Raw genomic sequence first — 72,089 nt, 5'->3', positions numbered from 1 at the left:
CTAATATGCAACCCATCGATCACCTATATGCCAGCTCTATTCATCTGAAGGCGCACAACTGTTGCTATCAGTCTAGTCTATCAAAGACCACGCGGCTCCCGTCATTTTCGGGATATTATGGCAGACCTACTCGAAGTGCGAAATCATGTAGCAGAACCGGCCCAATAGAGCTGTCGACTGTTGTCGGTGTACAAAAGTAGGGGCTCTACTTTTGACCCCTTTACTTGTGCACGGGCAGTTAGAGCCTCCCGCCACGGCCACGCATAACAGGGCAGGAAAGGAAAGCCAGAGAGAAGCCGAAGACACAAGACAAACAAAGCAACGACAAGGATCAAGGCCACAAAGATCCAATGGGCGGAGCAGGTTTCCCCGGCAAGGACCCTTGCCGTGGCAGCCTCAGCAGCCCCGGGAAGACCCTTGCCGGGGCAGCTCGCCCACACCAGCTGAGTGAGCCATCTTTGAGCCCACCAACGGTGACCAATGCATTGGGACAAGGCTCAGGAGGCACCTCCGTCGTGGCATGCAGATCTTTGTGAAGACAAAGAATAGTCAAGATCAAATGAGGATACGAAGGCAACCATCCTCGCCGAAGAAACCTATAAGACCCCCCGGCAAGATCCTTGCCGGGACGCCAGCGCGCCACGGCAAGACCCTTGCCGGGCCACCCGACGGGACCTTCGCCGAGCATGCCAGCAGGGCCATGGCTAGGCCCACGCCAACCAAGCCTCCACCGTTGTTCGCATGCAGCTGCCGACCCAACCAGCTAGGCAGGCACCTGCGTGGCAACATGCAACCCTTCGTGGAGGCTCCACCACCGCACCACCTCAGCTGCCTGCCTGCCTACATGGCACCACATGTATTGCTAGCCAGGGTGTGTGTCGAAGCAAGGAGGAGCGGCGACGGACGGGACGGGCCTCGCCCCCGTCCCCAATAAAGCTAAGAGGACACCTAAGCCTTGCATTGAATGCACTTTGTCCCGTGATACCAGCGATAAGCTCACAAATGCTGTAGCACTTTCCACCTCCTGTGTGCCACTGTGGTAGCCCCTTTCACCTATAAAAGGAGGACCGTGGCACACTGGGAAAGGATTCGGCTCTTTTGAACCTAGCAGCACCCAGAGCTAGTTTAGGAGCTCAAGAACATGAAATACATCCACCAAAGCAGGATCGTAGGGTTTTACACATCTTTGCGGCCCGAACCTGAGTAAATCCCCTTTGTGTTGTCTACTAGCCCCATTCTTCTCACAATCCCCGCGCCCCGCAACCGTAGAAGGGATTCCAGTGATGCCATAGGTGTCGTTTCCCACCAACATCTTTGGCGCGCCAGGTAGGGGGCGCAATTGTGAGAATCTGGTCTAGCAGTTGACCTAGCTGTTCTTCATCGCCATGGCTCCTAAGAAGAAGACGACCACGGCGGTCGGTTCATCCGGCATCGAGTTGGTACCAGCGCGGACTAGTAGCGGGCCAGTCGCGGAGAGAACCCGTGGCGCGGCCTGCGAACATCTACATCACCCTGATGGTCCAGGCCTGGCAAGTGGCGTCGTTCGCGCGCCAGGTGACAAGCCACCGGTCGCGGGCTCCGGAGGTGGAGTCGCCCCCCCCCACAGGCGGCGCGGGGCCCTCCAGGGGTGCCTCCGTCCCACCTGGCGGCGGCATGGCGACTTCCAAGATGCTAACACCGGCGCCCACGGCGCGCTCCTCTCAGGTTGTGCGTGATGAGCACCGTCACCCTGCCAGTGACCCTGCGCGCCGCCCTGGGAAGAGTCCCGTGCGCCCATCATGTGACGAGGAAGGCCGGCATGCGCGCTGAGGTGCTGACGGAGGTGGCGAACGGCTGCTGGGCCTTGATGTGGCTCCTTCTAACGCGGTTAGAAGTCGAGGAGCATTGCGGTCTACCCAGCTCTCGCCGCCACCCACGCCCGCGGAAGCCCTCGCACGCGCGCAGCTGCTCCTCGATTTTCCTCCCGCCGCAAAGAAGCTTGACGAATGGAGGGCCATCGTCCGGAGCCTCGTCGGCATCGCCAACAACGATGAGTTGCGGCCGGCGGGACCCGTAGGCCGTCGCTCCATCGGGCCACCACATGCCAGCGGAGACCATGCTGGAGGCGATGCAGCCACGGTGCACTCCCCTCCCCCGTCCCGGCCACCCCGGGCGTCGGTTCGTCGCGGCAATGCTCAAGACGATATCTCCATCGCGTCGTCCGACCCGCGAACTGACCGCGATCAGCGTCAAGTCCTTCGGGAGTGGGCTCATGAGGACGCTCGAACTACGATCGAGTGTCGACATGACGCGCGCCACCAGTCGGACAGGCGGGCAGGGCCCACTATGGACCGCCCAGCGTCAGGAGGCTACGGTGGCCTACCTTACGAGGTGGGTTGTCCGGCCTTCACCCGTGAGCTGCGGCACCAGTGGCCCTCCCACCGTACGTTCAAGCCCGATGTTGGTGAGAAGTACAATGGCAAGACTCACCCGTCAGAGTTCCTCAGCATCTACACCATCGCGATGCAAGCTGCTGGGGCCCGCGACGATAAGGTGCTTGCCAACTACTTCCCTTTGGCACTCAAGCCTAACGTTATGTCATGGTTGATGCACTTGCCAGTGGATTCCATCTCTTCTTGGACGGATCTTTGCCATGATGTAATGCCCCGGTTTCGATGCGCCAGGTGTCCTTCAGTTATTCGCCGTTGTTGCCATGTCATTTGCTTGCGTGTTGCATTTTTCCATGTCATCATCTGCATTTCATCGGCATGTTTTTCAAAACTTGCATCCGTTCGGGTTCCCCCGGTTCTCTCTGTTGTCCGTTCCGAGTCCAGACACACTCGCACGCGCCCGAGGCACCTCCGGAATATTATTTTATAAGTGGCATAAAAATGTTCTTGGAATGGGATGATAGTTGGCGTGCGGTCTTATTATAGTGTAGGTAGACCGCCTCTCAAGTTCCGTCGCATTCGGAGTTCGTTTGACTGCCCAACGGTTATATATATAACCGCGCTTTAGCCGGTATAGACGTTGGACAGTTTCGGTATCCGAAACCCGTGCCGGGCTGCACTCCATCTCTCTTCTCTCAACCCAACCCCTCTTCTCAGCTCAACTGCAGCCCACCTAGTCCCCCCTCTGTCCGGAGCCGTCCGATCGAGATCCGATGCCTGAAAATGCTCTAAACCCCCCCTAAACCTAGCCATTTCTCTATATAAACACCCACATAGCCCATTTTTGGCATCCCCTAGCCAAACCCTAGCCCTACCCTGATAAGGACATGACTACCTTGGATATGACCAAAAATATTGCATATATGCATATTTGTAAGGTGATTTCTAGTGCAAACTATTCAATAATCTATTTATGTTATCCAGAACAAAAATACTTCACACACTTTTGTGTTTTGTCTAATTGCAGGTGTATGGGACATTTGTACAATCCACATATGAAGATAAGGAAGAAAGAGATGTCTATTTGCTGTCCAAAAAGTTCTCTCACGTCACTTTTGGCCCAAGAGAAGATAGAGTCCAAGTCTCTCACGTTCTGGATTCAGATTCGGACTGCACAGACACACCTGACTCAAAACGCACACAAGTTTTTCATACGGACTCCGAATTGGGTGATTCTTTTTTTGTTGGAAACTAGATTTCGTGCACTTTCCAACCCAATTGGAATCACCTTCAAATTCGTCTGGAGCGTTGAGTTGTGGACGAAACAATCTGATGCTGCAGCAGAATCCGAGTCAAACTACAAGTCCAAAGGTGTTACATCACCTCCACTTGGGCCCATTGGCCTTGTACGACCTAGATTTAGTTTTAGGCTGCCTTGGGACGTCCTCCCACCTCCTTGGCCGCCACCCCTTGCTCCTATATAAGTAGATCCATCTAGTAGCTTTTCCTTGGGATTTGTTTAGTTAAAAGTTAGCCATTGCAACTTCGTGTACTTCGTTTGTGTCCAACGACCAGACCAAGACCGCTTACGGATCCCCACCATTATCAATACCTCATATATATTTGCAATATTCAGATTGCTTTACATATTCTTGCTCGTTCTTCGATTGCTTGCAGGAATAGACCTTCGTGGTCAGGCTGACCGTGCTTCCGGCATCGTCAGTAACCTCAGGAGATTGGTTCTGTTTCTTGTTCTACTAATCATGACAGGATCCAGAGTCAATTCATGGGCTTTGTCGATCGCGGGAGACGTGCCACCACCTTTGCAAATACCACAACCGTCACGAGAGGTGCACAAATATCCAAATGCACATGATCAGGTTAATGTATCTATACCACCATTTAATGGCCGTTTTAAACCTGCTTTATATATTGAATGGGAGTTCGACATAAAAAATATATTTGCTTCCCATAATTTCAATGAACATAAAAAGGTTAAGGTTGCGGTTGGTTCTTTCACTGGTTATGCTTTGGTTTGGTGGAGTGAATATTGTCGGTTACACCCTGATTATATACCTACTACTTGGGATGATTTGAAACTTGCCATGCGACATACTTTCGTCCCTGCTTATTATACTCGTGACATGATTAAGAAGTTGCAACACTTAAAACAAGGTAGTGAAACTGTAACAAAATATTATGATGATTTACAAACTGCCTTGTTGCATTCCTCTTTAGAAGAAAGTGAAGATGATTTTATGGATAGATTTTGGGGAGGATTAAACCGTGATATTCAAGAGATACTAATTCATGAAGAGTGTTATCCTATGGACCATTTGTTTCATCTTGCTTGCAAAGCTGAACAGGAAATAAAACGACGTGTTGGCCACGAGGAGAACAAGCGCACGGTGCACATTCCAAGAGTTGATATGATTGTTCCTTCAACTACTAGGCATACTATGACAACCACATCCGTTGTTGTCAGGACTACATCACCTCCACCATGTGACACATCGCCCCCGAGAGTGGCTACATCATCTGAGTTGATCATAAGAGGTAATGACAAAGGTACTGATCTTCCATCTCTACATGAGAATGATGAATGCCTTGTCAATTTGAATGCACCATCTGATGAGCTACCCACTACTTTGATCACACCACCTATTTTCGAGGACTATGTTGATAATTTGACTTTGCCATGTGATCAAACAACTGAAATACCAACAACTTTGAGTGCACCCATTGAATTAACTATTGATGCAAAAGAACCAATGTTTAATCATTTTGATATGACCTCTAATCTTGGTGATGATTCTGTGTTGAATGACTTATTGCATGTTTGCTTATTTAAGCATGTTGTAGCATGTAAATTTGATGCAAGTAAGGTTTATTCACCAATGTTGGGATGGTTTAATGATGAACATTGTCAATCTTTTGAAATGAATAAGAGCTTCACTTATATGTGCAAACTGAGTTGCAATAATTTCATGCCTTCTACTTTTTGTGCTAATTTTTTGGCTTTAGATTTTATGAACTATGCAAGTTACTCATCTATTCATGTGTCATATATGCAAAAATCAAGGGAAGTAAAAATGGATGACATATACATATACAACATGTACACCTTGTCTCTTTTGTTAGCCACATTTCAGATTAAGCAACGCCGAGGACGACTTTATTTTCAAGAAGGGGAGGATGATGAGGACATGACTACCTTGGATATGACCAAAAATATTGCATATATGCATATTTGTCAGGTGATTTCTAGTGCAAACTATTCAATAATCTATTTATGTTATCCAGAACAAAAATACTTCACACACTTTTGTGTTTTGTCTAATTGCAGGTGTATGGGACATTTGTACAATCCACATATGAAGATAAGGAAGAAAGAGATGTTTATTTGCTGTCCAAAAAGTTCTTTCACGTCACTTTTGGCCCAAGAGAAGATAGAGTCCAAGTCTCTCACGTTCTGGATTCAGATTCGGACTGCACAGACATACCTGACTCAAAACACACACAAGTTTTTCATACGGACTCCGAATTGGGTGATTCTTTTTTTGTTGGAAACTAGATTTCGTGCACCTTCCAACCCAATTGGAATCACCTTCAAATTCGTCCGGGGCGTTGAGTTGTGTACAAAACAATCTGATGCTGCAGCAGAATCCGAGTCAAACTACAAGTCCAAAGGTGTTACATCACCTCCACTTGGGCCCATGAGCCTTGTACGACCTAGGGTTAGTTTTAGGCTGCCTTGGGACGTCCTCCCACCTCCTTGGCCGCCACCCCTTGCTCCTATATAAGTAGATCCATCTAGTAGCTTTTTCCTTGGGATTTGTTTAGTTAAAAGTTAGCCATTGCAACTTCGTGTACTTCGTTTGTGTCCAACGACCAGACCAAGACCGCTTACGGATCCCCGCCTTTATCAGTACTTCATATATACTCGCAATATTCAGATTGCTTTTATCATATTCTTGCTTGTTCTTCGATTGCTTGCAGGAATAGACCTTCGTGGTCAGGTTGATTGTGCTCCAGCGTGGTCAATAACCTCTCGGAGTTGGTTTAGCGATTGCTAAGGCGCAACGTCGTGCACGTTTGTAGTCGGATCGTCAAAGTCATCTTCACCAAATCGATAGTTATCATCTCATCGAAAGATCGGGACACCCCGCCTCTATCAAGTGGTATCAGTTTTCAGGTTGCTCGGTGAGAATTTCCAGTTTTCCTAGATTAGATTTATTTTCTTACCTATTGTCCAAGTAAAAGCCACAAAAAAGAGTTAGATCTATTCATCCTTGGTCCAAGCCAGTTTGAGCCTTTGCAATTTTCTTTTCATTGCTTGCATAGTTGAATTATCGGTTGCATCGTCGTGTCGAGTTGCTGGTCTTAGTGTCTAGTTCGTTTAGAGTTTCGAGTTCTGTTCACATTAGTCACGCCACCGCTGCATCATTATCTCTTCCGCTGTCCACCACCCATCCATCAATTTCCACCCCGTGCTACCCATCATTCTTTGTCATAATAATAGTTGAGATCGTTCACATCTTCACTTGATCCAATCTGCATCTTATCTAGTTTGTTTTGGAAAGAGGGAGAAAAAAAGAGAGAAAAAAACGAGAGAAAAAAAGGAGAAAAAAAGTCAGAGAAAAAAAAAGGAGAGAAAGAAAAAAAGTGTGAGGAAAAAAAAGAGAGAAGAAAAAAAAACAAAAAAATCGGCACAAACTTTTTCAGAGGAAAGTTGGAGACAAAGTTGTTGATATATCCTGCTTGGCTGTTGTTTCACCTCATTATCTTTACTGCCGTTGTGATCTTCACTTATATCTTGCTGTCCAAAGCTACTTAGTGTCCTTCATTGATGCTAGTTGTGCTACGATGTGACCTCATTAGTGTTCTAGGATCGCGTCTCTAGTTCGGTCTAGCCTAGGACCAGCACAGTACCGTCGTTGAGCGTTTATTCAACATTGCATCTTTGAATTGATTATTGCTAATCTTTTGCTACCATATATAGCCAACCCAGCTCCACATATTTCTACACCGTGTATACGTACGCTCCCCTGGCAATCGCTTTACTCAATATTCGGAGTTACTTGACACCGCTGGTTGCCGATCACCGCCTGCTTCATGGTAAGAACTTGTAAGACATTGATATTTGCTTTACTGTGAGCGTTTTACCACCACATCCTAGTACTTATAGGAACATTATTTTTGGGTTTTGTTTCTTGTTCTACTAATCATGACAGGATCCAGAGTCAATTCATGGGCTTTGTCGATCGCGGGAGACGTGCCACCACCTTTGCAAATACCACAACCGTCACGAGAGGTGCACAAACATCCAAATGCACATGATCAGGTTAATGTATCTATACCACCATTTAATGGCCGTTTTAAACCTGCTTTATATATTGAATGGGAGTTCGACATAAAAAATATATTTGCTTCCCATAATTTCGATGAACATAAAAAGGTTAAGGTTGCGGTTGGTTCTTTCACTGGTTATGCTTTGGTTTGGTGGAGTGAATATTGTCGGTTACACCCTGATTATATACCTACTACTTGGGATGATTTGACACTTGCCATGCGACATACTTTCATCCCTGCTTATTATACTCGTGACATGATTAAGAAGTTGCAACACTTAAAACAAGGTAGTGAAACTGTAACAAAATATTATGATGATTTACAAACTACCTTGTTGCATTCCTCTTTAGAAGAAAGTGAAGATGATTTTATGGATAGATTTTGGGGAGGATTAAACCGTGATATTCAAGAGATACTAATTCATGAAGAGTGTTATCCTATGGACCATTTGTTTCATCTTGCTTGCAAAGCTGAACAGGAAATAAAACGACGTGTTGGCCACGAGGAGAACAAGCGCACGGTGCACATTCCAAGAGTTGATATGATTGTTCCTTCAACTACTAGGCATACTATGACAACCACATCCGTTGTTGTCAGGACTACATCACCTCCACCATGTGACACATCGCCCCCGAGAGTGGCTACATCATCTGAGTTGATCATCAGAGGTAATGACAAAGGTACTGATCTTCCATCTCTATATGAGAATGATGAATGCCTTGTCAATTTGAATGCACCATCTGATGAGCTACCCACTACTTTGATCACACCACCTATTTTAGAGGACTACGTTGATAATTTGACTTTGCCATGTGATCAAACAACTGAAATACCAACAATTTTGAGTGCACCCATTGAATTAACTATTGATGCAAAAGAACCAATGTTTAATCATTTTGATATGACCTCTAATCTTGGTGATGATTCTGTGTTGAATGACTTATTGCATGTTTGCTTATTTAAGCATGTTGTAGCATGTAAATTTGATGCAAGTAAGGTTTATTCACCAATGTTGGGATGGTTTAATGATGAACATTGTCAATCTTTTGAAATGAATAAGAGCTTCACTTATATGTGCAAACTGAGTTGCAATAATTTCATGCCTTCTACTTTTTGTGCTAATTTTTTGGCTTTAGATTTTATGAACTATGCAAGTTACTCATCTATTCATGTGTCATATATGCAAAAATCAAGGGAAGTAAAAATGGATGACATATACATATACAACATGTACACCTTGTCTCTTTTGTTAGCCACATTTTAGATTAAGCAACGCCGAGGACGGCTTTATTTTCAAGAAGGGGAGGATGATAAGGACATGACTACCTTGGATATGACCAAAAATATTGCATATATGCATATTTGTAAGGTGATTTCTAGTGCAAACTATTCAATAATCTATTTATGTTATCCAGAACAAAAATACTTCACACACTTTTGTGTTTTGTCTAATTGCAGGTGTATGGGACATTTGTACAATCCACATATGAAGATAAGGAAGAAAGAGATGTTTATTTGCTGTCCAAAAAGTTCTCTCACGTCACTTTTGGCCCAAGAGAAGATAGAGTCCAAGTCTCTCACGTTCTGGATTCAGATTCGGACTGCACAGACACACCTGACTCAAAACGCACACAAGTTTTTCATACGGACTCCGAATTGGGTGATTCTTTTTTTGTTGGAAACTAGATTTCGTGCACTTTCCAACCCAATTGGAATCACCTTCAAATTCGTCCGGAGCGTTGAGTTGTGGACGAAACAATCTGATGTTGCAGCAGAATCCGAGTCAAACTACAAGTCCAAAGGTGTTACATCACCTCCACTTGGGCCCATTGGCCTCGTACGACCTAGATTTAGTTTTAGGCTGCCTTGGGACGTCCTCCCACCTCCTTGGCCGCCACCCCTTGCTCCTATATAAGTAGATCCATCTAGTAGCTTTTCCTTGGGATTTGTTTAGTTAAAAGTTAGCCATTGCAACTTCGTGTACTTCGTTTGTGTCCAACGACCAGACCAAGACCGCTTCCGGATCCCCACCATTATCAATACTTCATATATATTTGCAATATTCAGATTGCTTTATCATATTCTTGCTCGTTCTTCGATTGCTTGCAGGAATAGACCTTCGTGGTCAGGCTGACCGTGCTTCCAGCATCGTCAGTAACCTCAGGAGATTGGTTTAGCGATTGCTAAGGCGCAACGTCGTGCACGTTTGTAGTCGGATTGTCAAAGTCGTCTCCACCAAATCGATAGTTATCATCTCATCGAAAGATCGGGACCCTCGCCTCTGATACCACTTGATAGAGGCGAGGGTCCCGATCTTTCGATGAGATTGTCACATCCCTAGTCTGGTATGACCTAGACTAGCTAGTCATTTGTGCATCATATTTAAATTTCATTTAAATTTGAAATGAGGGTTGGTGGAACCCTCAGAATCATTTTTGGAAATGACCCAAATAAAAAATTTCTCCAAAAGGGTCCAAGAAAATGCTCATGTTGCCCTCTGAAAATATTGGTCAGAGATAAAAATCAAAACAATATTTTTAGGAGCTCATGGATATTTATTTTGGCCATTTGGATTAATTCGATAAATATTTGCATTGGAAATATATTTCTATATATATGAAATATGGTCCAAAAATTATGCCATTTATAAAGGAGCTCTGGAATAATATATCTAGCTCCTACAAAAATTGGCATAATAAAATAAAATGGTTTAGTATTTTTATTAAACCAAACAAATGTCAGAAAATTAGAAAAGGAAACAGAAAAGGGGAGAGAGACTTACCTGGGCCACTTACCCGATCGGCCCAGTAGCTCGGCCCAGCTGACTGGCCGACGCCAGTCGTCCCCCTCCTCGCGCCAGAGGGACAAGGCGCGTGGTCGCCGCACACCGCGCTCATGCGCGCCACGGCAGCTGCCTGCGTGCCCTCCCCCTCGACGCCCTGGCCTCGCCAGAAGCGCCCAGCACCGCCCCGGATCTCTCCCTCGCTCTCTCGTTCCTCTCCCTCCCCTGCATCTCTCCCTCTCCCCGCACCCGAAGCGCTGCCGTCGCCGCCGCACGCCGTGGCCATAGCCACCGCCTCCCCCTCGCCTCCCCGTCGTGCCCAGGAGCTCCGCCTCGTCGCCAGCTACCTCCTCGCCGAGCCACGCAAGCCGGAGTGCCCCGAGGAGCCGCCATCGCCGTCATCTTCGTCGTCGGCCGCCCGAGATCGTCGGCGCCCGTCCGTCGTCTCCGACTCGTCCCCGAGCCTATTGACCATCCCGTCGCCTCTGCCGTGAGCTTCTGCGCCTGTTCCCCCTTCTCTTCTTCCTCCCCGTGCGCCGTAGCTGTGCTCCCGCTCGAGGCCGAACTCCGGCCGCCGCCGTGAGCTCTTCTCCGGCGAGCTCCGCCGCCCCCGCAGCCTCCCGCGTGTTCCACTGGATGCGCATGAGCGCGGGCTTCGCTCTCGTGGTCTCCGCCGCCCGGATGGTCGCCGGAGCGACGTTCCCGAGCCCCTCCGCCGCGCTCGGCCTCGCCGGCGGCTAAACGCCGGCGGGATTGACCGGTCAACCCGCGCTAACCCCCCCAGTTGACCTGGGGTTTGACTACCCAGAGTCAATGACATGTGGGCCCCGGCCCTGACTAATTTTAGTTTAGGATTAGTTTAAATTTAATCAACTCTGTTAATTAACCCTGACACTGACAGTGGGCCCCAGCGCCACTAATCTTTTTAATTAGGATTAAACTAACCCTGTTTAACCCCCCTGTCACTGACGTGTGGGTCCCACACGTCAAATTTGACCTGGACAGCCGCGTTGACCCGCTGATGTAGTGATGACGTCATGCTGACGCAATTATATATTTTCTGGAATTAAAATAATTCAGAAAATCCAGAAAATGATTTAAACTTCAAAAATTCATAGAAATTCAACCGTAGCTCAGATTGAAATAATTTATATATGAAAAATTATCAGAAAAATGCAACCTTTCCATCTGTACTAGTTTCATGCATGAAAAACCAACTTATACATGCTGAATATGGGAAAACACATTATGGCATATATAAGAGACTTAATTTAGAAATGCATTTGAACCTTTGGTTCAAATGGACTTCAAACCAATTGAACACTAGTTGCATTAGCTCAACAGCATCACATCTACATGCCATGTTCATGCATCATATTGTTGCATATGATTGTGTATTGATTGCCGGCACCGTTCCTTCTCGATAGGTCCTACTCCGGAGACGTTCCAGAGTACCTGTCTGTGAAGCAGTGCCTCCCTTGTTGATTTACCAGGCAAGCAAACCCCCCTTGTTCATTTCGATAAAACCCTACTCTCTCGCTCCTGCTCTCAGTTATTGCATTAGGACAACAACGATTCATCTGCTACTTTGTGCTGCGGTAGTTGAACCCATTCCTCTGCATGACCTGTCATTGCCACAGTAAATAGTTGAAACCCACTAGCATGTGTAGGAGTTGATTGAAGCCATTGTTGTGTTCCTACCATGCTATGCCTGCTATTGCTTAGAGTTGTGTCAGGTCTGGTTCATTGGGAATGAATTGGAGTGTTACGATATGTTCTAATGCTGAGAGTGAAGTGTGTGAACACGATTTGGTAAAGGTAGCGGTGAGAGGCCATGTAGGAGTACATGGTGGGTTGTCTCACTGGAACCGTCCTTAAGCACTGAGTTCTATGTATGTTGTCCAATGACTCGATACTACCACACATTGGAATGCTTAAGTGCCCCTCTCGACTTATTAGCCAACTTGATCTCTGTCCAGGAGTCGCAACTAGTTTCTGGTGTTTGTAGGTAGTGCTATTTTTCTACCAAGTGGCACCCGGCAGGGTGGGCTTGGGACAGACTAGGCACAAGTGGCCTGGTGTACCGAGTGGCACCCGGATGGTGGGCTCGGGAACCCTGTACACATCGTTTGGGGCCGTAAGCGACACCCCGGCCGGATTTCCTTGCGGATGAAACCCGAATAGGCGATAAACCTGGACTAGAGTCTTGTGTGGTTAGTCAGGTCGTGGCCGACACCCTCGCCAGGCTTCCGCTTGAAGGTTGCCGAGATACATGACGTGTACATGGCGGTAAGTGGCGAGAGCGTGTGTGAAGAAGTACACCCCTGCAGGGTTAACATGATCTATTCGAATAGCCGGGTCCGCGGTTATGGACTTCTTGGATGCTTACATGGTACATAGACAACTTGAAGTGGATACTATAAAATGCTCAAGACAAGTGTGAGTGCTATGGATGGCCTTCTCGTAGGGAGACGGGGATGAATCCATAGTAGTGTATTGTGTGGTGATTAGTGGACTCGTGTACGTTGTTTCACCTCAAGAGTTTCTGGTAGTCGTAGAACAGGATAGCCACAGAGTCAAAGCTGGCTTGCTGCAACTAAACCCCACATTACCTCTTGATACAAATGCATGTACGATAGGATCTGATGTAAGTCTTGCTGAGTACCTTTGTACTCATGTTGCTTTATTTATGTTTTTGCAGCTGAGACTTCGGTCTTACTAGTGTTCTCGTGGACTCCGACTAGTAGCTAGTACCTCAGCTACGATCTTGATCGGACGTTGTAGATAGTCAGGCGTTCAGCCTTTTTCATTTATAGATGTCTGTACTCAGACATGTAATGCTTCCGCTTGTTGCTTGATTGCTCTGACTGTTGGGTCATGTGACCCCTGTTTGTAATAATGCTGTGATGGCTCTTCTGAGCCTTTATCTTTTGAGTTGTTGAGTTATGCTGTGATGCCATGTTGTATAGCACATACTTGCATGTTATGCGTACGTGTAATGTGTATTGCTATGTGTGGGATCTGACTATCTAGTTGTTTATCCCTAGTAGACTCTCTTACCGGGAAATGTCTCCTAGTGCTTCCACTGAGCCCTGGTAGCTTGCTACTGCTCCGGAACACTTAGGTTGGCCGGCATGTGTCCTTCTTCGATCCTGTGTCTGTCCCTTCGGGGAAATGTCACGCGATGAATACCGGAGTCCTGCTAGCCCGCTACAGCCCGGTTCGCCGGAGTCCTGTTAGCCCAGTGCTACAGCCTGGATTCACTCGCTGATGACCGACACGTTCGATGCTGGGTCATGGATGCCTGTCCCTGTAAGTTAGTGCCACTTTGGGTTTACGACTAGCCATGTCAGCCCGGGCTCTTTATCATATGGATGCTAGCGACACCATCATATACGTGTGCCAAAAGGCGCAAACGGTCCCGGACAAAGGTAAGGCGACACCGTGGGGATACCGTGCGTGAGGCCGCAAAGTGATATGAGGTGTTACATGCTAGATCGATATGGCATTGAGTCGGGGTCCTGACAGCTTTGGTATCAGAGCCTGACTGCCTGTAGGTTTACCAAGCCAAACTGGTCGAAGTTGAGTCTAGAAATTCTTTAGTTATGTAAGGGAATTGATTGTGGGAAGGAACGTAAGGCTCTTTTTACTCCTTTACGTCATGACCTTCTGATCTGAGTCGTCCTATCTTTCCGACGGGGTTAAGGAACTAGGCTTCTCTTCCGTCTAACAGGGTCACGTGTTACTACTCCGTAGTTCCATAGGACTGGTTGATCAGAGTCATACCCCAGTTTTGAGTATTTCCGGTGTAGTCTGCTTAGTATGATCTCAGAACCTTGAGTAATGCTGATGAGTATGTTACCACCCCATTTTTAGTAGGATGTCTCATTCTGGGCATTTTACTGTCGTTATGCTGCCGAAATTTCCCTAGGAGTTCGATAGATACTAACTTCTTGTCCTACATTCTTCAGTCCATAGTTGATGCTGATTCCGTCCTTGGTTTCGTTCTCAGGATGTCATCAACTAAGCGAAGTTCTATTGTTCGTAGCCAGAACCACGGAGATGGTAGGAATGAGGATCCTCCTGACCAGCCTTCGTTGACAGAGTTCATGTTAGAAATGGAGAGGAACAAGCGTGAGTCCAACCGCTTGTTGGCACGTATCGAGGAGAACACGGCACATCAGTTCAAAGGGTCTGCTACCATTCATGATTTCATCCGCTTGCACCCACCCACTTTTCATCATTCCATCGAGCCACTCGATGCAGATGATTGGCTCCGTAGCATCACTCATAAGCTGCGTTCCACGAACGTAGCTGAAGATGACAAGGTCACTTATGCCACATACCACCTGGAAGGTCCTGCTAGTCTTTGGTGGCAGAACTATGAGGCTATGCTTCCAGCTGGCCAGATTCCTACCTGGAAGGATTTCACTGAGGCTTTTCGCGAGCATCACATTCCCCAAGCCCTCCTTGATCGCAAGAGAGAAGAGTTCTGTAGTTTCACCCAGAGTAAGATGGCTGTTGATGCTTATAGCAGAGAGTTCGAGAACCTTGCCCGCTATGCCACAGAAGAAGTGTCCACGGACGCTAAGAAGCAGGCTAGGTTCCGGAAGGGTCTCAACCCCAAGTTGCGTCGCGATCTCCACCTGCATCATTGTGATACATTCCAAGCTCTTGTGAACAAGGCCATTAATGTGGAGACAGCTCAGCTCACTTACGAGGAGTCTCGTAAGCACACCCGTGATTTGGGATCCTCCTCTGGCTCTAGTTCCCAGAAGCGCCGGATTTGGGTTCCAAACTCCGCTCTTCCTTCCGGATATACGCCGGGGCCATCCTCTGTGGTGCCTCCCCCAGCTCAGTCGTATGTTCCACCCAGGCCTACTGGTAGACCGTTTGTCAGTACGGGTCCACGTTTAACCTCGGGAACTTGCTTCACATGCGGGAAGCCAGGACACTATGCACGTGATTGCTCTCAGACTAGTTATGCTCCACCCCAGCCCGAGAAGACTGTTGGCTGTATTAAGCCATCACGCCAGATGATCAGTGTCAAGTCAGTTCCCCCTGAACGTGGACGTGTGCATCACGTCTCAGCTAAAGATGCTCATGATGATCCAGATGTTGTTCTTGGTACACTCCTTGTCAATTGTCACCCAGCATCAGTTCTATTCGATACTGGAGCATCTCACTCCTTCATTTCTGAAGGCTATGCTCGTTTGCACGACATGTCATTTTGTGATATGCCAACTCCGCTTGAAATCCAAACCCCAGGGTCTAGATGGCAGACCACCAGAATCAGCCATGGTAATGAAATCCTTGTTGATAGACTTGTATTCCTTGCATCACTTGTAGCCCTCAAGTCCTCAGATATTAACATCATCTTGGGTATGGACTGGATGACAGCTCATCATGCCAAGATTGATTGCTACACAAGATCTGTTCAGCTTACACACCCATCTGGCAAGATAGTCACTGTCTCCACTAGAGTTGCAAAGCGTCAGCTCTATTCTCTTAATGCCAGCCCTCTTCCAGACCTTGAAGATATCCCGGTAGTCCGTGACTTTCCGGATGTCTTTCCAGAGGAACTGCCAGGTGTTCCACCTGACAGAGATGTAGAGTTCGTCATAGATCTTATCCCAGGAACAGCTCCAATCTCCCGGAGACCTTACAAGATGGCACCCCTAGAATTAGCCGAGCTTAAGAAACAACTCGATGAGTCCTTGCAAAAGGGTTTCATCCGTCCCAGCTCTTCTCCTTGGGCTTGCCCCGTCCTCTTCGTCAAGAAGAAGGATGGTACGGACCGGATGGTTGTAGATTATCGTCCCGTTAATTTGGTCACGATAAAGAACAAGTATCCGCTTCCCAGGATCAACGACCTGTATGATCAGCTCGCTGGATCCTCAGTCTTCTCCAAGATGGATTTAAGATTAGGCTACCATCAAATCAAGATCAGAAACGGGGACATTCCCAAGACAGCTTTTGTCACTCGTTATGGCCAGTACGAGTACACCGTCATGTCCTTCGGCCTAACCAACGCCCCAGCCACATTCTCCCGCTTGATGAACTCGATCTTCATGGAGTACTTAGATAAGTTCGTCGTGGTTTACCTCGATGATATTCTTATTTACTCGAAGAACGAGGAAGAGCATGCCGAACATCTTAGACTTGTGTTAGAAAAACTCAGAGAGCACCGCCTTTATGCCAAGTTCTCCAAGTGTGAATTTTGGTTGCCAGAAGTGACCTACCTAGGCCACGTAATCTCTGGTAAGGGCATTGCTGTCAATCCCGAGAGAGTTCAAGCCGTTCTCGATTGGACTCCACCTGAAACAGTCAAACAAGTTAGGAGTTTCCTTGGTCTAGCCAGCTATTGTCGCCGCTTTGTTGAAAACTTCTCCAAAGTAGCCAAACCCCTCACGGAACTTCTCAAGAAAGATAAAAAGTTTGAGTGGTCCCCACAGTGTGAGTACAGTTTTCAGGAGCTGAAAAGACGCCTGACTTCTGCTCCCATACTTGTGCCACCGGATTTCACTAAAGACTTTATTATCTACTGCGACGCCTCACGACAGGGACTAGGTTGCATTCTTATGCAGGATCGTCATGTGATTGCCTATGCATCTCGACAGTTGCATCCACATGAGGAGAATTATCCTACACATGATCTAGAGCTTGCAGCCGTAGTCTATGCACTCAAGACCTGGCGACATTACCTCCTTGGTAAACGTTGCGAGATCTACACCGATCACCAGAGTCTCAAGTATATCTTCACCCAACCGGATCTGAACCTTAGGCAAAGACGTTGGTTGGAGTTAATCACAGATTATGATCTAGGGATTACCTACACCCCAGGCAAAGCCAATGTCATGGCTGATGCGCTAAGTCGTAAATCCTATTGCAACAATCTCATGTTGCAGCAAGGCCAACCACTTCTCCATGAGGAATTCTGTAAGCTTAACCTTCACATTGCTCCTCGCGGATTTCTTTCTACCTTGGTGGCGAAACCTACCCTTGAGGATCAGATCATCTCTGACCAGAAGTTTGATAGGGGGGTTATCCGCATTAAGAGAAACATTAAGAAGGGAGTTGGTGGATGTTTCTCTATGGATGATCGTGGTGTTGTTTTCTTTGAGAATCGCTTGGTGGTTCCCAAGAAGCAACATCTTCGGCAGTTGATTCTTAAGGAGGCGCATGAATCTCCTCTCACCATTCATCCCGGTAGTACTAAGATGTATCAGGACCTACGCCAGAGGTTCTGGTGGACAAGGATGAAGAGAGAAATCGCTGAGTTCATTGCTAAATGTGACATTTGTCGTCGCGTTAAGGCAGAGCATCAAAGACCTGCTGGCACCCTTCAGCCTTTAGCTATTCCTGAATGGAAATGGGATAAAGTTGGTATGGACTTCATCACCGGCTTTCCCAGGACCAAGAGAGGGAATAATGCTATCTTCGTAGTCATTGATCGTCTCTCCAAAGTGGCTCACTTCCTTCCTGTTCGAGAGAGTATCACTGCTAGTCAGCTTGCTGACCTATACATTTCTCGAATAGTGTCACTCCATGGTGTTCCACTAGAGATCAATTCAGACCGTGGCAGCCTTTTCACTTCTCATTTCTGGGAGAGTTTCCAAACTGCCATGGGAACCCATCTTTCCTTCAGTACCGCCTTCCACCCTCAGTCGAGTGGTCAGGTGGAACGGGTCAACCAAATTCTCGAAGACATGCTTAGAGCTTGCGTTATCTCATTCGGTATGGATTGGGAGAAATGTCTTCCTTTCGCCGAGTTTGCTTATAACAATAGCTACCAATCCAGCCTCAAGAAAGCTCGTTTTGAGGTTCTCTATGGACGAAGATGTCGAACACCTCTGAACTGGTCAAAAACCGGTGAAAGACAATTCTTTGGACCGGATATGATCCAGGAGGCAGAAGAGCAAGTTCGCATCATTCGTGAGAATTTGAAAACAGCCCAGTCTCGTCAGAAAAGTCAGTACGATCGTCATCATAAGGATATGACTTATGAAATTGGCGACCAAGCTTACCTTCGGGTTACTCCTTTGAAGGGTACCCATCGTTTCGGTATCAAGGGCAAGTTGGCTCCTCGTTACATTGGTCCTTTTTGTATTCTCGCTAAACGAGGAGAGGTTGCCTACCAATTGGAACTACCTCCACATCTTTCTCGAGTTCATGATGTCTTCCACGTCTCTCAACTCAGGCGTTGCTTCTCGGATCCCATCCGCGGAGTGGACCACGAAACGCTTGATCTCCAAGATAACCTCACATACCGAGAGTACCCGGTTCGCATTCTTGATCAAGCAGAGCGTGTTACCCGACGTCAGAACATCAAGTTTCTCAAAGTTCAGTGGTCTCATCATTCCGAGAGAGAGGCTACTTGGGAGCGAGAAGATCGCCTTCGACTGGAGTACCCCGCTTTCTTTCCGTCGACCCCTGAATCTCGGGACGAGATTTTTTCAAGTGGGGGCGAGTTGTCACATCCCTAGTCTGGTATGACCTAGACTAGCTAGTCATTTGTGCATCATATTTAAATTTCATTTAAATTTGAAATGAGGATTGGTGGAACCCTCAGAATCATTTTTGGAAATGACCCAAATAAAAAATTTCTCCAAAAGGGTCCAAGAAAATGCTCATGTTGCCCTCTGAAAATATTGGTCAGAGATAAAAATCAAAACAATATTTTTAGGAGCTCATGGATATTTATTTTGGCCATTTGGATTAATTCGATAAATATTTGCATTGGAAATATATTTCTATATATATGAAATATGGTCCAAAAATTATGCCATTTATAAAGGAGCTCTGGAATAATATATCTAGCTCCTACAAAAATTGGCATAATAAAATAAAATGGTTTAGTATTTTTATTAAACCAAACAAATGTCAGAAAATTAGAAAAGGAAACAGAAAAGGGGAGAGAGACTTACCTGGGCCACTTACCCGATCGGCCCAGTAGCTCGGCCCAGCTGACTGGCCGACGCCAGTAGTCCCCCTCCTCGCGCCAGAGGGACAGGGCGCGTGGTCGCCGCACACCGCGCGCATGCGCGCCACGGCAGCTGCCTGTGTGCCCTCCCCCTCGACGCCCTGGCCTCGCCAGAAGCGCCCAGCACCGCCCCGGATCTCTCCCTCGCTCTCTCGTTCCTCTCCCTCCCCTGCATCTCTCCCTCTCCCCGCACCCGAAGCGCTGCCGTCGCCGCCGCACGCCGTGGCCATAGCCACCGCCTCCCCCTCGCCTCCCCGTCGTGCCCAGGAGCTCCGCCTCGTCGCCAGCTACCTCCTCGCCGAGCCACGCAAGCCGGAGTGCCCCGAGGAGCCGCCATCGCCGTCATCTTCGTCGTCGGCCGCCCGAGATCGTCGGCGCCCGTCCGTCGTCTCCGACTCGTCCCCGAGCCTATTGACCATCCCGTCGCCTCCGACGTGAGCTTCTGCGCCTGTTCCCCCTTCTCTTCTTCCTCCCCGTGCGCCGTAGCTGTGCTCCCGCTCGAGGCCGAACTCCGGCCGCCGCCGTGAGCTCTGCTCCGGCGAGCTCCGCCGCCCCCGCAGCCTCCCGCGTGTTCCACTGGATGCGCGTGAGCGTGGGCTTCGCTCTCGTGGTCTCCGCCGCCCGAATGGTCGCCGGAGCGACGTTCCCGAGCTCCTCCGCCGCGCTCGGCCTCGCCGGCGGCTAAACGCCGGCGGGATTGACCGGTCAACCCGCGCTAACCCCCCCAGTTGACCTGGGTTTGACTACCCAGAGTCAATGACATGTGGGCCCCGGCCCTGACTAATTTTAGTTTAGGATTAGTTTAAATTTAATCAACTTTGTTAATTAACCCTAACACTGACAGTGGGCCCCAGCGCCACTAATCTTTTTAATTAGGATTAAACTAACCCTGTTTAACCCCCCTGTCACTGATGTGTGGGTCCCACACATCAGATTTGACCTGGACAGCCGCGTTGACCCGCTGATGTAGTGATGACGTCATGCTGACGCAATTATATATTTTCTGGAATTAAAATAATTCAGAAAATCCAGAAAATGATTTAAACTTCAAAAATTCATTGAAATTCAACCGTAGCTCAGATTGAAATAATTTATATATGAAAAATTATCAGAAAAATGCAACATTTCCATCTGTACTAGTTTCATGCATGAAAAACCAACTTATACATGCTGAATATGGGAAAACACATTATGGCATATATAAGAGACTTAATTTAGAAATGCATTTGAACCTTTGGTTCAAATGGACTTCAAACCAATTGAACACTAGTTGCATTAGCTCAACAGCATCACATCTACATGCCATGTTCATGCATCATATTGTTGCATATGATTGTGTATTGATTGCCGGCACCGTTCCTTCTCGATAGGTCCTACTCCGGAGACGTTCCAGAGTACCTGTCTGTGAAGCAGTGCCTCCCTTGTTGATTTACCAGGCAAGCAAACCCCCCTTGTTCATTTCGATAAAACCCTACTCTCTCGCTCCTGCTCTCAGTTATTGCATTAGGACAACAACGATTCATCTGCTACTTTGTGCTGCGGTAGTTGAACCCATTCCTCTGCATGACCTGTCATTGCCACAGTAAATAGTTGAAACCCACTAGCATGTGTAGGAGTTGATTGAAGCCATTGTTGTGTTCCTACCATGCTATGCCTGCTATTGCTTAGAGTTGTGTCAGGTCTGGTTCATTGGGAATGAATTGGAGTGTTACGATATGTTCTGATGCTGAGAGTGAAGTGTGTGAACACGATTTGGTAAAGGTAGCGGTGAGAGGCCATGTAGGAGTACATGGTGGGTTGTCTCACTGGAACCGTCCTTAAGCACTGAGTTCTATGTATGTTGTCCAATGACTCGATACTACCACACATTGGAATGCTTAAGTGCCCCTCTCGACTTATTAGCCAACTTGATCTCTGTCCAGGAGTCACAACTAGTTTCTGGTGTTTGTAGGTAGTGCTATTTTTCTACCAAGTGGCACCCGGCAGGGTGGGCTTGGGACAGACTAGGCACAAGTGGCCTGGTGTACCGAGTGGCACCCGGATGGTGGGCTCAGGAACCCTGTACACATCGTTTGGGGCCGTAAGCGACACCCCGGCCGGATTTCCTTGCGGATGAAACCCGAATAGGCGATAAACCTGGACTAGAGTCTTGTGTGGTTAGTCAGGTCGTGGCCGACACCCTCGCCAGGCTTCCGCTTGAAGGTTGCCGAGATACATGACGTGTACATGGCGGTAAGTGGCGAGAGCGTGTGTGAAGAAGTACACCCCTGCAGGGTTAACATGATCTATTCGAATAGCCGGGTCCGCGGTTATGGACTTCTTGGATGCTTACATGGTACATAGACAACTTGAAGTGGATACTATAAAATGCTCAAAACAAGTGTGAGTGCTATGGATGGCCTTCTCGTAGGGAGACGGGGATGAATCCATAGTAGTGTATTGTGTGGTGATTAGTGGACTCGTGTATGTTGTTTCACCTCAAGAGTTTCTGGTAGTCGTAGAACAGGATAGCCACAGAGTCAAAGCTGGCTTGCTGCAACTAAACCCCACATTACCTCTTGATACAAATGCATGTACGATAGGATCTGATGTAAGTCTTGCTGAGTACCTTTGTACTCATGTTGCTTTATTTATGTTTTTGCAGCTGAGACTTCGGTCTTACTAGTGTTCTCGTGGACTCCGACTAGTAGCTAGTACCTCAGCTACGATCTTGATCGGACGTTGTAGATAGTCAGGCGTTCAGCCTTTTTCATTTATAGATGTCTGTACTCAGACATGTAATGCTTCCGCTTGTTGCTTGATTGCTCTGACTGTTGGGTCATGTGACCCCTGTTTGTAATAATGCTGTGATGGCTCTTCTGAGCCTTTATCTTTTGAGTTGTTGAGTTATGCTGTGATGCCATGTTGTACAGCACATACTTGCATGTTATGCGTACGTGTAATGTGTATTGCTATGTGTGGGATCTGACTATCTAGTTGTTTATCCCTAGTAGACTCTCTTACCGGGAAATGTCTCCTAGTGCTTCCACTGAGCCCTGGTAGCTTGCTACTGCTCCGGAACACTTAGGTTGGCCGGCATGTGTCCTTCTTCGATCCTGTGTCTGTCCCTTCGGGGAAACGTCACGCGATGAATACCGGAGTCCTGCTAGCCCGCTACAGCCCGGTTCGCCGGAGTCCTGTTAGCCCAGTGCTACAGCCTGGATTCACTTGCTGATGACCGACACGTTCGATGCTGGGTCATGGATGCCTGTCCCTGTAAGTTAGTGCCACTTTGGGTTTACGACTAGCCATGTCAGCCCGGGCTCTTTATCATATGGATGCTAGCGACACCATCATATACGTGTGCCAAAAGGCGCAAACGGTCCCGGACAAAGGTAAGGCGACACCGTGGGGATACCGTGCGTGAGGCCGCAAAGTGATATGAGGTGTTACATGCTAGATCGATGTGGCATTGAGTCGGGGTCCTGACAGAGATGATAACTATCGATTTGGTGGAGACGACTTTGACAATCCGACTACAAACGTGCACGACGTTGCGCCTTAGCAATCGCTAAACCAATCTCCTTAGGTTACTGACGATGCTGGAAGCACGGTAAGCCTGACCACGAAGGTCTATTCCTGAAAGCAATCGAAGAACGCGCAAGAATATGATAAAGCAATCTGAATATTGCAAATATATATGAAGTATTGATAATGGTGGGGATCCGTAAGCGGTCTTGGTCTGGTCGTTGGACACAAACGAAGTACACGAAGTTGCAATGGCTAACTTTTAACTAAACAAATCCCAAGGAAAAGCTACTAGATGGATCTACTTATATAGGAGCAAGGGGTGGCGGCCAAGGAGGTGGGAGGACGTCCCAAGGCAGCCTAAAGCTAAATCTAGGTCGTACAAGGCCAATGGGCCCAAGTGGAGGTGATGTAACACCTTTGGACTTGTAGTTTGACTCGGATTCTGCTGCAGCATCAGATTGTTTCGTCCACAATCAACGCTCCGGACGAATTTGAAGGTGATTCCAATTGGGTTGGAAAGTGCACGAAATCTAGTTTCCAACAAAAAAAGAATCACCCAATTCGGAGTCCGTATGAAAAACTTGTGTGCGTTTTGAGTCAGGTGTGTCTGTGCAGTCCGAATCTGAATCCAGAACGTGAGAGACTTGGACTCTATCTTCTCTTGGGCCAAAAGTGACGTGAGAGAACTTTTTGGACAGCAAATAAACATCTCTTTCTTCCTTATCTTCATATGTGGATTGTACAAATGTCCCATACACCTGCAATTAGACAAAACACAAAAGTGTGTGAAGTATTTTTGTTCTGGATAACATAAATAGATTATTGAATAGTTTGCACTAGAAATCACCTTACAAATATGCATATATGCAATATTTTTGGTCATATCCAAGGTAGTCATGTCCTTATCATACCCCCTCTTCCTAGCTCCAGCCGCCGCCCCTCGCCTCAAATTCCGTGCCGCCCCACTCATGCACCGCCACTTGTCGCCGCCCAAATGGCCTGCGCCGCCGCATCCACCTCCTCCAACCACTCAGGAGCCGCCAGGTGGCCTCCCGCGCGCCCCTTCCTCCCTCTCCCGCTGCCGGCCCTTCTGGCCCAGATCGGGGCCCGCCCGAGCCCATCCGGGGCCCGAGCGAGCCCGCGTGCGCCGCCGCCGCCCGATCCCGAATGCCTCCCGCACCAGAGCTCCACCGCCCGCTCTGCTCGCCGGAGCCTCGCGCCTTCCCCGCCGCCTCAATCCAACCGCGCCGGCGAGCGCCTGCCAGTCGAGCGCCGCTACCGGTGCCCGACCTCGCCTCTGCCTAGACCTCCGCCGCCGCTCCTCGTGAAGCTGCCACCAACGCCCCTGTCTCGCAGCCGCGCCATGGTGGCCTCCTCTCCTCCAACCCGGCGCCTCCCAGCTCGTCATCGCCGGAGACGGGTCCCTCCGGCCCGGATCCGGCCGGATCCGTCCTGTCCCGCAACCGCCGGCGACCTCGGCAGCCATGTAGCGCCACCGCCATGCTCCTGCCTCCCTCGATCCAGTCGGGATCGAGGAGAGGGACGACCGGGCCTCCATCGCCCCGTGGGCCCCGCGGCCTCCTGTCGGCCCAGTTCCATCGGCCCGCGTCCCCGGCCTGCCAGGCCTCCTCCAGCACCGACCGGCCTTTAGGCCCTTTGGTGAGAACCCGCAAGGCCCCTCTCTATGCATGTTTTAGTTATTTTGCGCTCGTCCGTTTTTTTCCAGAAATGGCTGTCCCCAGGAGATCCACTTTATGTGACCATCTTTGCCATGCCATAACTTCATGTGTGCTGCTCCATTTCGTGCGCATGATATATCAAAATGTTCGACATGAGATGCTCTACATTTCATTCCATTGTGTCATGCTTGTTTGAGATCATCTTGATGCCCTAATCATCGTTGCAAGAGTGCTATATGATGTTAATCTGCTGAAACTGTTATAACTTGATGTTTTGTCATTTTTGTTGCATTTTGTGTGTGCATCCTATGAGCATGAGCTCTACATGTGTTTTGTACTACATCATGCCATGTTTACAGGGGTGCCATCCATGTATTTTTTTGAATCTTGTACTGAGTGCATCAAGCTTGTTAAGTAGGGTACTTGCTGTTGCTGTTTTGCAAGGCTGAATCTGTTATTTTGTGATGCTATGTAAACCTGCTGCTACAAGTCTTTCTATGCATAATCTGGAGATGTTCACTAAGGATGTTTTGTTATACATGTCATGCTATATCCATACATGCCCCTGGTTGCATTTATAGCCTGCTGTAGCTTGTTGTAATCTTGCTCCAAATTTGCTAAATAATGTTGTTGTCAGCCTATTAACATTAAATCCAGTTTTGCCATGAGCTTTGCTAGTGATCCATGCATCCTATGAACTTGCTGTTGCCATGCTTAGCTTCATAAACATGTCTTCTTACTGTTGATCACCTTGTCATGCCATGTATTGCTCTGTGGTGAGTGGTACAAGCTCACCAACATGCCTACTTATCGTTGTTCCTGTCATGCTTGAATATGTCATATCTTTTGCTATGTTTACATGGGTGCCATCATATCTTCTGATCCTTTTTGGCTCATGGTCAGTAAAGGACTTTTGTTCTATGCATTTAGTAGTATCATGCCATGCCTTAAGTTTCTATGATAAGTTCCTGTAGCAGGTTGTTTGATAGCTCTAAACATTGCAACCTGATGTTATTTCTGCTAAGCCTGTAAACTGTTATTATTTGCAATCTTGCCATGTGTTTTTGAGCATGTTCTAGTAGTTTCTGGAGATAGCTCAGTGTTCATGTTTTGTCATACATTACCTGTACATCATGCCCATGCCTTTTGTTCTCATATTGTGGTACTGTAGCATGTTGTTTTGATGCTTGCAAGATGCCTAGTTGCTGTTTTGGACAGCTTGGCCTAAGAACTTGTTTGGAGTGTATGTGTTGCACCGTTGCTCCGTTTTGAGTTTGCTCTATATGAAACTTGCTTGATTTTGCATGTAGTTTCTTATTATCATGTTGCATCCTTGTTTTGAGTGTGTTTGCTTGATGTTGGTATTCCTTTTGCATCAATGCCATGTTTGACTTGTTTTGCTCATATCTTCTAGGCCGTAGCTCCGAATTAAATGAACTTTATATGTAACTTGACTAGAATCTCGTGTAGATCATATTGGTGCATTTTAACTTGCTGCTTAACAACTTGAACATAAGGTTATTTCAGATCTGGACCAATTTCGAAATTTGCATATGGACTTACCGAAATTGTTATATGTTGTTTCCGGCCTCATTTAAACTTGCTTTGATGTGTTGCTCTTGTATGCATCATCTCTTGCCATGAGTAGCTTCATGTAGCCTTGTCATGCATCATACTTGGTTGAGCATCGTGCCTTGTTCATGTGTGATGTGTTTACCATGTTGTGTGCTTCTTCTCGATAATTCCCGTTTCGTTGCGATCGTGAGGATTCGTTCGTCTACGCTTGGTTCATCTTTGTGGCTTCATCTTCTTCATGGACTCGTTCTTCTTCCTAGCGGGATTTCAGGCAAGATGACCGCTACCCTGGATCTCACTACTATCATTGCTATGCTAGTTGCTTCGTTCTATCGCTTTGCTGCGCTACCTATCTCTTGTTCTTCAAGCCTCCCAATTTGCCATGTCAGCCTCTAACCTTTTTCACCCTTCCTAGCAAACCGTTGTTTGGCTATGTTACCACTTTTGCTCAGCCCCTCTTATAGCGTTGTTAGTTGCAGGTGAAGTTGAAGATTGCTCCATGGTGGACAGGATTATGTTGGGATATCACAATATCTCTTATTTAATTAATGGATCTATATACTTGGTAAAGGGTGGAAGACTCGGCCTTATGCCTGGTGTTTTGTTCCACTCTTGCCGCCCTAGTTTCCGTCATACCGGTGTTATGTTCCCGGATTTTGCGTCCCTTACGCAGTTGGGTGATTTATGGGACCTCCTTGACAGTTCGCTTTGAATAAAACTCATCCAGCAAGGCCCAACCTTGGTTTTACCATTTGCCTCACCACCACCTACTTTTCCCTTGGGGGTAATTAACCGAAGGGTCATCTTTATTCAGCGCACCCGGGCCAATGCTTCTCTAAGTGTTGGTCCGAACTAGAGCCCTTTGCAGCGCCCCCTCAGGGAAACTTGAGGTCTGGTTTTAGTTGTACGGATTGCTCATCCGGTGTTGCCCTGAGAACGAGGTATGTGCAGCTCCTATCGGGATTGTCGACGCATCGTGCGGTCTTGCTGGTCTTGTTTTACCATTGTTGAAATTTCTTGTAAACCGGGATTCCGAGTCTGATCGGGTCTTCCTGGGAGAAGGTATATCCTTCGTTGATCGCGAGAGCTTATCATGGGCTAAGTTGGGACACCCCTGCAGGGTATAGACTTTCGAAAGCCGTTCCCGCGGTTATGTGGTAGATGGGAATTTGTTAATGTCCGGTTGTAGATAACTTGACACCAGATCCGAATTAAAACGCATCAACCGCGTGTATAGCCGTGATGGTCTCTTTTCGGCGGAGTCCGGGAAGTGAACATAGTTTTGGGTTATGTTTGACGTAAGTAGGAGTTCAAGATCACTTCTTGATCATTGCTAGCTTCACGAACGTTCCGTTTGCTCTCTTCTCGCTCTTATTTGCGTATGTTAGCCACCATATATGCTTAGTCGCTGCTGCAACCTCACCACTTTACCCCTTCCTTTCCCATTAAGATTTTCTAGTCTTGTTACCCCTGGTAATGGGATTGCTGAGTCCTTGTGGCTCACAGATTACTACAACACCAGTTGTAGGTACAGGTTATGCGATGATCTTGAGGCGAGAGCGATGATTGCTTGTTTTGGAGTTCTTCTTCAATCAGGGGATAGGTTCCAGGTCGGCAGCCTGGGCTAGCAGGGTGGATGACGTTTGAGTTTCTGTTTGTGTCTCATCCGTAGTCGGATGGTGATGTTATGTAAGATGAAGTCGTATTCATGTGGCATTGTATGCCTTTTGTATGTATCCCCATCTATTATGTAATGTTAATGTAATGATATCCACCTTGCAAAAGCGTTTCAATATGCGGTTCTATCCTTGGTGGGACCTTCGAGTCTCTTTAGGATAGTATCGCATATTGGGCGTGACACATGAGTTTGTTGGTGCCTTTACCGGAGGTCACCAGGCTCATGGCCAGGTGAGTGATTTACACATCATCCCCCAGAAGGAAGGGGAGAACTTGCGCAAGTACATCCAAAGGTTCAGCCGAGTGCAGTACAACATCCCAGACGTTCATCCTGCCGCCGTGATCAGTGTGTTCCATCAGAATGTGCGCAATCGTAAGATGCATGAAGAGCTGGCGATGAACAAGGTCAGAGATGTGGCTGAACTTTATGTTCTGGCCGATCGGTGCGCTCGTGCTGAAGAGGGAAGGAAGTACCCCGGTGAAGACGCCGGTGCGGAAACCGACTCCACGGGTGACACCATCACCCCAGCAAAGAAGGCCCCACGCTGTAACAGGAAGCGCAAGGGCAAGACCATGCTTGCCGTCGAGGGATCCAGCGACACCGGCGCCACCAAAAAGACTAAGGCGAGCGACCCCGGCAAGGAGGTTGCTGGGTGTGACGCTTGCCGGGCCTTGGCGGCTACCGACAAGCCAGGAGGCTCCGACAAGCAGTACTCCAAGATCCACCGCACTAAGGGCCATGATCTCCAAAACTACCGGCAGGTAGAGCTGCTCGCCGAGAAGCAAAAAGCCGAGTATGAGCAGCGGGACAAGGAGAAAGGCCCAGATGGTGCCAAGGGGTCCGGCAAGAAATGCGGCGGCCAAGGAGGCCGCTGCGGCAAGGATAATCAGCAAGAGAGGCCCGCCCGGGGCTGCAACAAGAAGCAGGAAGACGATGACCATGACGAGGACGACGAGTCCGGTGACCATGAGTTTCAGAAAGCCATAGAGGCCATGTGCGTCAATGGTGGCGCCTTGCTGCATACATCCCACCGCCAACTCAAGCACTGGGTGCGTGAGGTCACAACGGTCGAGCCGTCATTCGACACATGGAAGCCGCTGAAATGGTCCAGCACGCCCATCATCTTCGACACCGAGGACCACCCCGACCGCACTACTGCGGTCGGGTGCTTGCCATTGTTGGTTTCACCAATAATCCGCAACCTCAGGGTGACGAAGATGTTGGTTGATGGCGGGGCCGGCCTGAACTTGATCTCGCCTGTTGTGGTCAAAAGGCTGCAGATCCCTGATGGAGACCTCGAGGAGACAAGCACGTTCCAAGTGGTTAACCCGGGGAGGAGCCAGCCAAAGGGAAAGATCACGCTACCCGTGACATTCGGGGGCAAGCTGAACCACAGGAAGAACAAGATTGTTTTCGACGTAGCCGAGATCCCCTGCCTTACAACGGGATCCTCGGCCGCCTAGCACTAGCCAAGTTCATGGTGGCTTCACACTACGCCTACAACATGCTAAAGATGCCCGGGCCGATGAACATCATCACCGTCCCCTCCGACAGGAAAGATGCATTGATCTGCACCGACCAACTCTACCGAGAAGCAGTTGCAGCAGCTGCCGCTAAGGCACCTGCTCTTGCCAACGGAGCCCTGGGGGGGAAGAAGACCGGTGAGACCTCTTGCACCCACTCTGGCAAGCGCACATCTTCGGGGTGTTGCGTGTCCGTTGAGAACGTGCCAAAGAGCTCCGCCGGCAAGAGCAAGAAGTCCAGGGCTTCACCACCAGAAACCAAGAAGGTGCCCGTCAAGGAGGACGGCACGGGGGGGGGGGGAGCTTTTACCATAAGCTCCACCCTCGATGGCAAATAGGAAAGCGAGCTCATCACCTTCCTGTGGGCGAATGTCGATGTGTTTGCATGGAAAGCCTCTGACATCCCCGGCGTTCCCAGGGAGGTGATTGAGCACCACCTTGCTGTTTGTCCTCATGCGTGGCCCGTCAAGCAGAAGGTCAGGAAGCAAGCTCTAGAGAGGCAGGAGTTCATCACACAGGAAATCAGAAAGTTAGAGGCGGCAGGTTTGGTGAGAGGAGTGCTCCATCCGACGTGGTTGGCCAATCCGGTAGTGGTGCACAAGGCAAATGGGAAGTGGAGGCTGTGTATTGACTACAGAGACATCAATAAGGCTTGTCCAAAGGATCCCTTCCCGTTAGCGCGCATCGACCAGATTGTTGACTCCACGGCTGGGTGTGACCTATTATCATTCCTTCACGCCTACTCGGGATACCACCAGATCTTCATGACAAAAGAAGACGAGGAAAAGACATCATTCATCACCCCATGTGGTACGTATTGCTTTTTACGGATGCCTTTCGGGTTGAAGAGTGCTGGCTCAACCTTTACAAGAGCAGTCCAAATTGGTTTTGAGCCCCAGCTACATAGAAATATGGAAGCTTATATGGATGACATAGTGGTCAAAACCAAGGACAAAGCAGCACTTGTGCAAGATCTGGAGGAAACATTTGGGAACCTGCGCAAGATCAACCTCAAATTGAACCCTGAGAAGTGTGTTTTCGGTGTTCCGTCCGGCAAGCTTCTCGGGTTCTTTGTGTCCCAGCGCAGGATTGAAGCAAACCCAGATAAGATCAAGGCCATCGAGCAGATTGAGGCACCCAAACGGATCAAGGACGTGCGTCGGCTCACTGGTTGCGTTGCCGCCATGAGCCGGTTCATCTCCAAGTCCGCGGAGCGTGCCCTTCCTTTTTTCAAGATCTTGAAGAAGGCAGTGCCAGTGGAGTGGACCCCAGAGGCCGAGGCAGCGCTACAAGATTAGAAGAAATACCTCTCCTCTACCCCAGTGCTGGTTGCGCCCAAACCACAAGAACAGTTGCTGCTTTACCTAGCGGCAACAAATCAAGTGGTTAGCGCCGCACTAGTGGTGCAGAGAGAGATCAATGAGGAGACAGCGGCAGCAGCAGAGTCAACGGTTGGCAGGCTAGAACCCTCCCCGGCAGGGCTCGGTCCCGGCAAGACTGGCGCCAACCCGACAGGACCCACGCGACCGGGCGAAGAGGCGCAGAAGAAGAAAATGGTACAACACCCAGTTTACTTCGTCAACTTCCTCTTGCAGGGGGCTAGGTCGAGGTACTCAGGTGTGCAAAAGCTGCTCTTCAGCCTCCTTATGGCTTCGAGGAAGCTACGCCATTACTTCTAGGCGCACGAGATCACGGTGGTCACCCGCCTCCCTTTGTAATAGATACTGTAGAACCCAGATGCAACGGGGAGGATCGTGGAATGGGCCCTGGAGCTGTCAAGTTTTGGTTTGAAGTTCGAAAGTACCTCGACGATTCAGAGCAGAGTCTTGGCGGAGTTTGTTGCAGAATGGACCTTGACACCCGACGAAGAGGTACAGGAGACCACTCTCCCCGGCAAGGAAACGAGCCACAACTGGATCATGTACTTTGATGGTGCCTTCTCGCTGCAAGGCACCGGTGCTGGTGTGCTGCTTGTCGCACCCATCGGAGAGCACCTCAAGTACGTCATCCAAATGCGCTTCCCCCGGGAGATGTCAACCAACAGCACCGCCGAGTACGAGGGTTTGCTTTCCGATCTCAGGATCGCGACAAACCTTGGAGTCAAAAAGCTCATCGTCAGGGGCGACTCACAGCTTGTCGTTAGGCAAATCAAAAAAGATTATCAAAGCCCGTTGATGGAAGCTTACGCAGATGAGGTGAGGAAACTAGAGGAGCGCTTCGACGGTATACAAGAAGAGCATGTCCCTCGGGCGGAGAACGACATCACCGACTACCTGTCAAAGCGCGCTGCCCTCAAGCTACCTATGGAACCAGGTACTTTGGTGGTTCAGTTAACTCAACCATCCATTGAGCCGTCGACCGGGCAGAACAAGAGGAGGAAGCTAGGCCCCGGCAAGTACTTCCCCGCCAGCTCCCTGGAGCCGCTGGCGAAGATGTTGCCGTGGATGCCGATCCTGCCACGGGACAGCCGACTCCGGTAGGACCTCAGGTCATGGCCGTAGAGACGGCCGTCCCCATGGAAGAAGAGATGCCTTTGGACCTTGTCGTCGAGCCACAGGCTCTGGTATGGGTGCAACACACCGTCCGATTCCTCCAGAAAGGAGAGCTTCCTGAGGAGCAAGAAGAGGCAAAAAGAGTAGCCCGCCGGTCTGCTCTGTACCAATTCGTTGATAACGTATTGTACAGAAGAAGACCGAATGGGGTGAAATTGATGTGCATCTCTCGGGAAGAAGGACAAGGCTGCTAGCAGAGATACATGGAGGCATATGTGGCTCCCACATAGGGTCGAGGGCCCTCCAGCAAGGCTTTCCGGCAAGGTTTCTTCTGGCCCACCGCCCTCCAGGATGCGACGGCACTAGTAACCAAGTGTGAAGCATGCCAGTTCCATTTGAAGAAGCTCCATCAACCAGCCCAAGCCCTGCAAACTTTCCCTCTCTCCTGGCCCTTCTCGGTCTGGGGGCTCGACATATTGGGGCCCTTCCCTCTTGCAGTCGGGGGTTTTGAGTACTTGTACGTCGCAATCGACAAGTTCACAAAGTGGCCAGAAGTGGAAGCAGTGAGGAAGGTGACAACACAATCAGCCATCAAGTTCTTCAAGGGACTAGTGTGCCGTTTTGGGGTGCCCAACATGATCATCACCGACAACGGCACACAGTTCACAAGCCACATCTTCATGCAATACATTGAGGATCTCGGCAGCAGGGTCTGTTTTGCTTCCGTGGCACATCCACAGAGCAACGGCCAAGCGGAGAGAGCAAATGCTGAAGTCCTGCGAGGCTTAAGGACGAAGACTTTTGACAGGCTACGCAAACGCGGGAGACGCTGGATTGATGAGTTGCTGACGGTTCTTTGGTCGATCAGAACAACGCCAAATCGAGCCACCGGCCAGACACCCTTTGCCCTGGTTTACGAGGCAGAAGCAGTTCTCCCCAAAGAACTCATATACGGGTCACCTCGAGTGCTCACTTATGATGAGCTCGAGCAAGAGCGGTTGCGGCAAGATGATGCAACGCTCCTTGAGGAAGATCGTCTCTGGGCGGCTTTGAGAGCAGCACGCTACCAGCAAGCCTTGCGCCGCTACCATAGCCGCCAGGTTCGTGCCCGGAGCTTTGAGGAAGGCGACCTTGTTCTTCAGCATGTTCAGTCGGCCAAGAATTCCAACAAGTTGACGCCGAAGTGGGAAGGCCCTTATCGGGTAGCACGAGTCACCAGGCCCGGCGCAGTCAGGCTGGAGAACGAAGATGCCATTCAGTGAGCAACTCCTGGAACATCAAGCATCTTCCCAACTTTTACCCATAAGGTGCGGATGTCGGGCCTCCCGGCAAGCCACCCTTTTGTACAAGCCCTGCCGTCAAGGCATGTAACCCTATGTACGGAGCCAGGCGCAGACCCTGAGCATAAATAAATGAAGCGCTGTCGCCCTAAGTTATAGCATGCATGCTAGGTTGAGTCTCTTCCTTGGTTAGGGTTGATAGTGCTTAGCGGCGGCTAACCCCTAGCTTAGAGGTCGAGTGCACATCTCTCTATTCTTCTCTGTCTTCTTTGGTTCGCAGGACACACAAATATCCTTGCCGAGCTATTTTGGAGAAAAGGGGACGGACCAGCATCCGAGCCCCGGCAAGCCAAAGTTGCCGAGGGGCTTCAAGAGCAAGGATCCATCCGCGGCAAGCCAAGGTTGTTGGGGGCTGCAGATCCAGATAAGTCTTCTATCCTCTATCATGCGTTTCGTTATGGACCGAGGTATGTGAAACCTCGTTTTACCCTTAGGCTACCGTGCTCCCCCCCCATTCCGGACCCTAGGACTCATCCCCTGGGACCGAGTTTGGTCGTAGTCACGGCAGCAAGGAAATGAAACGAGGGGCCTAAGCCCACCGCATCCCTGCCTCTGCCAAGGGCATGAGAAAGGTCAAGCAAACTGGGGGGACGGCAAGGCCTGTTGCTGGGCAAAAAAACGTTTATATTAAAGGTGACAAGGATTCACTCCTTGTCGTGGATTCCACCCACGAATGAAAAACCTGGCAAACATCCCTTTTTCATTAAAAAACATCCCGAACAGGTACAGTCCATATGAAATAAAAAACATGAACAAGGGGATTACAAGTTTCAAAGTTAACAAAGGCCCGAAGGCTTATAAGAGTAAAAAGATATAAGGTGCCCGTAATCCCTTTCTTGTCCCTCTTCTCAGGAAATGGAACAAGAATGCAGAAGGGCAAAAGGGGTGCCTAGGCAAGCTACGAGTGGCAGAAGACACCAAGAGAACATCTCGGTGGCCGTCCAAGGGCTAGATAGTGATGGCGGGACCGGAGGCAGAGCTCTAAGACGAGGCGGCAGGACGTCAATACGCGACGAAGGCGTCGGTGCTCGCATACTCCGACTTGACGGCCTTGCCGTCCGCCCTCGTCCTCTTCCACAGCCTCCCAACGCCAGCCGCCCAAGGAGACGACCCCGAGAAGTTCAAGGAGCCGGTGACACGGATGATGGGGTCATCGGTGCCGCTCGGAGCGGCACCCGACACCTAGTCAGACCCGTCATCCTGCCGCCCGCTGCCCTTGTCGTCGCTGCTGTTGTCTTCCTCGCCACTGTCGCTTGAGGAGGAATCTTCATCATCGGAGGAACTCTCCACGCAGCACCTCACGCGAGTCCCGAAGTGCCCGAAGATCTTGACGGAGAGGAGGCCACCCTCCATTAGTTTGAAATGGAGAGTGAGCCCATCCGTCAAGCTATGGAGGCGAGCGAAGGTCTTCCACCCTCGGTGAAGATACATGACGTGAGGGGCGGGGAACTCGATGTCGGCCCAAGTGCCACTGTTCCCGCAACCCCTCATATGCAGCCGCAACGCCTGCGGCGGATCCAGCTCCATCTCCTGCGTGAATGGAGTCGGGAGGCGAAGGCGACGGCGCGGTGGCTGGCGCAGCCTGACGAAGAACTCACAGGGATTGTCCCTGGCGTGGCCCTCCATCGGAGGAAGGGCTGCCGGTGGGGGCGAGGCTGATCTGCCACCCCGTCCTCCTCCCCCTCGAGCACCACGGCAGCCTCGACCTCGCCCCCTCCCCCTTCCTCTAGCAGCCGACTCCACCACTACGAGCTCTTGGGGAGGGGCGATGTGCTGTCTGGCCGAAACCCTCGCCGCCATCGATGAAGCGTCGCCACGCCCTCTCGCCATGGCAGAAGAAGAAAGGAAGCATGAATGGGGAGAGGCAGATGGAAAAGAGTTGAGAGGCACCGTTCCTCTCGCTCCCCCCTATAAAGGGATGAGGGCGAGGCCCGGCCGCCCCCTCTCAGCCAATCCGGCTCGCTGAAGTGACAGTGAGCGGGGCCGTCGACCGCCCTTCTCGCTCCATTGAAGGCGCGTTGGAATCGACCCGCGTGCGCACGCTTCCCACATTCCGCGCGCCTGTCATTCGCTTTGTGTTATGGATGCAGCAAATGTGGCACATGGGGCGGGCACAGTGGGACGCGTGGAGCGACGGTTCCCAAGCAAGGGCAGTAAATGGGAGGCGGCCCTGTAGTCTCAAAGAGGCACGCAAGCCGCCTCTTTACTGTCCACCACGAGGTGACGCCAGCATGCTTCCGTCATGCACGCGCGCATGACCCCCACGTCGCACGATCAACGCGGGTCGTGGGAAGCGCAGCGGACGGAACAGTGGCCGTGGAAAAATCCGCCCCAAACTGTCCGCGCATCGTACTCGGCCTGGCCCAACAACGTGTTGTGCTTATGTATAGCCCAGGCCCGGGGGCTCCTGTCGGTGTACAAAAGTAGGGGCTCTCCTTTTGACCCCTTTACTTGTGCACGGGTAGTCAGATCCTCCCGCCATGGCCACACATAGCAGGGCGGGAAAGGGAAGCCAGAGAGAAGCCGAAGACACAAGACAAACAAAGTAACGACAAGGACCAAGGCCACAAAGATCGAATGGGCGGAGCAGGCTTCCCCGGCAAGGACCCTTGCCGGGGCAGCCTCAGCAGCCCTGGCAAGACCCTTGTCGGGGCAGCCTCAGCAGCCCCGGCAAGACCCTTGCCGGGGCAGCTCGCCCACACCAGTTGAGTGAGCCACCTTTGAGCCCGCCAACGCTGACAAATGCATTGGGACAAGGCTCAGGAGGCACCTCCATGGTGGCATGTAGATCTTTGTGATGACAAAGAATAGTCAAGATCAAATGAGGATAGGAAGGCAACCATCCTCGCCGAAGAAACCTACAAGACCCCCCGGCAAGATCCTTGCCAGGGACACCAGCGCGCCACGGCAAGACCCTTGCCGGGCCACCCGACGGGACCTTCGCCGAGCACGCCAGCAGGGCCATGGCTAGGCCCACGCCAGCCAAGCCTCCACCACCGTTCGCATGCAGCCACCGACCCAACCAGCTGGGCAGGCACCTGCGTGGCAACATGCAACCCTTCGTGGAGGCTCCACCATCGCGCCACCTCAGCTGCATGCCTGCCTACATGGCACCACATGCATCGTTGGCCAGGGTGCGTGTCAAAGCAAGGAGGAGCGGCGACGGACGGGACGGGCCTCGCCCCCGTCCCCGATAAAGCAAAGAGGACACCTAAGCCTTGCATTGAATGCACTTTGTCCCGTGATACCAGCGATAAGCTCGCAAACGCTGTAGCACTTTCCACCTCCTGTGTGCCACTGTGGCAGCCCTTTTCACCTATAAAAGGAGGCCCGTGGCACACTGGGAAAGGATTCGGCTCTTTTGAACCTAGCAGCACCCAGAGCTAGTTCAGGAGCTCATGAACACCAAATACATCCACCAAAGAAGGATCATAGGGTTTTACGCATTTTCGTGGCCCGAACCTGGGTAAATCCCCTTTGTGTTGTCTACTATCCCCGCTCTTCTCAAGATCCCCGCGCCCCGCAACCGTAGAAGGGATTCCAGTGTTCCCATAGGTGTCGTTTCCCACTGATAACTGTAGATGTCCCTGCTCCACTTCTTGACAAGGAACATACTGTACTTACTAAAGAAGAATAGAGGAGGAACATGTTAAAGAATAAAAGGGGCATATTATTGAGATTCCCCTTCTTTCTATGCAATGTTGGTTGCCCACCCATGATGAATCAGAGCGCCCAAAGAAATGCAATTCCGTGATGTTTCTCTATATTTGGCCACATGCATTTGGAAACTCAAGTGGGAGCATTAGCTAACCAATTAAATGTGTGTCTGTTAGCTAATATTAGTATCATATCACATTCATATTCGAAGAACCTTAGGACGTATGATTGGTGCGTTATTTAGCTTTAAAGGGTGGACAACTGCTAGTAGGACACAAAGCACCTACGCATATCGTAGTGTAGATATAATGGGAAAACCCTAAGCATCAGGAGTAAAATCAGGAAAGTGGAACTTGCTGGAATATATGTGCTAGTATTGACAGTACGGCTAGAAAGGCTTTGAATGCCAACTCTCTACAACTGAAGGCGCAATACTGTTACTATCAGTCTAACTCCCAAAGGCGACACATACGATCGAGTACGAAGAGTTGAAAGCGTCCATGACAATCGACATGAAGACCAACATGAAGAGTTGAAAGCGTCCATGACAATCTACCGAATAGACCTGTACACTATAAATGTGCCTGCTCCTCTTCACTACAAAGAACATATTGTACAACTATTATACTCCCTCTGTTCCTAAATACAAATCTTTGTAGAGATTCCACTATGGATCACATACATATGTATATAGATACATTTTAGAGTGTAGATTCACTCATTTTGCTCCGTATGTATTCCATGGAGGAATATCTACAAAGACTTATATTTAGGTACGGAGAGAGTACTTACAAAGGAAGAACAGAAGAGGAGCATGCTAAAGAAGAGCAATGATATTTTGGAAAATAAAATATTGGTTGGCCACACATGATGAACCAGAGCGCATAAAGAACGCAACTCCCAGTCGTCTCTCCATATGTGGTGCATGTGCTTTTTGAAAGTAAAGTAGGAACATTAACTGACCAATTAAACATTCTCTATTTTAGTACATGTCAGCATCATATCAGATTCGTATTTGAGCAACTAAGTTTGGAATTATGAGTGGCATGTTGTTTACCTTGATGGGTTGAGGAGCACTGCTTGCACGTACGTCTCGAAGCACCTATTATAATAGTACTGAATATATGGGAATGTCTACATCCAAGTCGCCTGGCTTTCGTCATTTGGGTCAGTCAACCATTTCAGGCGGTTGGATGAAAATCCTACGTCTCCCGACCCTTCTTCTTCATCACCTCTTATTCTTCCCCTAAAGACCACCGCAAGGGTCGTCGGCCGAACCACTGGCCCCCGCCCTCCCCTGAACCTGCCACCACCTCCGATCTTCCGCCACCCCCGGCCATCCCTGTAGCTAAACCCACCCCCACCCGCATCGAGTTTTGACTTCGGCGAGGCCCCACCATAGCCCGATGACAGCCCCCCACAACCACTGTCCCCAACCGAAACCCTAAGATAGATAATGGGGTAGCCCTCCGGCGAGTCCCTTCCATCCCTCCGACGAACTCCCAAAAATGGACTGACCCCAATTTGAAATTCAGTCGACTATCATTTAACGTAATGTGAAATATAAAAGGGGAAACCCATAAGCATTGCGAGTATAATGGTGCACGTGCCACGGCGGATCTGAAAGTGCAAACCGGACAAAGGCAACATCACAACCAATGTTTGGTTTCAACTAACAAGTAAGATTCTAAGTGATGGACAAGAAATCACAGTAAAGCAGTGGCGATCTGTTTTCTTGCTGAGATAAATAACTTGAGCAGGTACAAAAGAGTACCGCTTCTAGGTTGGTGCCGTGTAAACATCCGCTGAGGCGTTGAGGGTGTTGTGGTAGCGATGGTTGTTGACAGCGTGGAAGCAGATCTAGGAGGGAAGACGGTGGCGGCGAGGGAAATATCCCGACATGGTGGACGAGACGGTCGTACGAGCGGCCTCGGCAAGGAGGACAACATCGCGGATGAAGCAAGAGGACGCGAATCAAGGATCCTGGTCCGAAGCCATGGATGAGAGAGGTCGACGGTGTCGGGGTATCAGCTTCGTCCTGGTGGAGGAGGACGTCGGTGGATGGGGTGGTGGGCGGATGAGACTACGGTGGAAAGGGTGTTTTGGCACCCACGGAGTACGAATGGGGAAATGGAGGGAGAGAGGAAGGAGGGAACCATGTCTTCAAGGTGCGCTTGTCTCAAATGCAAGGAAATTTACAAACTTAGCCCCCGTTCAAAATTTCCTACATCACAACAATAATAGTCGGTTGGGGATTGGACGGTAATCTCGCATACACCGAATATTTGCCGACGGAGATTTCGGCGACGAGAGTTTGTTTTGGCGCCCACTGTGTATGAATCAGGGAGGGAGGTCAAAGGCAATTTCGGCCGAGGAGAAACTGTGTTTTGGTGCCCACCGTGTATGAATCCGGGGAGGTGAGAGGCGGAGGTGGTTATGTCACGTTTGAGTGAAATTACAAGCCTACCCCTATGGAAACCTATAGAAATTGAGCCAATAGGCTTTGCGTGTCAGGGATAGGCAGTAATTTCCATCTCGTAGATTTTGGTTCCGGGCGGTTACTGCGACTTTCCCCGCTTCATTCAAATTTTTCAGAGAAAGAGTGCACGTTTACCGTGCCAACTCAATTCGAATCCAGTTTGTATTTTTTCCGGGCAGGATCCATTTTGTCGAATACAAATCTATATACATCATTTTTTTATATATACTTTCAAAAGCACAACACCCTTTATATATAAATATAGTTTACAATGCATGATCTCAGAATCATAAGGCTGGATCCATCTTAATTTGGATTTTCAAATATTTGGAACCACTTTATGTTGAAATCCAATGTATGCGTCCTTGCTAACTGTCTCCAATTAATGTGTGTTTCATGCGGTTTTTTTACTTCTCAAACATGTATAATGTGTTTCACACAGGCAACATATAATGTAATCCCGTTTAGACATTAGTTGCATACAAACCATGCATTGTCTCTAATTAAAGAATCTATGGATCACTAATATTGATAAACAATATAACACTACACGTGTCACCAAATTCAAATGAATAGGCATGTTTGATAAACCAATTTTCGTTATGATATTATCGATGTCGTGGTCCCTAGTTTAAATATTTGAATCCCCTTTAATCCAGATATTCGTCTCATATAGCTATCACTCATGCTTATATATCTCTCTAGACCTATACGCCTTCATCGTCTCTCGGGTATCTCTCGTGCTACTTGTATGTCGACAATGATCTTTTATCTTTGTAACATACTGGCGGTACTCTCTCCCTCGACCTTCACTCTATCTCTCTCTAAGTATATCTCGCTCCCTGATATGTGTCTCTAACTATGATTCTCCCTGTGAAATCTCTTTCTGTCACACAAACACAAACTTCATCTCCGAGGGTCTCATTTCTCTCTACTATTCCCCTGTGTGCCACTCGCATACCCCCTCTCACATAGAGATGTCTTGCGCTCCTTAGGTATGAGAAGATTTCTCTTTCTCACACAAACACAAACTCTGTGTCCCAGGGTCTCATGTCTCTCCACATTCTCTTATATGTCGCTCACACACACTCTCTCTCCCTAGAGATACCTCGCGTCCCCTGATATGTCTCTCTAGCTATCACTCTGGTTGTGAAATATCTTTCTCTCTCACAAACACAAAATTTCGTCTCTCGGGATCTCATTTCTCTCTCATATTTGTTTCTATGTGACTCACATGCACCCTCTCTCTATCTCTCTCACACCCACACACATTACTCAGCCTTCTGATCCACTCGACTCTTATCTCTAACACACACTAGCTAGCATCTTTATCTTTCTATTTATCTGTTTCTCCATCAACCTTCTTTCTCACCCTCACTCTTGCTTCCTATCACACACACTATATATGTTTCTCTCTACATGCAGTCATGCACCCTCTTTTTATCTTTCTCTCACACACACATAACTTCACCCTCTGAACCATTTGGCGGTCATCTCTAACACACAAACTAGCCGATGTCCCTCTAGCCAGCATCTCTATCTTCTATCTATCTGTAGTTTCTTCATCAACATTTCTTTCTTGCACGCACTCTTGCTTCCTATCACGCACGCTATATCTGTCTCTCCATACATGCATCTATAGGTTGATCTCTTTTGCACAATCGTTGTGTCTCGCTCCCTCTGCTCGCCATAGATGCATGCTCCAGCCCACGCCACTATCTCTTAAAGACAAAAACACATGCTCAATTATCGGGCCTTCTTCCCACCACTGTCACATGCATGCATATTGTCATACCGATCCGTCTCTCCCATGTCATTGATCTTATGACTTCGATCATGCGTGCACGCACACACACATCCCGCGTATACATGTATACCTCTCGCACATGCACGTTTAAGGTCTCCTATGTCTCCATATGTAGTTAATTACGCTCAGCCCTAAACCCACATCGAATCGTTCTCTTCTTGTGTGCACATAACTTCCGCTTCGATGGGTAAAACACACACACTCACACTTAACAATCTCCTTCTATCTACCCCCCTCTCTCACTCTTCCCCTATATCCCTGAAACCATGAAGACCATCCCTTTGTTTAATTCCCGCCTACATGCACCATCGATATATAGTAGTTTTCCTCAGTGTCTCTCGAACAAACACATTCTCTCAATGTCGACTCCTCTCACGCGCACACGCCTTCTCTTCCCTCTCTATGGGCATCTTCTCTCTCGCACCCCCTCGTTGGTTGCCTCTGCCATACACATCACCTCTCTACGATGAAGTCACACACACTTAAATTACTTTCACCATCGAAGACTCTGCTTCACACACACACATACACACACACACAGACAGACACACACACACACACGATGGCGTCCGGATGTGTAGTTTCCTTCATCTGTAAACTGACTTTGTACGACCCTAGTCCCCTCTGTTGTCTATATAAACTAGAGGGTTTAGTCCGTAGAGGCAATCACAATCATACAGGCTAGACATCTAGGGTTTAGCCATCATGATCTCGAGGTAGATTAACTCTTGTAACCCACATACTCATCAAAGTCAATCAAGCAGGAAGTAGGGTATTACCTCCATTAAGAGGGCCCGAACCTGGGTAAACATCGTGTCCCCTGCCTCCTATTACCTTTGATCCTTAGATGCACAGTTTGGGACCCCCTACCCGAGATCTGCCGGTTTTGACACCAACATTGGTGCTTTCATTGAGAGTTCCTCTGTGCTGTCGACATAAGGGTTGATGGACCGCCTTGTCATCAAGGACAGTATCACTTCCGGAGGAGCCCAAGCTTCAGGGCAAACCCTCCGGCTTGGCAGCTTCAGCATGAGTGCTCGTTCTTCCATTAAGCCAAAGGCAGCCCAGCCTGTCACCAAAAATCGTCTCCGCATCGGCCCTGAATACTCCGACAAGATGGATCTGGTAGATGTATTGGGCTTAAACGAACTGCTAGATTGCATCGCCGCCCTGGGGGTCGCAACCGACTATGATCGGATTGGGCTTAAACCCGATCAGAGAGAAATTAGATCTCCGCCGATCACCCATCAGGTGGCAATTGTGGAGGAACAATCTGACAATAACTCTTCTCCTATGTTGAGAACAAAGTATGTTAGGATATCCGAGCTCGGAGAGCCGGACACCCATCTTCCAGAGGACACTTCTTGTCCTTCGAACATAGAATCGGGCATTGAGCCTAAAAACTCACCGGACGCCCCGAAGCCCGGGCTTGTAACCTCAGAATTTTTTCAGAATCCTGACTTCACAGTGGGTCAGGGTTCGGATTTAAGCCCATCCACCAACCACAAGCAATATTCCCCAAGCAATTCCGGTTCTCCGTACATATGCGACTTAATGTGCGTGTGACAGTAGCCTCTGGAAACAGTCCACCACTTTTGGGCCAGATTCCTCCTTGTTAAAAACAAGATCAAAGATTGCTGCGACGATGACGCGATCTTGGTATTTTGCAACAATTGTATGGATGAGGGAATCCTTAATGCCCTCAACCGCCGTCGCGTACTGCACTTTGTAGATTTGGCACACATAGTACAGAAGTACTACGCAATGGAAAGCACCTGGAAAACCCAGAGAGCCTACTGGGAACCACAGGCCTTTAGGCCACCTCCCGGACAGGCAAAAAGGATGCACCCTCACGGAGCACCTAATCATCATCCCGTCGACAAGAAAATCAAGCCCTTTATGGGCCATAGAACGGTCCTCGAGGAATGGCTCGACAAGCCCTGTCAAATTCACATGACGCCGTACACCGAACTAACGCATAGCCTCCGAGCATGTTGGATACTCCGGCAAGTGGCCAAGAGCGGCGAGGGTATCCTCACCAACAACACCCCAGAGAACTACTCTTCGGAGGACAACAATCTCAAAGTATTCACGGTCTTCGAGATTTCTTCATCAAATAATCGGCACAAAAGGGCGCTCCGCGACCTCGATGAAGTCTACCAGGTGACAGTAGTAAAAACTTGGATTGATACGGTGATCACTTTCAACGCTGATGACGAACCAAGATCCCGCTTAGTCCGGGCCCCAGCCGCTTTGGTCCTAAACCCAATCATAGACGGCTTTCGGCTCGCTAAAGTGCTAATGGACGGCGGCAGTGGACTGAACCTCGTCTATGAAGACACGCTCAATAAAATGCAAATGGACAGGAGTCGCATTGAGCAAAGTAACACAACCTTTCGAGGTATTATCCCTAGTCGGGAAGCAAGATGCTCGAGAAAAATCAAACTCGGCGTGGTATTCGGCACACCAGAAAACTATAGATCCGAAGAGTTACGCTTCCATGTGGTACCTTTCAACAGCGGGTATCTGTCGGCGTTCTGGATATGGGGGTATCTAGACTTGCCTGCCTGCGGCCCACCACGTGGCTCCATCGACAGCCTAGTACGGCCCAGCTTCGACATCAACAGCTCAAGACCCTCGCGAGGGCCCAAGCCTCGCGAGGCGGACGGTGCCAAGACCCCCAAGGGGATCGGCCTCTTCAGGCTGGCTCCTGAGGGGCGGAGAGTTCTATGCAAGGTGTACCTCACGAGGCTCCGCTGACGTGAGCCATGACGACCAAGGCCAGGCGGGCGCCAGCGTGCGCAGGGCGCCAGTTCCCTCTTCGGTGCAAGGGAGGCAAGCCATAGGTGCGGAGTCCCAATGAATCAACCAAAGGTTTCCTTTCTGGTGCAACAAGACCAAGACCGCCAAGACGGCAGGACGGAGGTCATCACCGAGCCCACTACAGCGTCACGACCAGGGGCTTTTCACAGGCGAAGACTACTTTTGTCAGGATAAGCTATACTACTTGTCCCCTTTCAAATCCGGCCGTTGTGGGATCCCTTCCCACCAACATTTGGGAAGAGGACCAAGGCCACTATAAATAGGACTTAGCCACCACCATAGAGAGGGATCAGATCCATTCTGACCTGACCCCCTCACCAGCTCTCTTGAGCTTAAGAACACCTCACCTCCTGAGGACAGTTCATCCACTGTACTAGTTCGTCCTCAGCCCTTTGAGGAAATCCACCGAAACGCTGGAGTAGGGTATTACACCGCAAGGTGGCCCGAACCAGGATAAACTGTTGTGTCTCTTTATCTCTTCGAGCTCGTCGCGCTAGGCCTAGGAGTATTGCGAGTAGGCAGGCATGGTAGTTTGAGATCTCCGCACACACCCCAGAGTTCAAACTTTTCAAGGGTTTGTGGAACCCGTAATCTGACATTTGGTGCACCAGGTAGGGGTGCATCGGATTTTCTCTTTCGTCGATCTATCCACCGCCACTCCGGCAACTCCATGGCCGATGCATGCAGAGCTCGCGTCGAGCGACGGGCCGCAATCACCGCTCGCGTTGCTCAGATGGCTCTGACGGGTGATGGTTGTGCTCGTCGTGCTTTGTCTCGGGTGGTCAACGCCGCCACGGGCCCTGCCGGCCACGACCAGCAAGCTTCTTCGCTGCAAACTTTGATGCGCTGTGATGGGCGCACCGCCACTCCATTACTGACTCTGGTAACTTCATCCACCCACGTGCATCACGGCCCGGCGAACGCGTAGGCCGCTTTGCTCATGGCGTAGGAGATCCTTCTATACAGCCCGATCGACGACTTCTACGAGGAGTGGCTCGAGCGAATCGCTGAGCTCGTTAGCGCGCTCAGGGGCTCCGCCGTGCCGGCCCGCTCACTGCCTTAGCAGCCGCCTGCCGCGGGCGACGTGGCTCATGGGGCTCCTCCACCACCTCCGGCCCAGGGCGTCATCATTGAGCCAAGGTGTGTGGTGTCACGACGCGACCCGCCGCGCCCGGCGCCTGCTCAGGAGGAGGTGAGCTGCCAAGTGGTGCAGCAGCTTCAAGGGGAGGCGCGCATGCTTCCTGCGCCCCCACGCCAAGCCCGCATGCCGCCACAGGAGGTGGCGGTGCGCATGCACCAGGACCAGGCTCCACCACTTCGACGGGTCCCAGTGGCCACAGCACGATGCCGCACGTTCACCTTGGAGCTCCGCAACATCGTATGGCCAAGCAAGTTCAAGCCTGACCTGCCCCCATGCTACGACGGCACCGCCGACCCCGCTGAGTTCCTGTAGCTTTATGAGCTGAGCATCGAGGTGGCCAACGGCGACGAGAAGATCATGGCGAACTGGCTCCCGATGTCCCTCAAGGATGGTGCGCGTTCTTGGCTCTTGAACCTTACCGAGGGATTGGTCTCTTCCTGGGAGGAGATGCGCGGCCACTTCATCGCCAACTTCCAGGGCACTTGCGACCGTCCGCCGGCCGCAGGTGACCTCCGTCGTATCAAACAGCAACCATGAGAGACCCTGCAGAAGTATATCCAGCACTTCAACAACGTTTGCCTCAAGATCCCCAAGGTGTTGGACGAGGCCATCATCTCAGTGTTCACTGATGGCGTCTGTGATGTCAAGATGAAGGAGGAGCTTGTCGGATATCGGGTTCTGGCAAAACCCTTAAAGTTTGAACACTGGGGTCCGCATGAACATTTTCCCCTACCAAAACACGCCCTCAGCCTCGCCGTGATCTCTAAGCTAGCTCGATCAACTCACAACATAAGAGACATGAGATTTATACAGGTTTGGGCCACCATTGTGGTGTAATACCCTACTCATGTGTGTGTGTGGTGGATTGCCTCTTGGGCTGATGATGAACAGTACAAGGGAAGAACAACCTCGCAAGTAGAGGTGTTCTTATGCTTGGTGGTTTGCTCGGGGAGGAATTGATCTGTCCCCTCTATGGTAGTGGCTAGCCCTATTTATTGGGGCCCTGGTCCTCTCCCCAAATATTGAGCGGGAAGGGATCCAACAACGGCCATTTTGAAAGGGGATAGCTAGTACAAGCTATCCTGACTAAAGGTGGTCTTCGCTTGTCAAAGGCGCTGGTGGTGACGCCGTCTTGGACTCCACGATGACCTCCGTCCTGCCATCCTGCTAGTCTTGGTCTTGTTGTACCGATATGGAAACCTTTGCCTGATGCCTCGGTACTCCGCGCCTGCGCTTGCCCCCTTAGCACCAAAGGGGAAACGAGGACCTTGCGCACGCTGGCGCCCGCCTGGCCTTGGTCGTCATGGCTTGCATCATGGGAACCTCGCGAGGTACCCCTTGCCTTGATCTCTCCGCCTCCTCGCGAGCCCGCCTGGTGAGGCCGCTCCTGAGGAGGCCTTATGTCGTCCGCCCCGCGAGGCTTGGCCCCTTGCAAGGGTCTTGGGTGTTGGTTGATGAAGATGGGCCGCACTGGGCCGCTGGTGGAGCCATGCCGCGGGTCGCAGGCAGGCAAGTCTGGGGACCCCCGTTCCTAGAACGCCGACAGTAGCCCCCGGGCCCAAGGCGCGCTCGAACTTGGCTTAGCGGCGAAGCCAAAGGGCAAGTGCGGAGCGCCGCGGGCCCCAACAACCAGCGGCCTTGGTTGACGCGTGGCGACTGATTGGATGTGGGCGTCTCCGCTTCCCCATGCTGCCCCAATATCCCCCTGGCTAGGCGGCCACGGCGCACTACACATTTATTTCCTCCTCGCAGGCGGCATGCTTCCTATCCTCCCTTCTTCCTTGAGGCCCTGCTTCCACTCCCAATCTGACTTGTGCTCTACCCCCTCCATTGCCATGGTGCCGACTAGGAGGGAGAAGGGGAAGAAGCCTCTGTCCTCAGCCAACCCGCCTCCGACGATTGAGCCTGCCATCGGCCGGTCGCGGGTGCTCAACCTGGAGGCCATGGGCAAGGTCTGCCCTGCGCTCGCCTCCAGCTTCAACGAGTGGGGAAAGACGGTGGCTTGGCCTGCGTCCCGGGCTTCCATCATAGGTCAGCCACTGAGGTTCGATTCTTCGTTGACACCTTGTGGGCTGACCTGGTTCCCCCTTTCTCCGCCTTATTCAACGCAGTGCTTTCCCATTACCAGATTCACTTGCTGCATCTTGATCCCCAATCCGTTACTCTTCTCGCCGTCTTCGCCTTTGTTTACATGGCCATGGTGGGCATTGCTCCTTCCGTTGCCCTCCTACGCCATTTCTTCTTGCTACATCTGACCGACCCCTCGCGGTGCTCGGGGTGCCTAAGCTTCCAGGCTGTGGCAGAGATGGCCGCCTCGGGGATTGATTTTGGTCTCCCACCATCTGCGAGCAGGTTTCGGATGCGGTGGGTGTATGTGGATGTCGGAGTGCTCAACCCCCTGCTCTCGCCCCCGTCGTGGCCCGCCATCCCCAACTCTGGCTGGGGCCACGTGAGGCTCGCGAGCCCTCGCCTTTCCTTCATCTGGCTCTGGTTGAAGAGGTTGAGGGACCTTGGCGTGACTGCACCCGTGGTGGTGAAGGAGTTCCTCGGGTGTTGTATTGCCCCTCTCCAGCGCCACTCCCGGCCGATGTGGGCCCTGACCGGTGACCAGGATCGCATGAGGCTTCAGGAGTCGGGGCTCTCTCCCGAAGTGCAAAGGACGGTGCTTGAAGTATTGACTAGCAACCCCTCGCAAGGCGATATGCCACAGGAGGGTTGCCTCTTGTATCTCTGCTCGAACAGGGTTGAGTTTGCGGGACAGATGCCTTCCTTCAACGAATGGGGGCTGCGCCCAGTTGGCCTTTTGGGGCCTCGCGAGAATCCTATCATCGTGGCTCCCCTCCTTACCGCCAGCACCGAGCTTTCCTCGAGAGTGGGTGTAGGGAGGCAAGTGTCGCTTCAGGCCGGAGGTGCGCGTGTCGAGGTGCCGACGCCGCTTGGGGTTCCCGAGGCGTCATCCTCCAGAACTCTTGAGGCTCGCCCTGAGGCGGTTGTTGAGGGGGAGAGGCAGCCTGCGGCTCCTAAGGCCGGAGCTCCTGAGGCCTTGGGAAGCCAGCACAAGACGGAGCCTGACTGCTCTCCTCAGCTTGGCGCTCCTGAGGTCGACCGCCTGGGTGCCACTCCAGCCGCGCCCAACGCTGGCCCCCTCGTCCAACGCCTTGGTTGGTTCCACGTGGACTTCGCCGCGCTCCGCAAGAGGAAGGAGTCTTCATCCTGTAGTGGTGGCACCACCCGACCGTTGAAGCATAGAAAGTACATCGCCATAGACGAGTAAGTACCTTATCCTTGTGATTCCCCAATCGCTGCTTCCTCTTCTGACTATGGCTCTCCAGGATCCCTCTTGTCAAGCCTGTGGAGTCTCCTGAGAAGCAGCCTCCTCCGGCCTTGCCTTCATCGCTAGCCTTGAGCGCCCCAAGCCTGCATGCCGCCCCGGGCGTGCGATCAGCTAGAGAAGCAAGCTTGCCTAACATGTGCCTTGAGCCTGTGCCCTTGCCGCCTTTCCTTCGCAACCTTGCCTGGAGCGCAGCCAGCCTACCCAGGGCTCCTCCTCTGGTCGTGGACGACAGCTGGTTGGCGTCCATCCTGGGCTCCTCTTCAAGTGGAGAGCCTGCACCAGTCCGGGCCCCTTGCGGGTCCCGACCAACGACCGTGGGGACGCCAGCCCCCAGCCCCCTGCCGAGAGGGGGCGAACCGCTTCAGACCCCGCCGATGGCGCCCACGAAGGGGGACGACATCAGCAGCATGCTCAAGTTCGTGCACGAACAAAGTGTCGTCTGCCTCGAGTTCTTCCGGAAAGCGATGGACGCGATGGGCCAGCTTGGTGGAGAACTTGCAGACGTAGATGCGCGTCTTGAAGCCGAGGCCCTACGGCTAATCGAGGAGCGATGTAAGCTGAGGGTGGCCATCAACCTTGCGCGCCACCAGCGTGAGCTTGACAATGCGAAGGCCGAGGCGTCCCTTGCAACCTCGTGAGAGGCCTGCTCCCGAGCTTTGGAGGAGGCCCGGGAAGCAGATCGTCCTTGCGAGGTTGCGGAGAAGCGCGCGTGGGAGCTCCAAGCCTAGAGCGCCTCCCTGGAGCAGCAATTGGAGTTGCACCAAGCAGCCCTTGTGTTGCTGAGAGGGACACCTGTCGAGGAGGAGGAGCTCCAGAAATGCGAGGAAGCACTGACGCTGGAGGCCGCCGAACGCAGTCTTGATCTTGAGTGGTTGGAGACGAGGGAGCGCCAGGTTACCCAAGCGGAGGACGATGTTGGCATGCGCGAGGCCCGGATCCAGGAAGAGGTCGATCACCGCGTGGACGAGGCTCATGCGGACCTTGCAAGCAGTTATGATCTAAAGCTGAAGCTGGTTGAAGCCGTGGTCGAGGGCGGAACTGCCGCCCTCAGGTCCAGGATAACCGAAGCGGAACGACACGCAGAGGCCGCCGCAACTGCCCTAGTCTCGACGCAGGCCGAGCTGGCCTTCGCCTGCGCCGAGCTTCCTCCTCTTCAGTAGTGGGTTTCCGACGCCGAGTCCATCGCGCAGCAGAACATAGAGGAAATACTTCAACGACGGACGTTGGAGCATATGCACAGCCCCATGCTCCAGGACCTCAGGAACAGGGCCAACGCGGCCCTGGGCAACATTTGTAACGAGGACGCCCCGCATCCCCATGCGAACAATCATGCTGGTCATCTCCGCTTCTTTACTGACGTGGTGACGCTCCTGGAGAGCCGCTCCGAGAGAGCTCGCCGGCTTGTTGAGGAGAGGAGTCGCAGCCTGCTCGGGCATGCGTTTTCCTGCGTCTTCAGCCATCTTCAGAACACCAATCCCGACTATGACTTTGACGCCGCCATTGCCCCGGTGCCCGAGGCCATTCGGGGCGACCTGGCGCGGTGGGTGGAGGATAACGTGGATGCGCTTGTCAGGGACTTTGCTTCCAACGATGATGGGGTGATAGTCGCGGTGGACGGAGGCGACGTGGTCGATGATGGTGACGGTGGCGCCGGTGATGGTGATGGCGCTGCCAGCGCCAGCGCCAGCAGTGCCAGCGATGCATCTAGGGGCGACCCGGGGGACGCGGTGAGCGATATGTCTGACTGATCTCATGTTTCTCTGCCGATTATCCTGCATAAAAAGGCTTGGGCGCAACCCCAAAGGTTGTAAGAGCATTTTGGGAGGGGAAGCCCCTCATGTAGAAAGATTGCCGTCCTTATGCTTTTAGGACTGATGCTGGATATGTGCCTCCATGAGCCTACGGGCCCTGCGGCAAGCTTGTTGTTGTGGTTTACTTTTAGCCAGGACAAGTCTTGAATCGGCTCATGATGTCGTGAGCTTCCGAGGATCCCTTGAGGGACCTACCGACACGGTCGAGAGGGCCTTGCGAGGGCAAGTGCCTGCCGTAGTATGGTGCTACGGCTTAAGCTTGCGTTGGTTTTCCTTGAAGAGGAAAGGGTGATGCAGCAGAGTAGCGTAAGTATTTCCCTCAGTTTTTGAGAACCAAGGTATCAATCCAGTAGGAGGCTCCTCAAAAGTCCCACGCACCTACACAAACAAACCAAGAACTCGCAACCAACGCGATAAAGGGGTTGCCAATCCCTTCACGGCCACTTGCGAAAGTGAGATCTAATAGAGATAGTATGATAAGATAAATATATTTTTGGTATTTTATAATATAGATGCAAAAAGTAAAGATGCAAATAAAAGTAGATTGGAAGCAAATATGATAAGAGATAGACCCGGGGGGCATAGTTTTCACTAGAGGCTTCTCTCGAGATAGCATAAGTATTACGGTGGGTGAACAAATTACTATCGAGCAATTGATAGAAAAGCGAATAATTATGAGATTATCTAGGCATGATCATGTATATAGGCATCACGTCCGCAACAAGTAGACCGACTCCTGCTAGCATCTACTACTATTACTCCACACATCGCCCGACTCCTGCCTGCATCTAGAGTATTAAGTTGACAAAGAACAGAGTAACGCATTAAGCAAGATGACATGATGTAGAGGGACGAACTCATGCAAAATGATATAAACCCCATCTTTTTATCCTCGATGGCAACAATACAATACGTGCCTTGCAACCCTTTCTGTCACTGGGTAAGGACACCGCAAGACTGAACCCAAAGCTAAGCACTTCTCCCATGGCAAGAAAGATCAATCTAGTAGGCCAAACCAAACTGATAATTCGAAGAGACTTGCAAAGATAACTCAATCATACATAAAAGAATTCAGAGAAGATTCAAATATTATTCATAGATAAACTTGATCATAAACCCACAATTCATCGGATCTCGACAAACACACCGCAAAAAGAGATTACATCACAATAGATCTCCACAAGAGAGGGGGAGAACATTGTATTGAGATCCAGAAAGAGAGAAGAAGCCATCTAGCTAATAACTATGGACCCGAAGGTCTGTGGTAAACTACTCACAACTCATCGAAAGGGCTATGGTGTTGATGTAGAAGCCCTCCGTGGTCGATTCCCCCTCCGGCGGAGCGCCGGCGAAGGCTCCAAGATGAGATCTCATGGATACAGAAGGTTACGGTGGTGGAAATTGTGTTTCGGGTGCTCCCTGGATGTTTTCGGGGTACGTAGGATTATATAGGAGGAAGAAGTACGTCGGTCGCCGCTCGAGGGGCCCACGAGACAGGGGGCACGCCCTATAGGGGGGGGGCGCCCTCTTATCTCGTGGCCGCCTCAGCTGCCTCTTGACTTGCACTCCAAGTCCTCTGGATCACGTTCATTCCAAAAATCACGCCTCCGAAGGTTTCATTTCGTTTGGACTCCGTTTGATATTCCTTTTCTTTGAAATACTGAAATAGGCACAAAAAAATAGCAATACGGGTTGGGCCTCCGGTTAGTAGGTTTGTCCCAAAAATGATATAAATGTATACAATAAATCCCATAAACATCCAAAAGGGGTAATATAATAGCATGGAATAGTCAAAAATTATAGATACGTTGGAGACGTATCAAGCATCCCCAAGCTTAATTCCTGCTCGTCCTCGAGTAGGTAAATGATAAAAAGAGAATTTTTGATGCGGAATGCTACCTAGCATAATTCTCAATGTAATTTTCTTTAATGTGGCATGAATGTTCAGATCCAAATGATTCAAGATAAAAGCTTATAAAACATAAAAATAATAATACTTCGAAGCATACTAACAAATAATCATGTCCTATCAAAATAGCATAGCCCAAGAAAGCTTATCCCTACAAAATCATATAGTTAGGCCATGCTTCATCTCTATTACACAAAATACTCCCATCATGTACAACCCCGATGACGAGCCGAGCAATTGGTTCATACTTTTTAACGCGCTTCAGCTTTTTTCAACTCTTACGCAATACATGAGCGCAAGCCATGGACATAGCACTATGGTGGTAAATGGTGGTGGTTGTAAGGACAAAAAAGAAGGGGAGAAGATAATCTCACATAAACTAGGCGTATCAACGGGCTATGGAGATGCCCATCAATAGATATCAATGTGAGTGAGTAGGGATTGCCATGCAATAGATGCACTAGAGCTATAAATATATGAAAGCTCAACAAAATAAACTAAGTGGGTGTGCATCCAACTTGCTTGCTCACGAAGACCTAGGGCATTTTGAGGTAGCCCATCATTGGAATATACAAGCCAAGTTCCATAATGAAAAATTCCCACTAGTATATGAAAGTGACAACATATGAGACTCTCTATCATGAAGATCATGGTGCTACTTTGAAGCACAAGTGTGGAAAAAGAGATAGTAGCATTGTCCCTTCTCTCTTTTTGTCTCATTTTATTTTTTATTTTTATTTTTATTTTTCTCTTTTCTTTTTATCTCTTTCTTTTTTTCTTTCTTTCTTTGGCCTCTTTTTTTTTCTTTTTTGGCCTTTCTCTTTTTCTTTTTCTTTTTGTAAAGTCCGAAGTCTCATCCCGACTTGTGGGGGAATCATAGTCTTCATCATCCTTTCCTCACTGAGACAATGCTCTAATAATGAAGATCATCACACTTTTATGGATTTACAACTCAAGAATTACAACTCAAAGCTAGAACAAGATATGACTCTATATGAATGCCTCCGGCGGTGTACCGGGATATGCAATGAATCAAGAGTGACATGTATGAAAATTATGAAGGTGGCCTTGCCACAAATACGATGTCAACTACATGATCATGCAAAGAGCAATATGACAATGATGAAACATGTCATAATAAACAGAACAGTGGAAGGTTGCATGGAAATATATCTCGGAATGGCTATGGAAATGCCATAATAGGTAGGTATGGTGGCTGTTTCGAGGAAGGTAAATAATGGGTTCAATACCGGCGAGAGTTGTGCGGTAATAAGAAAAGCTAGCAAAGTGGAAGGATGAGTGTGCGTATATCCATGGACTCACATTAGTCATAAAGAACTCATATACTTATTGCAAAAATCCACTTAGCCCTCGAAGCAAAGTACTACTACGCATGCCCCAAGAGGGATAGATTGGTAGGAAAAGACCATCGCTCGTCCCCGATTGCCACTCATAAGGAAGACAATCAAAAGAGCACCTCATGCAACAAATTTGTCACACAACTTTTACCATACGTGCATGCTACGGGACTTGCCAACTTCAACAAAAGTATTTCTTAATTTCATAATTATCCACTAGCATGACCCTAACATTACTACCTTTATATCTCAAAACAATTATCAAGCAACAAATTGATCATAGCATCCAATTCGATTTCTATGATAGTTTTTATTATACCCAACTTGGATGCTCATCATTCTAGGACCAAATTTGTAACCAAAGCAAATACCATGCTGTTCTAAAATACTCTCAAAATAATATAAGTGAAGCATGAGAGACTAGCAATTTCTATAAAATCAAGCCACCGCCGTGCTCTAAAAGATATAAGTGAAGCACTAGAGCAAAAACTATCAAGCTCAAAAGATATAAGTGAAGCACATAGCAAATTCTAATAAATTCTAATCAAATAGGATTCTCCCAAAAGGTGTGTACAGCAAGGATGATTGTGGTAAACTAAAAAGCAAAGACTAATATAATACACGATGCTCCAAGCAAAACACATATCATGTGGCGAATAAAAATATAGCTCCAAGTAAAGTTACCAATGAACGAAGACGAAAGAGGGGATGCCTTCCCGGGGCATCCCCAAGCTTAGGATTTTGGCTATCCTTGAATATCTTGGGGTGCCATGGGCATCCCCAAGCTTAGGCTCTTGCCACTCCTTGTTCCATAGTCCATAAAAGCTTTACCCAAAACTTGAAAACTTCACAACACAAAACTCAACAGGAAATCTTATAAGCTCCGTTTGTGAAAGAAAACAAAACCACCACATAAGGTACTGTAATGAACTCATTATTTATTTATTTTGGTGTTAAACCTACTGTATTCCAACTTCTCTATGGTTTATAAACTATTTTACTAGCCATAGATGCATCAAAATAAGCAAACAACACACAAAAAACAGAATCTGTCAAAAACAGAACAGTCTGTAGAAATCTGTAACTAACGCAAACTTATGGTACTCTAAAAATCCTACCAAAGTAGGAAGTACTGGGAAATTTGTTTTTTGAGCAGCAGCAAAAAGAATCAATGCAAAATCACGTTTCTGTGATTTATTGAATTGTTTCTCGTGAGCGCAAATTTTCTGTTTTTCAGCAGAATCAAATCAACTATCATCATAGGTTATCCTATAGGTTCTACTTGGCACAAACACTAACTAAAAGATAAAAGCACATCTAAACAGAAAGTAGATGCAAGATTTATTACTAAACAGGAACAAAAACAAAAAACACAAAGAAAATTGGGTTGCCTCCCAACTAGCGCTATCGTTTAACGCCCCTAGCTAGGCATAAAAGCGAAGATAGATCTAAGTAGTGCCATCTTTGGCACTCAATTCTTCAATAGAGCGCTTATAATCTTTAGGGGGTTCTCCCTTTTTAGCAATGATTAAACCTTTGGGCAAAAAATCAAGAAATTCGTTTGTACCAAAAGGTTCCTTAACGATAGAAAGACAATTGGGATGAGCACTTATGGATTTGAGATCTGCGTCTCCCTTAGAAGTTTCACCCTTATTTTTAGGAACATAAATAAACTTGGCAGTTTTTGTAGGGGGTTTTGGAGTGTTTTTCATGGAAGAAAACGCTGAACCTAAGTTGGTAATTATATCCTCAAGTTTACCAATTCTAGCAGAATCAAGATCTATTTTTTTTCATTAACTATAGGTTCTTTCTCTTTAAGATTTTTCAAAGTAACTCCAATCTAGATTCATATTGGGTGATATGATTATGAATCATTTTATCCAAATTGTCAATCAACTCAACAGTGGCAATTTTATTTTCAATAATATCAAGCCGTTGCATAACGTGTTCTAAAGTTAAAACAGTTCCATTAACCAAAAGAGGTGGTGGGCCAAACAAATCTAACATAGCATTATAAGCATCAATCGTATGGCTACTCAAGAAATCACCTCGGGCAACAGTATCAAGAACACATCTATTCCAAGGAGTGATGCCTACATAAAAATTGCGGAGAAGAACGGAAGTAGAAAGCCTCCTAGTAGATCTATTTTGAGCATTGCAAATTCTATGCCAAGCATCTTTTAAATTTTCTCCCTCCCTTTGTTTAAAATTGAGGATCTCATGTTCGGGAGTCATAATAAAGATAGGGAGACTAGCCATAACGACGAGGTAACGAACCAACACACGAGCAAACAGAAAAAGGCAAGCGAAAGAGAGAGGAGGAGATTGGGAAAGAGAGGGCGAATAAAACGGCAAGGGTGAAGTGGGGGAGAGGAAAATGAGAGGCAAATGGCAAATAATGTAAATGCGAGGGAGATAGGTTTGTGATGGGTACTTGGTATGTCTTGACTTGAGCGAAGACCTCCCTGGCAACGGCGCCAGAAATCCTTCTTGCTACGTCTTGAGCTTGCGTTAGTTTTCCTTGAAGAGGAAAGGGTGACGCATCAGAGTGGCGTAAGTATTTCCCTCAGTTTTTGAGAACCAAGGTATCAATCCAGTAGGAGGCTCCTCAAAAGTCCCATGCACCTACACAAACAAACCAAGAACTCGCAACCAACGCGATAAAGGGGTTGTCAATCCCTTCACAGCCACTTGCGAAAGTGAGATATAATAGAGATAGTATGATAAGATAAATATATTTTTGGTATTTTATAATATAGATGCAAAAAGTAAAGATGCAAATAAAAGTAGATTGGAAAATATGATAAGAGATAGACCCGGGGGCATAGGTTTCACTAGAGGCTTCTCTCGAGATAGCATAAGTATTACGGTGGGTGAACAAATTACTGTCGAGAAATTGATAGAAAAGCGAATAATTATGAGATTATCTAGGCATGATCATGTATATAGGCATCACGTCCGCAACAAGTAGACCGACTCCTGCCTGCATCTACTACTATTACTCCACACATCGACCGACTCTTGCCTGCATCTAGAGTATTAAGTTCACAAAGAATAGAGTAACGCATTAAGCAAGATGACATGATGTAGAGGGATGAACTCATGTAAAAATGGTATAAACCCCATCTTTTTATCCACGATGGCAACAATAGAATACGTGCCTTGCAACCCTTTCTGTCACTGGGTAAGGACACCGCAAGATTGAACCCAAAGCTAAGCACTTCTCCCATGGCAAGAAAGATCAATCTAGTAGGCCAAACCAAACTGATAATTCGAAGAGACTTGCAAAGATAACTCAATCATACATAAAAGAATTCAGAGAAGATTCAAATATTATTCATAGATAAACTTGATCATAGACCCACAATTCATCGGATCTCGACAAACACACCGCAAAAAGAGATTACATCGAATCGATCTCCACAAGAGAGGGGGAGAACATTGTATTGAGATCCAAAAAGAGAGAAGAAGCCATCTAGCTAATAACTATGGACCCGAAGGTCTGTGGTAAACTACTCACAACTCATCGAAAGGGCTATGGTGTTGATGTAGAAGCCCTCCGTGGTCGATTCCCCCTCCGGCGGAGCACCGACGAAGGCTCCAAGATGGGATCTCGCGGATACAGAAGGTTACGACGGTGGAAATTGTGTTTCGGGTGCTCCCTGGATGTTTTCGGGGTACGTAGGCTTATATAGGAGGAAGAAGTACGTCGGTGGCCGCCCGAGGGGCTCACGAGACAGGGGGCGCGCCCTATAGGGGGGGGCGCCCTCCTATCTCGTGTCTGCCTCGGCTGCCTCTTGACTTGCACTCCAAGTCCTTTGGATCACGTTCGTTCCAAAAATCACGCCTCCGAAGGTTTCATTCCGTTTGGACTCCGTTTAATATTCCTTTTCTTCGAAATACTGAAATAGGCAAAAAAAACAGCAATACGGGCTGGGCCTCCGGTTAGTAGGTTAGTCCCAAAAATGATATAAATGTATACAATAAAGCCCATAAACATCCAAAAGGGGTAATATAATAGCATGGAACAATCAAAAATTATAGATATGTTGGCGACATATCATATGGCATGCGTGCAGCGCGCGTGCGCTTCGCCCGGCCCCGCCCGTGAGGGGCTCGCGAGGGGGAGGCAGCTGATGCGAACTCCAAATCAAGGCAGGAACCAGAACGCAAGAAATCACACGAATGAGGAAAGGTCACCCTCCCCGCATACACAAATGAAAATTCAACTCCAGCTTAAATCCGAAGCAAGGAAGCACGACTACAGAAAGGGAGTCGAAAAGAAAATGGCCATGTCCGGTGCCTAGTCTAGTCTTCAACGTCTTCTCACCAGCGCGGAGCTACGTGCTACCACTGGGCGTGGGAGGGAGCCCCCGAGGCCCAAGGGCGGCACTCCGGAGACTCCGGGGCGTGTACAACCCCACTCATTATTATGTGAGAGTGTCACGGGCGGCGAACTTCATAGGCACTGGGCCTTCTTCATAGGCACCGGGCCTTGCTTCATATCGCCACACGAGGGCCCCACCTTGCGCCACCCTTGACCACCATTGGCGGCGACCGGATACCAGGACGACGCCAAAGGGGTAAAGGGGATGCCAGCGGTGCCCTCGGCTGATAGAGGCGGGGTGTCCCGATCTTTCGATGAGATGATAACTATCGATTTGGTGAAGATGACTTTGATGATCCGACTACAAACGTGCACGACGTTGTGCCTTAGCAATCGCTAAACCAACTTCGAGAGGTTATTGACCACGCCGGAGCACAATCAACCTGACCACGAAGGTCTATTCCTGCAAGCAATCGAAGAACAAGCAAGAATATGATAAAAGCAATCTGAATATTGTGAGTATATATGAAGTATTGATGAAGGTGGGGATCCGTAAGCGGTCTTGGTCTGGTCGTTGAACACAAACGAAGTACACGAAGTTGCAATGGCTAACTTTTAACTAAACAAATCCCAAGGAAAAGCTACTAGATGGATCTACTTATATAGGAGCAAGGGGTGGCGGCCAAGGAGGTGGGAGGACGTCCCAAGGCATCCTAAAACTAAATCTAGGTCGTACAAGGCCAATGGGCCCAAGTGGCGGTGATGTAACACCTTTGGACTTGTAGTTTGACTCGGATTCTGCTGCAGCATCAGATTGTTTCGTCCACAACTCAACGCTCCGGACGAATTTGAAGGTGATTCCAATTGGGTTGGAAAGTGAACGAAATCTAGTTTCCAACAAAAAAAGAATCACCCAATTCGGAGTCCGTATGAAAAACTTGTGTGCGTTTTGAGTCAGGTGTGTCTGTGCAGTCCGAATCTGAATCCAGAACGTGAGAGACTTGGACTCTATCTTCTCTTGGGCCAAAAGTGACGTGAGAGAACTTTTTGGACAGCAAATAAACATCTCTTTCTTCCTTATCTTCATATGTGGATTGTACAAATGTCCCATACACCTGCAATTAGACAAAACACAAAAGTGTGTGAAGTATTTTTGTTCTGGATAACATAAATAGATTATTGAATAGTTTGCACTAGAAATCACCTGACAAATATGCATATATGCAATATTTTTGGTCATATCCAAGGTAGTCATGTCCTCATCACAGCGGTGTCAAGTAATTCCGAATATTGAGTAAAGCGATTGCCAGGGGAGCGTACGTATACACGGTGTAGAAATATGTGGAGCTGGGTTGGCTATATATGGTAGCAAAAGATTAGCAATAATCAATTCAAAGATGCAATGTTGAATAAACGCTCAACGACGGTACTGTGCTGGTCCTAGGCTAGACCGGACTAGAGACGCGAGCCTAGAACACTAATGAGGTCACGTCGTAGCACAACTAGCATCAATGAAGGATACTAAGTAGCTCTGGACAGCAAGATATAAGTGAAGATCACAACGGCAGTAAAGATAATGAGGTGAAACAACAGCCAAGCAGGATATATCAACAACTTTGTCTCCAACTTTCCTCTGAAAAAGTTTGTGCCGATTTTTTTGTTTTTTTTTCTTCTCTCTTTTTTTCCCTCACACTTTTTTTTTCTTTCTCTCCTTTTTTTCTCTCTGACTTTTTTTTCTCCTTTTTTTCTCCTTTTTTTCTCTCTTTTTTTCTCCCTCTTTCCAAAACAAACTAGATAAGATGCAGATTGGATCAAGTGAAGATGTGAACGATCTCAACTATTATTATGACAATGAATGGTGGGTAGCACGTGGTGGAAATTGATGGATGGGTGGTGGACAGCGGAAGAGATAATGATGCAGCGGTGGCGTGACTAATGTGAACAGAACTCGAAACTCTAAACGAACTAGACACTAAGACCAGCAACTCGACACGACGATGCAACCGATAATTCAACTATGCAAGCAATGAAAAGAAAATTGCAAAGGCTCAGACTGGCTTGGACCAAGGATGAATAGATCTAACTCTTTTTTGTGGCTTTTTCTTGGACAATAGGCAAGAAAATAAATCTAATCTAGGAAAACTGGAAATTCTCACCGAGCAACCTGAAAACTGATACCACTTGATAGAGGCGAGGGTGTCCCGATCTTTCGATGAGATGATAACTATCGATTTGGTGGAGACGACTTTGACGATCCGACTACAAACGTGCACGACGTTGCGCCTTAGCAATCGCTAAACCAATCTCCTGAGGTTACTGACGATGCCGGAAGCACGGTCAGCCTGACCACGAAGGTCTATTCCTGCAAGCAATCGAAGAACGAGCAAGAATATGATAAAGCAATCTGAATATTGCAAATATATATGAGGTATTGATAATGGTGGGAATCCGTAAGCGGTCTTGGTCTGGTCGTTGGACACAAACGAAGTACACGAAGTTGCGTTGGCTAACTTTTAACTAAACAAATCCCAAGGAAAAGCTACTAGATGGATCTACTTATATAGGAGCAAGGGGTGGAGGCCAAGGAGGTGGGAGGACGTCCCAAGGCAGCCTAAAACTAAATCTAGGTCGTACAAGGCCAATGGGCCCAAGTGGAGGTGATGTAACACCTTTGGACTTGTAGTTTGACTCGGATTCTGCTGCAGCATCAGATTGTTTCGCCCACAACTCAACGCTCCGGACGAATTTGAAGGTGATTCCAATTGGGTTGGAAAGTGCACGAAATCTAGTTTCCAACAAAAAAAGAATCACCCAATTCGGAGTCCGTATGAAAAACTTGTGTGCGTTTTGAGTCAGGTGTGTCTGTGCAGTCCGAATCTGAATCCAGAACGTGAGAGACTTGGACTCTATCTTCTCTTGGGCCAAAAGTGACGTGAGAGAACTTTTTGGACAGCAAATAAACATCTCTTTCTTCCTTATCTTCATATGTGGATTGTACAAATGTCCCATACACCTGCAATTAGACAAAACATAAAAGTGTGTGAAGTATTTTTGTTCTGGATAACATAAATAGATTATTGAATAGTTTGCACTAGAAATCACCTGACAAATATGCATATATGCAATATTTTTGGTCATATCCAAGGTAGTCATGTCCTCATCATCCTCCCTTGATTTTTACATATATGACACATGAATAGATGAGTAACTTGCATAGTTCATAAAATCTAAAGCCAAAAAATTAGCACAAGAAGTAGAAGGCATGAAAATATTGCAACTCAGTTTGCACATATAAGTGAAGCTCTTATTCATTTCAAAAGATTGACAATGTTCATCATTAAACCATCCCAACATTGGTGAATAAACCTTACTTGCATCAAATTTACATGCTACAACATGCTTAAATAAGCAAACATGCAATAAGTCATTCAACACAGAATCATCACCAAGATTAGAGGTCATATCAAAATGATTAAACATTGGTTCTTTTGCATCAATAGTTAATTCAATGGGTGCACTCAAAATTGTTGGTATTTCAGTTGTTTGATCACATGGCAAAGTCAAATTATCAACGTAGTCCTCTAAAATAGGTGGTGTGATCAAAATAGTGGGTAGCTCACCAGATGGTGCATTCAAATTGACAAGGCATTCATCATTCTCATGTAGAGATGGAAGATCAGTACCTTTGTCATTACCTCTTATGATCAACTCAGATGATGTAGCCACTCTCGGGGGCGATGTGTCACATGGTGGAGGTGATGTAGTCCTGACAACAACGGATGTGGTTGTCATAGTATGCCTAGTAGTTGAAGGAACAATCATATCAACTCTTGGAATGTGCACCGTGCGCTTGTTCTCCTTGTGGCCAACACGTCGTTTTATTTCCTGTTCAGCTTTGCAAGCAAGATGAAACAAATGGTCCATAGGATAACACTCTTCATGAATTAGTATCTCTTGAATATCACGGTTTAATCCTCCCCAAAATCTATCCATAAAATCATCTTCACTTTCTTCTAAAGAGGAATGCAACAAGGTAGTTTGTAAATCATCATAATATTTTGTTACAGTTTCACTACCTTGTTTTAAGTGTTGCAACTTCTTAATCATGCCACGAGTATAATAAGCAGGGACGAAAGTATGTCGCATGGCAAGTTTCAAATCATCCCAAGTAGTAGGTATATAATCAGGGTGTAACCGACAATATTCACTCCACCAAACCAAAGCATAACCAGTGAAAGAACCAACCGCAACCTTAACCTTTTTATGTTCATCGAAATTATGGGAAGAAAATATATTTTTTATGTCGAACTCCCATTCAATATATAAAGCAGGTTTAAAACGGCCATTAAATGGTGGTATAGATACATTAACCTGATCATGTGCACTTGGATGTTTGTGCACCTCTCGTGACGGTTGTGGTATTTGCAAAGGTGGTGGCACGTCCCCCGCGATCGACAAAGCCCATGAATTGACTCTGGATCCTCTCATGATTAGTAGAACAAGAAACAAAACCCAAAAATAATGTTCCTATAACTACTAGGATGTGGTGGTAAAACGCTCACAGTAAAGCAAATATCAATGTCTTACAAGTTCTTACCATGCAGCAGGCGGTGATCGGCAACCAGCGGTGTCAAGTAACTCCGAATATTGAGTAAAGCGATTGCCAGGGGAGCGTACGTATACACGGTGTAGAAATATGTGGAGCTGGGTTGGCTATATATGGTAGCAAAAGATTAGCAATAATCAATTCAAAGATGCAATGTTGAATAAACGCTCAACGACGGTACTGTGCTGGTCCTAGGCTAGACCGAACTAGAGACGCGAGCCTAGAACACTAATGAGGTCACGTCGTAGCACAACTAGCATCAATGAAGGACACTAAGTAGCTCTGGACAGCAAGATATAAATGAAGATCACAACGGCAGTAAAGATAATGAGGTGAAACAACAGCCAAGCAGGATATATCAACAACTTTGTCTCCAACTTTCCTCTGAAAAAGTTTGTGCCGATTTTTTTGTTTTTTTTTCTTCTCTCTTTTTTTTTACTCACACTTTTTTTCTTTCTCTCCTTTTTTTTTCTCTGACTTTTTTTTCTCCTTTTTTTCTCTTGTTTTTTTTCTCCTTTTTTTCTCCCTCTTTCCAAAACAAACTAGATAAGATGCAGATTGGATCAAGTGAAGATGTGAACGATCTCAACTATTATTATGACAATGAATGATGGGTAGCACGTGGTGGAAATTGATGGATGGGTGGTGGACAGCGGAAGAGATAATGATGCAGCGGTGGCGTGACTAATGTGAACAGAACTCGAAACTCTAAACGAACTAGACACTAAGACCAGCAACTCGACACGACGATGCAACCGATAATTCAACTATGCAAGCAATGAAAAGAAAATTGCAAAGGCTCAGACTGGCTTGGACCAAGGATGAATAGATCTAACTCTTTTTTGTGGCTTTTTCTTGGACAATAGGCAAGAAAATAAATCTAATCTAGGAAAACTGGAAATTCTCACCGAGCAACCTGAAAACTGATACCACTTGATAGAGGCGGGGTGTCCCGATCTTTCGATGAGATGATAACTATCGATTTGGTGAAGATGACTTTGATGATCCGACTACAAACGTGCACGACGTTGCGCCTTAGCAATCGCTAAACCAACTTCGAGAGGTTATTGACCACGCCGGAGCACAATCAACCTGACCACGAAGGTCTATTCCTGCAAGCAATCGAAGAACAAGCAAGAATATGATAAAAGCAATCTGAATATTGTGAGTATATATGAAGTATTGATGAAGGTGGGGATCCGTAAGCGGTCTTGGTCTGGTCGTTGAACACAAACGAAGTACACGAAGTTGCAATGGCTAACTTTTAACTAAACAAATCCCAAGGAAAAGCTACTAGATGGATCTACTTATATAGGAGCAAGGGGTGGCGGCCAAGGAGGTGGGAGGACGTCCCAAGGCATCCTAAAACTAAATCTAGGTCGTACAAGGCCAATGGGCCCAAGTGGCGGTGATGTAACACCTTTGGACTTGTAGTTTGACTCGGATTCTGCTGCAGCATCAGATTGTTTCGTCCACAACTCAACGCTCCGGACGAATTTGAAGGTGATTCCAATTGGGTTGGAAAGTGAACGAAATCTAGTTTCCAACAAAAAAAGAATCACCCAATTCGGAGTCCGTATGAAAAACTTGTGTGCGTTTTGAGTCAGGTGTGTCTGTGCAGTCCGAATCTGAATCCAGAACGTGAGAGACTTGGACTCTATCTTCTCTTGGGCCAAAAGTGACGTGAGAGAACTTTTTGGACAGCAAATAAACATCTCTTTCTTCCTTATCTTCATATGTGGATTGTACAAATGTCCCATACACCTGCAATTAGACAAAACACAAAAGTGTGTGAAGTATTTTTGTTCTGGATAACATAAATAGATTATTGAATAGTTTGCACTAGAAATCACCTGACAAATATGCATATATGCAATATTTTTGGTCATATCCAAGGTAGTCATGTCCTCATCATCGGCGACCACGGGTCCTCTGCCGGTGGTAGGCTTTGCAGCACCTCCCCGACAGAGGGCCTACCTCCGGGGGACTCCTTGCTCCACACACCATGCGGAGGGCCTGGCTCCCGGCCTCTCTCCTGCAGCCCCCAATGCGCTCCTCAAGGTGGAACGGAGGTTGCCGAGCTAGGGCCGCCGTCCACTGCTGTGACCTGAACCTCCTGCGATCCATGGTTTGCATAAGCTTGCCCCTAAGGAATTAGCGGTACCCGGTAGCTGCTGCTGCCAGCGCGGTTGGTCAGGCTTCCTTAAGGCTCCTGGAAAGGCTCGGCTTCTGGCGTGTCTTCCTCCCAGCCTGGCCCGAGGAACGAGCCAGGGTCGTCTTCCAGCACATACTCCCGATCCACCATGCGGGGCACATAAGCCTCCGAGGCCGCCGCCTCGAAGACTTAGCCGTAGTGCCCCACGCTCCATGTTGCCTGGCCTAGCGCGCCGTCTTGAGGATGGTAGGGCAGCGGCCTGCCCGGTCGTAGGCAGCGATGCGCATGCCCTCGTTCACCTAAGATGGTGCTGGTGCCGCCTGTCGTCCGACGCCGATGGTTGAGATGGTGTTGCCGAAGCCTTGGGGCGTGCCTAGGGGCACGTAGGCGCGGAGAGGCCCGTCGCGTGATCCGACCGGGCCCCGGGGCGGAAGCTGGAAGCAGAAGGGCGGTGCCCCCGAGGCCGCGGCATCCAGGAGCTCGGCAACATGCTCCATCAATGCGTCCCGTCCACTCTCCATCAACCTGCATCGTAGCAGCTCCCGAGCTATAGTGAGCGCGTCTCTCATGTTTGCTTGTTCCCGTCGGGTATGCGACACCATGGCCGCGTCGTGGCTTGAGGCCCTTACGGCTGCCCGCACCTACCACGGAGTAAGGGCGGGCAGTGCGTGGCCATGCCGCCCACGCCCCACAGCATTCTACGGCATGTGGGCTGCCTCGGGCACAGGGTTGAGGTCTTCTTGGGCAGGAGGCATGGCCCGAGCTGGCTAGGCCACCCAGCGGTCGGCGTTGGTCATCGGGTCACCGGACATGGATGCGACGAAGCAGTGGGACGCGGACCAGCGGAAAGAAAACTTCGACACACCCCTACCTGGCGCGCCAAATGTTGGATATTGGGTTCCGGCAAAACCCTTAAATTTCGAACACTGGGGTGCGCACGAAGATTTCCCCCTACTGAAACACACCCTCAGCCTCACCGCGATCTCTAAGCTAGCTCAATCAACTCACAACACAAGAGACACGATATTTATACAAGTTCGGGCCACCGTTGTGGTGTAATACCCTACTCCTGTGTGTGTGGTGGATTGCCTCTTGGGCTGATGATGAACAGTACAAGGGAAGAACAACCTTGCGAGGAGATGTGTTCTTGTGCTTGGTGGTTTGCTCGGGGAGAAATTGATCCGTCCCCTCTATGGTGGTGGCTAGCCCTATTTATAGGGGCCCTGGTACTCTCCCCAAATATTGAGCGGGAAGGGATCCAACAACGACCATTTTGAAAGGGGACAACTAGTACAAGCTATCCTGACTAAAGGTGGTCTTCGCCTGTCAAAGGCGCTGGTGGTGACGTCGTCTTGGGCTCCAGGATGACCTTCATCCTTCCATCTTGCTGGTCTTGGTCTTGTTGCACCGATATGGAAACCTTTGCCTGATGCCTCGGTACTCCGCGCCTGCGCTTGCCCCCTTAGCACCAAAGGGTAAATGAGGACACTGTGCGTGCTGGCGCCCGCCTGGCGCCCACCTGGCCTTGGTCGTCATGGCTTGCATCACAGGAATCTTGCGAGGTACCCCTTGCCTTGATCTCTCCGCCTCCTCACGAGCCCGCCTGGTGAGGCCGCTCCTGAGGAGGCCTTGTGTCGTCCGCCCCGCGAGGCTTGGCCCCTTGCGAGGGTCTTGGGTGTTGGTTGATGAAGATGGGACGCACTGGGCCACTGGTGGAGCCATGCCGCGGGCCGTAGGCAGGCAAGTCTGGGGACCCCCTTTCCCAGAACACCGACAGAGCTCGCCATCCATAAGGATCTCGGCACAGCCTTGGAGATGTTCAACATGGCGAACAAGTGTGCAAGGGCTGATGATGAGGACATCAATACAATTGTTACACCCACAGCCCCTGCTGCTATACATACTGGACCAATTACTAGAGCTCGTGCACGCCAACTAAATTACCAGGTACTTTCGTTTCTTGGTAATGATTCTAATGTTCATGAGAATATGATGCTGCCTAAATTGGATACATTTGTTTTGCTTACAAATGAAGGGCCTAGCTTGGAGAAGGATGAACATTGGAGCAAGAACAAGCATGGAGATGATGGCATGCGCAAGGGAAACAAGAACGGAGTTACAAGTGATGATTTCAGGACTTTGAAGCCACCATAATGGGTGCATGAAGCCTTGGACGAAATATACAAGATGCCACTTCATAAATTTCGTCCCGAGGCTATTTTAGGTGCTGCGTCACCTTATTATTGGGCCAGGCCCATGTAATTTCGAAATACATAAGTATAGGCTATTTTCAGAGTCCGTATGTGTGGGGAAACAAGAGATAGGGTTGATTTCGGACCCCTCCACCAAGGGCCACGAAATTCCCCCCCTCTTCCTCCATATATACAGCCCTTAGGGCATCGTTTAGACTTTGGGTTTTGTTTAGATTAGAAGTTCGCCATAGCTGCAACTTCGCGTACTTCGTTTGTGTTCCACGACCAGACAAAGGCGTCACAGAACCCCACCTTGATCAATAAAGCTTTCATCTTATATTCGCAATATCCAGATTGCAATCTCAGTTTCTTGCTTGTTCTTCGTTTGCTCGCAGGAAACAGACCCTCGTGGTCAGGTTGATCGTGCTCCGGCGTGGTCAATAACCTCTCGGAGATGGTTTAGCGATTGCTAAGGCGCGACGTCCTCGCACGTTCGTAGTCGGATCGTCAAAGTCGACTTCCACCAAAGCGAAATCCATCATCTCATCGAAAGACGGGACACCTTTGCCTCTATCAAGTGGTATCAGATTTCCAGGTTGCTCGGTGAGATTTTACAGTTTTTCGTAGTTTAGATCGAGTCTGTTCTTCATACCTATAGTCCACGAAAAAGCCAAAAAAAATTAGGGTTAGTTCATCCCATCCGAACCAATCTGAGCCTTGCATAATCTTTTCTGTATTTGCTTTGTTGAATTTGCGGTTGCATCGTCGTGTTCAGTTGCTGGTCTTAGCGTCTAGTCTTTTAGAGTTTCGAGTTCTGTTCACAAGTTGTCACGCCGTCGCCGCACCATCATCATCGCCCCTGCCATCTACCACCACCGCTCCGAATCCGTATCCATATACCACAACCAATCCGTGTCCATATACCACCACCGATCCATATCCATATACTACCACCGCTGCCGTATACCACCACCATATATCCACCACCAATCCGAGTTCCTTGCTTATTAGGTTTGTTTTCGGGATCAATCTAGATTCCGATTCGTGTTTCCTTGCCGGAGTAGGTTTCGGGAAAAAAAAAAAGAGTCGGGTAGCCACGCTCCGTTTAGGCCCAAAATTTTTCGAAAACGCATTTTTCGAAAAAAATTCTGGCTATCCTATTTTTAGGTGTTTCTGAGTGTTTTGAGACAGGTGCCATTATAGGAAGTTTTTTTTGACCCGTTTCCAGTTTTTGGGTCCAGGCAGTCGAAAAAAAAAATTTGGTCGAAAAAATTTCGTGCCCATCCTGTCAGTTTGAGCTAGGAAGAGTTTTGAGACACTCGCCATTATAGTGATTTTTCGCAAAAGAAAAAAGCAGCGCAAAAAAAAAGAGCGCAAAAAAAAAGAGCGAAAAAAAAAATTCAGTGTGTGCTTTTCCCTTGTTTACGTGCCGCGCCGTGATTTTGTTGGTGTTCTAGGCTCGCGTCTCTAGCACGGTCTAGCCTAGGACCAGCACAGTACCGTCGTTGAGCGTTTATTCAACTTTGCATCTCTGAATTGATTATTGCTGACCCTTTTTGCTACCATACTATAAGCCTTCCCAGCTCCACATACATCTACGTCGTGTGTTCGACTCTCCCTGGTAATCGCTCTATCCAAGCTTTGAGAGTTTTTGACTACAACGGTTGCCGATCACCTCCTGCTGCTGGGTAAGAACTGGTAAGAATTTGAGATTTGCTTGACGGATTTGTGATACACCACCACCACTTCTTAGTAGTCTGTAGGATCATATTCTTGTGTGTTTCTATTGCTGCTAACCATGCCAGGATCACAAGCCGACGAGATTGACTGGGAGAATTTATCGAACAAGGAGCTTCATGATAAGTTTCAGCAAATGATGACTGAACAGGTGCAAGATGTGCTGAACAATTTTGAAGAGGCCATGGAGAAGATCACTGGCTTTGAGAAGACGTTCGAAACAAAGCTCGATAACAAGTTTAATGAATTGCTCGCGCGTCTTCCACCACCACCACCCGCTGCAGCTAACGCACCTCTCCAACAACAACAACAACAACGACTACCTCCACGTCGCGAAGCAGACCTCCGCCGAGCAAGCCGTGTTCCTCTTGCGTTTGGCCAAACTGTTGGTGCTGCTGTTGATACTTCTGTGACTCCTGCTGCTGATGCGGAGGAGGATGATTATGTGGGAGACTATGAGGATGAGGTTGATCAAAATCAACACTACGTGCAGCCACCTGTACCACCACCAGCAGGTCGACCTTAGGTATATATTCGTAATGGTAGGCCTGCACCACCACCTCAGGTACGAGATGATGTCCATATTCCTAAACTGAAATTGAATATTCCACCATTTGAGGGTAGATATGTTCCTGATATATATCTTACTTGGGAGTTAGAAACTGAACAACGATTTACATGTTTACAATATCCTGAGGAGAGACGAGTTGCTGCTGCCGTTTGTGCTTTCACTAGTTTTGCATGTGTATGGTGGTCTGAACATTGTAGATTATATCCTATTCCAACTACTTGGGCTGCTTTGAAAACTGCTATGCGTACGCGTTGGGTTCCACCATATTATCAACGTGAATTGCTTCAAAAATTGCAGCGTTTAAGACAAGGGAAAAATTCTGTAGAAGAATATTATCAGGAATTACAAACTGGCATGATTAGATGGGGTATTGTTGAGGAGAATGAAGCTATGCTTGCACATTTTCTGGGTGGATTAAATAGAGAGATTCAGACCATTCTAGACTATAAGGAGTATACTAATATCACTCGTTTATTCCATCTTGCTTGTAAAGCTGAACGTGAAGTGCAGGATCGACAAGCATTGGGGCGAACTAACTTTTCTGCAGGCCGACCTTCATCATCGACACCACGTGCATCTTCTACTTCAACTGCACCAGCACCTCCATCCGGTGCCACCTCCAGCCGTGATACAAGAAAATAGGCACAACCACCATTATCTGCCAAGAGCGCACCTGCGGGGCCTGCACAGCGTTCTTCTTCTTCCATGGCATCAACAGGGCACACAAGTGATATTATTTGTCGTCGTTGTAAGGGAGGAGGTCATTATGCGAGAGAATGCAAATCTCCGCGTGTGATGATTGCTACCGCGGATGGTGGATATGAGTCCGCTAGTGACTATGATGAGGAGACTTTGGCTCTTATTACACGTGAAGAACATGGTGGAGATGATTCTGATCATGAGACGCAATACATGGCTCCTGAAGACGCTGACAGGTATGAATGTTTAGTTGCTCAACGTGTTTTGAGTGTGCAGGTCACACAAGCTGAGCAAAATCAGAGGCACAATTTGTTCCATACCATTCTGTGCGCGTCATCATAGACGGAGGGAGCTGCAACAACTTGGCTAGCATGGAGATGGTGGAGAAGCTTTCTCTCACCACAAGACCACATCCACATCCTTACTACATCCAATGGTTCAACAACAGCGGCAAGGTTAAGGTAACACGTACTGTTCGTGTGCATTTTAGTATATCTACATATGCTGATTATGTTGATTGTGATGTGGTACCTATGCAAGCATGTTCCTTATTACTTGGTAGACCATGGCAATTTGATAAAAATTCTGTACACCATGGTAGAAACAATCACTATACTCTTGTTCATAAGGATAAAAATATTACTTTGCTTCCTATGACTCCTGATTCCATTTTGAAAGATGATATTAATAGAGCTAATAAAGCAAAATAGGAGACGAATAAGAGTGAAAATCAGATTGTGGCAAAAGAATTTGAGCAACAAATGAAGCCTAATAATAAATCATCTAGTGTTGCTTCTGAAATTAAATTGAAAAGTGCATGTTTATTTGCCACCAAATCTGATATTGATGAGCTAGATTTCAGCAAATCTGTTTGCTATGCTTTTGTGTGCAAAGAGGCATTATTTTCATTCGAGGACGTGCCTTCCTCTTTGCCTCCTGCTGTCACTAACATTTTGCAGGAGTTCGCTGACGTCTTTCCACAAGACGTGCCACTGGGATTACCGCCTATTCGAGGGATTGAGCATCAGATTGACTTAATTCCCGGTGCTTCACTGCCAAACCGTGCACCATACCGTACCAATCCAGAGGAGACGAAGGAGATTATGCGTCAAGTACAAGAGCTTCTCGACAAAGGTTATATACGCGAATCGCTTAGTCCTTGTGCTGTTCCTATTATTCTAGTGCCGAAAAAGGATGGTACATCACGTATGTGTGTCGATTGTAGAGGCATTAATAATATTACTATTCGTTATCGTCATCCTATTCCTAGGCTAGATGATATGCTTGATGAATTGAGTGGCTCTACAATATTCTCCAAAGTTGATTTACGTAGTGGATACCATCAAATTCGTATGAAATTGGGAGATGAATGGAAAACAGCATTCAAAACTAAGTTTGGATTATATGAGTGGTTAGTCATGCCTTTTGGGTTAACTAATGCACCTAGTACTTTCATGAGATTAATGAACGAAGTTTTACGTGCTTTCATTGGACGATTTGTGGTAGTTTACTTTGATGACATATTGATTTATAGCAGATCTTTGGAAGAACATTTGGAACATTTACGTGCTGTTTTTATTGCTCTACGTGATGCACGTTTGTTTGGTAACCTTGGGAAGTGCACCTTTTGCACCGACCGAGTATCTTTTCTTGGCTATGTTGTTACTCCACAGGAAATTGAAGTTGATAAAGCCAAGATTGAAGCTATTGAGAGTTGGCCGCAGCCCAAAACGGTCACACACGTGAGGAGTTTTCTTGGCCTCGCTGGATTCTATAGGCGTTTTGTGAGAGATTTCAGCACCATTGCTGCACCTCTCAATGAGCTTACAAAGAAAGACGTGCCTTTTCTTTGGGGTACCGCACAGGAAGAAGCCTTCTCCGTATTGAAAGATAAGTTGACACATGCTCCTTTACTCCAACTTCCTGATTTTAATAAGACTTTTGAGCTTGAATGTGATGCTAGTGGAATTGGATTAGGAGGTGTGTTATTACAAGAGGGCAAACCCGTTGCATACTTTTCTGAAAAATTGAGTGGGCCTAGTCTGAACTATTCTACTTATGATAAAGAATTATATGCTCTTGTTCGGACTTTAGAAACATGGCAACATTATTTATGGCCCAAAGAATTTGTTATACATTCTGATCATGAATCTTTGAAACATATTAAAAGTCAAGCTAAACTGAATCGTAGACATGCTAA

The sequence above is a fragment of the Triticum dicoccoides genome, chromosome 7B, assembly GCF_002162155.2.
Source record: "Triticum dicoccoides isolate Atlit2015 ecotype Zavitan chromosome 7B, WEW_v2.0, whole genome shotgun sequence".
NCBI classification, from domain to species: domain Eukaryota; kingdom Viridiplantae; phylum Streptophyta; class Magnoliopsida; order Poales; family Poaceae; genus Triticum; species Triticum dicoccoides.
The sequence above is the reverse complement of the archived record's forward strand: the minus strand, read 5'-3'. Positions refer to the sequence as shown.